This window comes from Schistocerca serialis, chromosome 11, assembly GCF_023864345.2.
Source record: "Schistocerca serialis cubense isolate TAMUIC-IGC-003099 chromosome 11, iqSchSeri2.2, whole genome shotgun sequence".
NCBI classification, from domain to species: Eukaryota; Metazoa; Arthropoda; class Insecta; order Orthoptera; family Acrididae; genus Schistocerca; species Schistocerca serialis.
Window position 1 is genome coordinate 96215810 of NC_064648.1, and position 72089 is coordinate 96287898.

A 72089-nucleotide genomic window follows, 5' to 3' on the forward strand; every position below is an offset into this window, starting at 1 on the left:
GATTTAGAAACAAAATAGATGAGAGCCACACACACATACAGAGAATCAACACAGTGTCAACACAAAAACAAAGAAACACCACGCTGTGGGAACACAAATGAATGTTGCTGGTGACACTGTTGGTGATGGTCGAACATAACACTGCACACAGCACTGCAGTAACACTGACACCACAACCAAAACGTTAAAAATCATGGTATTTAAGGGGACCTACCACTGGGTGAAGGGAGGATGGGGGAAGAAAAGGGAGGAGAGACGGTGGGGAGGTAGGAGGGGGCAGTGGAGGGGAGAAGGAAAGGAGCTGGAAGCCTGGGAGGTGAAAAGGAAAAAGAAGGTGTTTGGCTGGGGAAAAGGAGGATGAAGGGAAGGGGGAGAGGGAGGGAGAGAGAGAGCCCTGAGGAGGGGGAAGAAGGAGGGTTTAGACCTGGTAGGAGGGGTAGATGGAAGGCACAAGGACATCATTTGGGAGGGGGAGTTGGTGGAAGCTACCTTGGGCGAGGGTATGGAGCATGAGGAGATGGAGACCAGGCGGGACACTGTGGTACAGGTAGGGCAGTGGGCTAGGGTGGGAGAGGATGGGTGAAACCAAAGGATGGGGGGATCCAGTTTGCAGGAGACATACAGGATCTGTATTGTTCTAGGAACAGGAGGAGACGGGGGAAGGGAATCAGATCATAAAGTATCCACGTGGGAGCAGGAGACGGATGCAGTAAGGACTTGGAGGGATTTCTAGCAGATGTGGGGCAGAGATCCAAGTTGGGTGGACACAGCATAGGATGGGGCAGATGAGGGACTTATAGGTATATAGGATAGTGGAAGGGTCTAATCCGCATGTTCGACCAGAGAGGAGTTTGAGGAGGCAGAAAGTTACATACCTTGGCTTGGAATGTGAGATTGGGGGGGGGTCCAGGAAAAAGCAGCAGTCGAGGATGATTCCAAGGTACTTGAGGGTGGGAGTGAGGGCAATGGGGTGGAAATAGATGATGAGGCGGAAGGAGTGGGGGTATGGCCTATGATGATTGCCTTGGTCTTGGAGGGATTAATCTTAAGGAGCCATTGGTTGCACCAGGTGGTGAAAAGGTCAAGGTGTGACTGGAGGAGGCGCTGGGAATGTAGGAAGGAGGGGGCAAGAACAAGGAAGGTGGTGTCATTGGCATATTGCAGAGGATGGATGGGTGGTGGGGACTGCAGCATGTCTGCCACATATAAGAGGTAGAGGAGAGGGGAAAGGATGGAGCCTTGGGGCACACGTGCCAAGGGGTAGAAGGTATAAGAGGTGGAATTGTGGATGGTAACATAGGAGAGGCAGTGAGAGCGGAAGGAGGCTACATTCAAGGTCAAGGGATACAAAGATGGTGGAGCGACAGTAATTGAGGTCATTGGAGCGGAAGTGTGTCAGGTGGAGGAGGAGATCATCGGCAGAGAAGGAAGGTCAAAAGCCACATGGGGTCAATGGAAGGAGACAGTGCTGGTGGAGGGGTGGTGGATGCAGCAGGTAAGGATGGACTCCAGGACTTTGCTGAAGAATTATGTCAAACTGATAGAGTGGTAGGAGGTGGTGTTGGAAGGGGGTTTGTCAGGTTTGGGAAACATAAGGATCTGGGAAGTCTTCCACAGGTTGGGGTAGAAGCCAGTGGAGAGGATAACATTATGGATGGTGGCTAGTCCTGTAACGAAGGAGAGGGGACTTCTTTGAGGTGGTGGTATGTAATAGGATCATGACCGGGAGCTGTGTTGCATTTGGTGTGTATTGTGGTGACGATGTCTTTTGTGATGGTATTGGTATGAGGTCGGTTGGCGGTGTGGCCCCCTAGTACTGGAAGCATGGAGCAAGTGGGCGGAGAGAAGTGTCAGTGCAGTCCTGGATGTCAGGGAAGAGTGAATAATCAAATTATGGATCATCAGGGATTGAAAGGGCATCAGACAGGTGGGAGGCAAAATGATTGGCCTTACTGGTATTGTCCAGGAAAGGGTGGTCATCGTGTATGAGAGGATAGTGAGGAGAAGGTTTTGTGCCAGTAAGGTGGTTGACAGCTGACTAGTACTTCGAGGAGTTAATAAGCAGTGAAGCATTAAGACTGGTGCATGTCTGTCACGAGGCCTGGCGTTTTTTGGCTGTGAGCATGTTTCTAATATGGTGTTGGAGTTGTCAGAAGTGGAGGAGTGTGTCCCGGTTCTGGGTATGGAGGAAGGAGCGGTAAAAGCGATGGGATTCGTGGAGGAGTTGACCTGTGGTGGTAAGGTAGGACAGTGAGGGTAGATAGTTTTGGTGGGGATGTGCACTGCAACGGCCTCCGACAAAGTCCAGTGGATAAAGGAAGCGGCATGGGTGATGTCATCAGGGTGCTGGTAGGTGAGTGGGTGGCGTCCGACCTGGGTGTCTATGGTATCCTGGTAGGCATCCCTGTTGGCATGGGAGTAATCATGGACGAGTCTCGGGGGCGAGTCTGGGTCATGGGCTGAGTGAGGGCGAGGTCTGCCTGATAGGGTGAGCAGGATGGTAAGGTGATTGCTACCTATAGGGTCAAAGATGTCTGCAGTAATGCGCCCAAGGAGGTTTCGGGACTACGTTGGGAGTGGTATTGGATTCTGGGCAGGTATGTTGAAGGAGAGGGGGGAGGTCACCTTGGAGGGTGGCAATAAACCAATGCCACCGCCATAACTGTGTGGATGTGCGGCTGTGGATGCTGAGGTCGGAGGCAATCATGTAGGAGGAGAAGGTGCGGTCTATGTCAGCGAGGAAATCATATGGGATGAGGGTATTAGGGGAGATATAAATGGTGGCATAGGTGATGGTAAGGCCAGGGAAGAAGAGACTGAGGATCAGGTGTTCAGTAGGGTCATTGAAGAGAGGTTGAGGTCGAACAGGGAGATGGCAGAGGTGGCCAATGGCAACTCCACCACGCAGAACAGGAAGGGGATTGTTGGTGCAGTGAAAGGTATACGGAGAGATGTTAATTGAGTGAGTAGGCTGGAGAAAGATTTCATTGAGGATGAGGGCATCCACATGGTGGTGGGGGAGGGTGTGGAGTAGGAGATGTTTGTTGGTGGGGAGGGAGCAGATGCTGTTGAACAGAATATGGTGCTGCTGTTGCACCTTAGCAGGGACCTGGACCAGGTAGAACTAATTTTTTTTCTTTATTCTTATTTTCACACCTTACATATAAAGGTCGGCTGGCGGCGGCAATAGTACGCCACTCTTCGGCCACAGACAGTACAAATAGAATCAAGGAGGACATAGAAACACAAAACATAATGGTGCACAAAAACAGTAGACACAGGAGCAAAAAAACACAAAGCCGTTCACAGGTGTAGAAAATTTAAAGAAAATGTCAGAACTGTACACGAACACTGACGATTGAGATGACACACATGAATTGATGGAGCATGGGCGGTGAAAACACTGAAGCACTAACACGAAAACACACACAGAACCGATGGCGATGATCTCCAGTGCGCAAATGTTCACTTGATGTGGGCGAGTCCGGGGACCTGCCAAAAGGGGAAAAGTGGGGGAGCAGGGAGAGGGGAGAGTGTAGATACCAGGGGTAGAGGAGAAGGGGGGGAGAAAGAAGGTATAGGGGGTGTAGGTGAAGCCCAGGGCAGGAGGGGGGAGGAAGAGAGGAGGGAGAGAGGGTGCCCTAAGCAAAAAACCCAGGAAGTGGAAGAGGAGGATCAAAGTTCATAGGAATGAGGGCATCATCAGGGAGGGCGAGCTGGTGGAAGCCACCTTGGGAGAGGGTATGGAGAGTGCAGAGATGGAGAGCAGGTGGGATATGAGAATACAGGAATGGTAGTGGATGGGAGTGGGAGAGGATGGGAGAGCCAAGCGGGTGATGGGGATCAAGTTTCAGGGAGGTGTAGAGGATCTGTATCCGTTCGAGGAAAAGGAGGAGGTGTGGGAACGGAATAAGGTCATACAGGATCCACATGGGGGAGGGGAGTCGGATGCGATAGGTGAGGCCGAGAGCATGGTGTTCTTGTATTTGAAGGTATTTGCAAAAGGTAAGAGGGGCGGAGCTCCAGGCAGAGTGGGAGTAGCAGAGGATAGGCCGGATGAGGGATTTATAGGTATGGAGGTTGGTGGAGGGATCCAGACCTCATGTGCGGCCAGAAATGAGCTTGAGGATACGGAGTCAGGAGCGTGCCTTGGCTTGGAGTGTCCAGAGATGGGGGGTCCAGGAGAGGCAACAGTCAAGGGTGGGGGTGAGGACGATAGGACGGCCACAAATGGTGAGACAGAAATCAAGGAGATGGAAGGAAGGGGTGGTTTTGCCTACAATGATCACCTGGGTTTTAGAAGGATTGACCTTGAGCAACCACTGGTTACACCAAGTGATGAATCAGTCAAGATGGGATTGGAGAAGGTGTTGGGAGCGTTGCAGTGTGGGGGTGAGGGCGAGGAAGGCGGTGTCATCAGCGTACTGAAGAAGGTGGACAGGGGGTGTAGGCGGCGGCATGTCCGGCATGGACAGAATGTAGAGAAGAGGGGAGAGGATGGAACTTTGGGAAACACTGGCGGGGGGGTAGAATGTGTAGGAATCCGTGTTATGGATGGTGCAAAAGTATTTTTTTTTCTTAATTGTGATTTCATTCCCCTGCCCCGTATGGGCAAGCGAGGGCTGTAGCGGCACAATCAGTCACTCCTCAACCAAGTGACATGGCAACTAAAATAAGAATAAAATGTTACATACATAAGGCGATAAACAAAGGGGAACATAAAACAAGGGAGAAACTGGAGGTAAAAATAGACTGACATGGAGACGTTCATGGGGGATAGTTAAAAAAGTCACCAGAAAGTTTAAAAACACTGCTGGCGATTCTTAAAACACAGAGAAGACACTGAATGGACATGCACAAGTTAAAAGTTGGCCACAGTATTAAAAACACTCTAGAACAACACGCTTAAAACCCACTTGTAACTCACACAATGAAGAATAAAACTGCCAGGTGGGACCTGCCGAGGGAAAGGGCAGAGAGGATGGAAAAGGAGGGGAGGGCAAAGGGCAGCAGGGGACGCGGCGGGATGAAGAGAGTAGGGGCATCAGCGGGTACATGGAGAGGCAGGAGACACGTGGGTTGGAAGATGAAGAGGGAAGACAGGGCAGGAGGGAGTGCAGATACACTGAAAGGGGGCACAAGAGAGGGAGGGGGAGCAGGAGGGGGAAGCCACTCAGGAGGAGAGAGGGGGAGGAGTCCCTCGCCTTCACCCTGAGGAGGAGGCAGGAAGATGGGGTTAGAGTTGGTAAGAAGGGTAGATGTCAGGGCGAAGATCATCATCCGGGAGTGGTAGACGGTGGAAGTTGTGTTGGGAAAGGAGATAGAGGGTGTGGAGATGGAGAGAGGATGGGACACAACGGTAAAGGTGCGGAAACTGGTTGGGGGTGCAGAGGACCAGAGACACCAGGGGGTGAGGGGGATCAAGGCGACAGACAATATATAGTGTGGGGATGTGTTCAAGGAAAAGGAGAAGGTGGAGGAAGAGGATGAGGTTGTAGGGGATGCACATGGGGATGGAAGGCGGATGCGGAACGCGAGGCGGAGTGCATGGCGTTCGAGGATTTGGAGGGCTTTATAGAACTGGGGAGGGGCGGAAATCCAAGCTACGCTGGCATAACAGAGGATGGGGCGGATCAAGGATTTGTAGGTGTGGTGGAAGGATGCAGACCCCACGTCCGGCCGGACAAGAGTTTCAGGAGGCGGAGGTCGTTGTGATCTTTGTTTTGGATGGTAAGGAGATGGGAAGTCCAGGTGAGGTGGCGGTCGAGTGTGAGGCCAAAGTATTAGAGGGTAGGTGTGAGGTGGATAGGACGGCCATAAATTGTAAGGTAGAAATCATGGAGGCGGAAGGAGCGGGTGGTGCACCTGGGTCTTGGAGGGATTGATACGGAAGAACCACTGGTTGCACCAAGCAGTGAATTGGTCAAGGTTGGTTTGGAGGGTACGTTGAGACCGTTGTAGGGTAGGATAAAGGGCTAGGAACGCGGTGTCATCAACAAACTGGAGACGATGAACAGTTGGGGGAGATTTTGGCATATGAGCAGTGTACAGGAGATAGAGGAGAGGGGAAAGGACAGAACCTTGGTACACGACAGCAGAAGGATAGAAAGTACGGGAGTTGGAATCGTGGATATTCACATAGGAGGGACGATGGAAGAGGAAGGATGCAACGAGACGGACGAAGTTTATGGGGAGAGCATAGGTCTGAAGTTTGAAGACGAGCCCGGGATGCCAGTCATAGGCGTTCTAGAGATCAAGGGAAACAAAGATAGCGGAGCGATGGAAGTTAAGTTAGGCGGAGAGAAGATTGGTAAGGTTAAGGTGCTGGTCGTCGGCGGAGAAGGAAGGCCGGAATCCACATTGGGTAAGGGCTGGACAGGGAGCTGCCTGAGGTGATGTATAGCGATCGCACCTAAGGCTAAGGGAAGGGGATTGTCAGTGTGGTGAAGGAGATAGGGGGAGGTGCAGACAACATGGTGGGGTTGGAGGAAGGTTTCATTAAGTATGAAAGAGTCAATGTGGGAGAGGGTATGTATGAAGAGGTATTTGTTTGCAGGGAGGAGTGAATGTTGAGGTAGAGGAGTTGATACTGTTGACGCGCCAGGAGGTTGGAGGTGGGAAGGGTGCGGGAAGGGGAGAGAGGGGCTTAAACGAGGGTGTCAGGGTGGGTGAAGGTAAAGTGGGCCTGGTTGTGGGAGTAGGTGGCGTAGGTGTTTAAGTGGTAAACAGAGGGGGCAGCAAGGGAAATCTGCTGGAGTGTGTGGGGGCGCTGGAAGGGATGGATGTTCTGCAGGACGATGGTGAGGAACTGAATGATGTCTTCTGCTGTAGGGGGAAGGCAGAGGGAATTGTTAGGGTGGATGGGTGGGTCGATGGGGCGAACGGGGACACTGAGTTCAGGATTGGTGGGATGGTCTTGGCTTTGCATTTGGAGGAATAGGTGGGGTGAGGTTCATTACAAGTGTTGCAGGAAGGGGGGAGGCGATGTTGGGACACTGTTTAAGGAAGTGGGAGGTTTTACAATGGAGGCAGGTGGGTGGATTCTTGCAATTTTGTGTGAGGTGGTCTTTGTACAGAAGACAGTGCTGGCAGCGGTAGGATTGAGGAGAGGAATGGGACGGGTCAACAGGGTGGCGGCAGTTGAAAATCAGGAGGTGGTCGACAGAGGAGGCGGACTCTGTAAATATACGCATGCGGCAGGTGGTGACTCGGGCAGGAGAAGCAGAAGTAGTTGCAGGGGGGAGAGGGGAAAGTCGTCTTGGTGGACGACAGGAGCGGAAGGCGGGGTGGGAACAGGGGCAGGGGCAGGGGCAGGAGCAGCAGCAGGTGCAGGAGCAGGGGTAGGAACAAGAGTGACATACAGGTGGGGATACAATGATGAGGAGGAGATAGATGGGGAGGAGACTGTGTGTAGGGGAGGTGGATAAGGCGGGTTAATCCCAGAGGAAGCATTCCATGATGTTACAGTGGGGGCAGGTGAAGGGGAGGTGTAGATGATGGTGGTAGTTCATGATTGCAGGCAGTCCTCACGGTCGCCAGTAGACGCCGAAGTACAAAAGGAATTAAAACGGGGGGTGGCGACGAGCACTGGGCAGCGGTGAGTACAGGGAGGCGGCGGGGCGGCGGCGGCGGCGGCGGTGAGCATGAGGGACGGCGACCAGGCGGCGGCGGCAAGCACCAGGAGACGAGCACCGCCGGGCGGCGGCGGCGGCAGCCGGACGGCGGACAGCAGCGACTGCGTGCAGATGGGCAACAACACGACAGGCACGGTTGGGGCTCTTCCACGTCGAAGATACACCCTGAGAGTAGCGCAGGGAGTGCGAGTCCTCGATGATGAAGTGAGGGAATCCAACCCTCGAATCCACATTGGTCAATTTTTTTCTTTATTGTGATTTTAATACCCGTATCAAAACAGGTAGGCAGGCAGCAACACAATACGCCGCTCTTAAGCCAAAGATAGTACAATGATAAAACAGAGAAGACATATGAGTTGGAACAAAACGGCGGGAAAAAACAGTAGACACATGAACATAAAAATCATGAAGCCATTCACACTCGATGACAATCCACACTACAAACTGTTGACACGACGCACAAACACTGAAGATGTCGATGGTACTGGTGAACGATGGAGTGTGACGGTGAACACTGGACACTAAACACGACGACACACACGAGACACTAATGGCGATTATATCCGGCACTTCGAAAGTCCACGTAGCGTGTGCGAGTCCGGGACCTGCCAAGAGGGGAAGATGGGTGAGGGGGCCGAGAGGGGAGAAACAAAGACGCCAATGGCAGAGGAGATGGGAGGAGGAGTAGACAGATAGGGTAGGGGAAGCCTGGGGCAGGAGTGGGGAGAAATGGAGGAGGGAGGGAAGGGGGAGAGAAGGGAGGGAGGGTGCTCAAAGGAGCAAACACAGGAAGAGGGAGGCAGGATCAAAGTTGATAGGAGGGGTAGATGGAGGGGAGGAGGGCATCATCAGGGAGGGGGAGCTGGCGGAAGCCACGTTGGGAGAGGGTCAGGAGGGTGGAGAGATGGAGACCAGGTGGGACGTGGGAATACAGGCACGGCAGCGGGCAGGAGTGGGAGAGGATAGGTGAGACAGGCGGGTGAGGATGATCGAGTTTATGGGAGGTGTATAGGATCCATATCCTTTCAAGGAAAAGGAGGAGGTGGGGGAACGGAATGAGGTCGTACACCATCAACATGGAGGAGGGGAGACGGATGTAATAGGCGAGGTGGAGAGCATGGCGTTCAAGGATCTGAAAGGATTTATAATAGGTAAGGGGGCGGAGATCCAGGCCGGATGGGCGTAACAAAGGATAGGGCGGATGAGGGATTTATGTGGAGTATGGTGGAGGGGTCCAGACCCCACGTACGGCCAGAAAGGAGCTTGAGAAGATGGAGTCGGGAGCATGCCTTGGCTTGGATTGTCCAGACATGGGGGGGTCCAGGAGAGGCGACAGTTGAGGGTGACACCAAGGTACTTAAGGGTGGGGGTGAGGGCAATTGGACGGCCATAGACAGTTAGATAGAATTCGAGGAGGCAGAAGGAAGGGGTGGTTTTGCCTACAATGATGGCCTGGATGTTGGAGGGATTGACCTTGAGCAACCGCTGGTTGCACCAAGCGGTGAACCAGTCAAGATGGGATTGGAGAAGGTGCTGGGAGCGCTGCAGGGTGGGGGCAAGGGCAAGGAAGGCGGTGTCATTGGCAAACTGGAGAACGTGGATGGGGGGTGACGGCGGCGGCATGTCCGCCATATACAAAAGGTACAGAAGGGGGCACACCAGCAGAGGGAAAAAGGTGTAGGAATCTGTGTTATGGATGGTGACGTAGGAAGGACGGAGGGAGAGAAAGGAGCCGAGCAGACGGACGTAGTTAATGGGAAGGGCGAAGGTTCGTAGCTTGAAGAGGGGGACGGAATGCCATACACGGTCATAGGCAAATTCGAGGACCAGGGAGAGGAAGATCACGGAGCGATGGGGATTAAGCTGTTCGGAAAGGAGATGAGTGAGGTGAAGGAGGAGGTCATCGGAAGAGAAGGAAGGCCGAAAGCCACACTGGGTAACGGGAAGGAGGCGGTGCTGACGGACATGCTGGTGGATGCGCCGGGTGAGGATGGATTCCAGGACCTGAAGACTGAGGTAAGGCTGATGGGATGGTAGGAGGAGACGGCGGACGGTGGTTTACCAGGTTTAAGGAACATCAGGATATGGGAAGTTTTCCACAGGTCAGGGTAGAAGCCAGTGGACAGGACTACATTGTAGAGCCTGGCCAGGGTGGAGAGGAAAGAGACAGGACCTTCACGAAGGTGGCGGTAGGTGACACGATCATGACCAGGAGCGGTGTTGCGTTTTGTGCGGAGTGTGGCAATGAGGTCCTGTGTAGTGATAGGGGCATTGAGTTCTGTGTGTGCAATGTTGTCCAAGTACTGGAAACCAGGTGCGAGGGAAGGGACAGAGGTGTCTGTTCCATCGCGGACATCCGGGAAGAGGGAGTAATCAGACTGGGGATCATCGGGGATGGAAAAGATATCGGAGAGGTAGGAGGCAAAGTGATTGGCCTTACTAAGGGTGTCAGGGAAGGGGTGATCAGCATAGAGAAGAGGATAGTTGGGGGAGGGTTTAGTTCTGGTAAGGCGACGGAAGGCTGACCAGAACTTGGATGAGTTTATAGGTAGGGTAGCATTTAAATGGGTGCATGTCTGTCGACAGTCCCGGCGTTTCTTAGCCGTGAGCAAATTTCGGATGTGTCGCTGGAGTTGCCGGTGGCGTCATAGTGTGTCCGGGTCACGCGTGTGGAGGAAGGCATGGTAGAGATGGCGGGATTCATGGATGAGGAAGACGGCCTGTGGGGGTAAGGTAGGATGGTGGGGATGGATGGCGACAGTAGGGACATGGGCCTCCATGGCATCAGACAAGGTGTGCTGGAGAAAGGAGGCGTCATGGGTAACATCGTCAGGGTGGTGGTAGGTGAAGGAGTGGCTATCGACCTGGGTGGAGAGGGTATCCCGGTAGGCATTCCAGTTGGCACAGGAATAGTCATGGACGTACTTTGGGGGATGGTCAATATGAGGGTCGGGGCGGCGGCGACGACCGTCTGAAACAGTGAGGAGGACATGAAGATTGTCGCTACCAACAAGCTCCAGGACATCCACCGTTATGCAGCCAAGGAGGTTAGGGGAGGAAAGGATAACATCAGGAGTGGAGTTGGATTTGGGATGGGTGTGCTGGGGAATGGGGACGAGGTCGCCTTGAAGGGAGGAGAGGAACCGATGCCACTGCCGTAACTAGGCGGAGGAATGACTATGGATGTTAAGGTCAGTGGTGATCACGTAGGAGGAGAAGGTACGGTTAATGTGGGAGGGGAAGTCGAAGGGAATAGGGGCGTTAGGGCGGACGTAGATGGTGGTGCAGGTGACAGTAAGGCCGGGGAAGAAGAGACTAAGGATCAGGTGTTCGGTGGGGTCGGGAAGGAGAGGTTGGAGACTAACTGGGACCTGGCTGTGGTGACATATGGCAGGCGGGGGTCAGGCCTTACATTTCTGAGAGTAAGTAGGATGAGGGAGGTTACAGGTATTAACAGGAAGGGGGAGTGGAGATTGGGGCACTGCCGTAAGAAGTGGGCTTGCTTACAGTGCAGGCAGGTGGGGGCCTCGTGGCACTCAGATGTCGGGTGTGCATTATACCGCAAGCACCTCTGGCAGCAGAGGGATTGAGGAGGGGAACGGGAAGGGTCAACTTGGTAGCGTTGGTGAAAGAGAAGGGCACCCTCCTTCAGGAGACAGTCTATGGAAGGGGTGTGTTCAGTAAAGACCCGCATAAGGCAGGTGGGGCCAACGGAGTTGTGTATACAGCAAACTGCACGCACATCCAGATGGGGATGCGCCTTGAGCTCCGCCAACACCTCCTCCTCTGTCATCGTCGGACTAAGCCGAGTGATCACGGCGGTGAGGGTCGGTGGGCGACATGGGGGTTGGGGTTGGCGGGAGGGAGGCGGGGAAGGGGCAGGGGTGAGGGAGGCATTAGGGCCAAAGCAGGTGACAGGAATGCGGGAAAGGAGATCTGTGTGAAGGGTTGGGCTGGTGGAGGAGATGAGGACCGAATCACGGCGAGGAGGGAGGAGGGAGATGGGGGCACCGGGAAAATGCTGGAAAATGATGAGGGTGAGGTTCCCGGCCTCAAGAAGGGAGGGATCAGGAAGGGAGAGGAGGTAGTGGTAGAAGGAGGGGGAGGAGGAGGGGCAGGGACAGGTGGGGAGACATCCATGGCATCATCGGCTGGGGAAGGGGGACGAGGCGAAGCCTTTTTAGGAGTAGAGGAGGCAAGGGTGCCACTGGGGCGTTTGACGGCGGCGGAGGAGGTGTGGGGGATGGGAGCAACTGGAATGTGGCAGGGAGTGGCAGGTCCCGGTGCTGGAGTAGGCGCCGGAGATGGTGAGGGCAATGGCGAAGGCGATGGTGATGATGAAGGCCAAGGGGAGAGTTGAGCGTGGGCCGTGGATGAGGGAGGTTACAGGTATCAACAGGAGGGGGGATTGGAGATTGGGGCACTGCCGTAAGAAGTGGGCTTGCTTACAGTGCAGGCAGGTGGGGGCCTCGTGGCACTCAGATGTCGGGTGTGCATTATACCGCAAGCACCTCTGGCAGCAGAGGGATTGAGGAGGGGAACGGGAAGGGTCAACTTGGTAGCGTTGGTGAAAGAGAAGAGCACCCTCCTTCAGGAGACAGTCTATGGAAGGGGCGTGTTCAGTAAAGACCCGCATAAGGCAGGTGGGGCCAACGGAGTTGTGTATACAGCAAACTGCACGCACATCCAGATGGGGATGCGCCTTGAGCTCCGCCAACACCTCCTCCTCCATCATCGTCGGACTAAGCCGAGTGATCACGGCGGTGAGGGTCGGTGGGCGACATGGGGTTGGGGTTGGCGGGAGGGAGGCGGGGAAGGGGCAGGGGTGAGGGAGGCATTAGGGCCAAAGCGGGTGACAGGAATGCGGGAAAGGAGATCTGTGTGAAGGGTTGGGCTGGTGGAGGAGATGAGGACCGAATCACAGTGAGGAGGGAGGAGGGAGATGGGGGCACCGGGAAAATGCTGGAAAATGAAGAGGGTGAGGTTCCCGGCCTCAAGAAGGGAGGGATCAGGAAGGGAGAGGAGGTAGCGGTAGAAGGAGGGGGAGGAGGAGGGGCAGGGACGGTGGGGAGACATCCATGGCATCATCGGCTGGGGAAGGGGGACGAGGCGAAGCCTTTTTAGGAGTAGAGGAGGCAGGGGTGCCACTGGGGCGTTTGACGGCGGTGGAGGAGGTGTGGGGGATGGGAGCAACTGGAATGTGGCAGGGAGTGGCAGGTTCCGGTGCTGGAGTCAGCGCCGGAGGTGGTGAGGGCGATGGCGAAGGCGATGGTGATGATGAAGGCGAAGGGGAGAGTTGAGCGTGGGCCGTGGCCCACCGGGCAACCACCCTAGCCGGGGCCGTGGAAACAGAAGGAGCAGAGGGAGGGAGTGGAGGGAAGGGATCAGAGGATGCATAGGAGGGGGGACCCGGGGATGGGGCAACAAATAGTGAGGGAGATGGGAGAGTGAGGAGTGGGGGAATGGCCACATTGGTCTTTTTTTTCTTTATTGTAATTTTAAGCACCTCATACAAGGCGGGCTGGCAGCAGCATTATACGCTGCTCTTCAGCCTTAAGGGGTACAATAACACGATATATAGGTGACACAGACAAGACAAAAAATGGCGGGCAAAAAAAGTAGATACAAAAACAATAAACATGAAGCCGTTCAGGCTGGACGAAAAAAACACTAACACTTGTTGACACGGCGCACAGAAGATGGACGACGGCGACGGCACACGTGAACAGTTGAGGCGTGACGATGAAAGAACACTAAACGCAGATGAAGGCACACACACGAGACACTGATGTCGATGATCTCCGGCGCGCGAATGTTCACTGAGCATGTGCAAGTCCCGGGGACCTTCCAAGAGAAGAGGAGGAGGAAGGGGAGTGGGAGAGGGAGAGGGGAGAGCAGAGATGCCAGGGGCATGGGAGATAGGGGAGGGGGAAGGGGGAGGGGAAGCCCGGGGGAAGAGGGGTGGAGGGAGCAGACGGGTGAAAAGGAAAGAGAAGGGAGGGAGGGTGTCTAAAGGAAAGGACACCGGAAGTGGGGGGGCCGGGTCAAAGTTGATAGGAGGGGTAGATGGAGGGGAGGAGGACATCATCAGGGAGGGGGAGCTGGTGGAAGCCACCTCGGGAGAGGGTAAGGAGGGTGGAGAGATGGAGACTGGGTGGGACGTGGGAATACAGGTGCGGCAGCGGACGGGGGTGGGAGAGGATCGGGGAGACGAGCGGGTGAGGAGGATCGAGTTTACGTGAGGTGTACAGGATCCGTATCCTTTCAAGGAAAAGGAGGAGGTGGGGAAAGGAGATGAGACCGTACAGGATCCGCGTGGGGGAGGGGAGACGGATGCAATAGGCGAGGCAGAGAGCATGGCGTTCAAGGATTTGTAGGGATTTATGAAAGGTAGGGGGGGGCGAAGAACCAAGCCGGATGGGCATAAGAAAGGATAGGGCAGATGAGGGATTTATAGGTGTGGAGGATGGTGGAGGAGCCCAGACCCCACGTACGGCTGGAGAGGAGCTTGAGGAGACTGAGTCGGGATCGTGCCTTGGCTTGCATTGTCCGGAGGTGGGGAGTCCAGGAGAGGTGACGGTCGAGGGTGACGCCAAGGTACTTAAGGGTGGGAGTGAGGGCGATAGGACGGCCATAGATGGTGAGATACAAATCAAGGAGGCGTGAGGAAGGGGTGGTTTTACCTACAATGATCGCCTGGGTTTTCGAGGGATTGACCTTGAGCAACCACTGGTTGCACCAAGCGGTGAACCGGTCAAGATGGGATTGGAGAAGGTGTTGGGAGCGCTGCAGGGTGGGGGCAAGGGCAAGGAAGGCGGTGTCATCGGCAAACTGGAGAAGGTGGACGGGGGGTGACGGCGGCGGCATGTCCGCCGTGTACAAAAGGTACAGAAGGGGGGAGAGAACGGAGCCTTGGGGCACACCGGCGGAGGGGAAAAATGTGTAGGAATCTGTGTTATGGATGGTGACATAGGAACGACGGAGGGAGAGAAAGGAGCCGATCAGACGGACATAGTTAATGGGAAGGGCGAAGGTTTGGAGCTTGAAGAGGAGACCGGAATGCCATACGCGGTCATACGCTGTTCGGAAAGGAGATGAGTGAGGTGAAGGAGAAGGTCGTCGGAAGAGAAGGACGGCCGAAAGCCACACTGGGTAACGGGAAGGAGGCGGTGCTGGCGGAGATGCTGGTGGATGCGGCGGGTGAGGATAGATTCCAGGACCTTGCTGAAGACCGAGGTAAGGCTGATGGGGCGGTAGGAAGAGACGGCGGACGGCGGTTTGCCGGGTTTAAGGAACATGAGGATGCGGGAGGTTTTCCACAGGTCGGGGTAGTAACTGGTGGACAGGACTACATTGTAGAGTCTGGCCAGGGTGGAGAGGAAAGAGACAGGAGATTCACAAAGGTGACGGTAAGTGACACGATCGTGACCAGGAGCGGTGTTGCGTTTTGTGCGGAGGGTAGCAATGAGATCCTGTATAGTGATAGGGGCATTGAGTTCCGTGTGTGCAATGTTGTACAAGTACTGAAAACCAGGAGCGAGGGGAGGGACAGATGTGTCAGTTCGGTCGCGGATATCCGGGAAGAGGGAGTAATCGAACTGGGTATCATTGGGGTTGGAAAATACATCGGAGAGGTAGGAGGCAAAGTGATTGGCCTTACTAAGGGTGTCAGGGAAAGGGTGATCATCATGGAGAAGAGGATAGTTGGGGTAGGGTTTAGTTCCGGTAAGGCGACGGAGGGCTGACCAGAACTTGGACGAGTTGATAGGTAGGGTATCAGTTAAACGGGTGCATGTCTGTCGCCAGTCCCAGCGTTTCTTAGCCGCGAGCAAATTACGAATGTGTCGCTGGAGTTGCCGGTGGCGTCATAGTGTGTCCGGGTCACGCGTGCGGAGGAAGGCACGGTAGAGACAGCGGGATTCACGGAGGAGGAGGACGGCCTGTGGCGGTAAGGTAGGACGGTGGGGGTGGATGGCGACAGTAGGGACGTGGGCATCCACGGCCTCAGACAAGGTCTGCTGGAGAAAGGAGGCGGCATGGGTGACATCATCGGGGTTGTGGTAGGTGAAAGAGTGGCTATCGACCTAGGTAGAGAGGGTATCCCGGTAGGCATTCCAGTTGGCACGGGAATAGTCATGGACGTACTTAGGGGGAGGGTCATGATGAGGGTCGGGGCGGGGGCGACGACCATCGGAAACGGTGAGGAGGACAGGGAGATGGTCGCTACCAATAGGCTCCAGGGCATCCACCGTTATGCGGCCAAGGAGGTTGGGGGAGGAGAGGGTAACATCGGGAGTGGAGTTGGATTTGGGACGGGTGTGCTGGGGGATGGAAATGAGGTCACCTTGAAGGGAGGAGAGGAACCGATGCCACCGCCGTAACTGGGCAGCGGAACGACTATGGATGTTGAGGTCGGCGGCGATCACGTAGGAGCAGAAGGTACGGTCAATGCGGGAGAGGGAGTCGAAGGGAATAGGGGCGTTGGGGAGGACATAGATGGTGGCGCAGGTAACGGTAAGGCCGGGGAAGAAGAGACTAAGGATCAGGTGTTCGTTGGGGTCGGGAAGGAGAGGTTGGAGCCGAACGGGGATCTGGCGGTGGTGCCCAATGGCAACTCCGCCACGCGCAATCGGGAGGGGATTATCGGAGTGGTGGAGGAGGTAGGGCGAAGTGTGGACGGTGTGGTGGGGTTGGAGGAAGGTTTCATTAAGGAGGAAGGCATCCACGCAGTGGGTGGCAAGAGTATGCAGGAAGAGGTTCTTGTTGGCGGGAAGGGAGCGGATGTTGTTGAAAAGGATACGGTGCTGCCGCGCCATGACAGGGATTTAAACAAAGGTGTCAAGACGGGAGAAGGTGAAATGGGCCTCGTTGTTCGAGTAGGTGGCGTACATTTTGAGTTGGAAAACGTAACCGGCGGCGAGGGAGATCTGTTGGAGGGTGTGTGGGCTCTGAAAAGGATGAACATTCTGAAGGACAATGGTGAGGAATCTGAAGATGTCCTCAGCGGTAGGGGGTGGGCAAAGGGAGTTGCCGGGAGGGGTGGGGGCGTCCAGAGGGCGGACAGGAACGGTGAGTTAAGAAGTGTTAGGAGGGGGTCGGGCCTTACACTTCTGGGAGTAGGTGGGATGAGGGAGGTTACAGGTATTACAGGAGGGGGGGGGACTGGAGATTGGGGCACTGCTGTAAAAAGTGGGCTTGCCTTCAGTGCGATCAGGTGGGGGCCTCGCGGCGCTCAGATGTTGGGTGCGCATTATACCGCAAGCACCTTTGGCAGCGGAGGGATTGAGGAGGTGAACAGGAGGGGTCAACTTTATAACGCTGGTTAAAAAGGAGGGCACCCTCCTTCAGGAGACGGTCTATGGAGCGGGCGTTCTCAGAAAAAACTCGCATAAGGCGGGTGGAGCCGGCAGCATTGTGGATGCGGCGAACCGCACGCACCTCCAGATGGGGATGGGCCTGAAGCTCCGCCAACACCTCCTCCTCCGTGATCACTGGACTGAGCCGAATGATCACGGTGGTGAGGGTCGGCAGGCGACGCGGGGGTTTGTGGTTGGCGGGAGGGAGGTGGCAAAGGGGCAGTGGTGAGGGAGGCATGAGGGCCAAAGCGGGTGACAGGGATGCGGGAAAGAAGGTCTGTGTGGAGGGTAGGGCTGGGGGAGGAGATGAGTACCGAATCACGGCGAGGAGTGAGGAGGGAGATGGGGGCGCCAGGACAATTCTGGCGAAGGATGAGGGTGAGGTTCCGGTCTTCAAGGAGGGAGGGATCCGGACAGGAGAGGAGGTAGCGGTAGGAGGAGGGGGTAGAGGAGGAGGAGGAGGGGGCAGGGACGGGCGGGGAGACATCCATGGCATCAGGGGTGGGGGAAGGGGGACGAGGCGGAGCCTTTTTGGGAGCAGACGAGGCAGGGGTGCCACTGGGGCGCTTGACGGCGGTGGAGGAGGTGTGGGGGATCGGAACAACTGGAATGTGGCGGGGAGTGGCAGGTCCCGGGGCTGGAGTCGGCGCTGGAGACGGTGAGGGCGATGGCGAAGGCGATGGTGAAGCCGATGACGAAGACGATGAAGGTGAAGGGGAGAGTGGAGCGGGGGCAGTAGCCCACCGGGCGACCACCCTAGCGGGGGCCGCAGAAACGGAAGGAGCACAGGAAGGGAGTGGAGGGAAGGGATCATAGGAGGCGCGGGAGGGAGGAGCCGGGGACGGGGCGACAAATGGGGAGGGAGATGAGAGAGTGAGGAGTGGGGGGATGGACTGAGGGGGGAGTGAAGCGGCACACCACGTGATAGTGATCTCAGCAGCGGAGGGGTAGGTGTAGATAATGGCAGTGGTGGTGGCTGTAAAAGAGGTGGTGGGGGTTGACATGATGATAATGGGCAAAAAAACACAGTACTAGACAAAGGAGCAAACGAGAGACACAGAGGAGAGAGGGTCGGAGAATGACGAAGGAGACTGGGGCCTAAGCCCCACTCTGCTACCGCTGGGGGGGGGGGGGCGACCCAGCTGGCTGGCTGGCTGGTAGGGACGCCTCTCCTGCTGCTGCTGCCGCTGGCTGCGACTGCTGGTGGCGGGGACCGCTGCTGGCTGCTGGCTGGGGCCGGCGCAGGCGAGGACCGCTGCGTGCTGCTGACGGGGACGCTGCTGGCTGCTGGCGTGGACCACTGCTGGCTGCTGGCGGGGACTGCTGCTGGTGAGGACCGCCGCTGGCAGGGACCGCTGCTGGCTGCTGCACATCGACGGGCTGGCTGGCTCGCTGGCTGGAACCTGCAACACCTATCACTTCGATCGGTAGCAGAAGAGCACAAATCGAAGGACGGTATTCAACTGAATGACCGCCGTAGATGCCACATTGGTCAACCATTACTGATTGTATACAGCATTCGTCAGAGAATGCATCAACGAGTTTGATGTATTCTTGTCGCAAATCGCTCAAGCGCAAGATGATTCATAGGAATGTAATCAAATAATTAAAAATATATACCTATTGGCCTGAGCTTTAATTCAACTATTCTCCCTTGAAACGTTGAACTGCGGAAAAAACTCGACTGCCACAATAGGCTATTATCGAACGGCCACGGCACTTTTGCTTGGCGCCACCAACAGATGACAGCGCGGTAGCTGCTCTTGCAGTTACTGCAGTGTTTGTTCGTGGGAGTGAAATTTTTAACGTTAGTTTAAAAGGAAAAAAAAGCGAGCTGAATGTGTGAATTAGGGTCTTCAACGTGTCCGATAGGTAAAGATGACAGACTAGCGTCGTATGTACGAGGTGCATTCAAGTTCTAAGGCCTCCGATTTTTTTTCTAATTAACTACTCACCTGAAATCGATGAAACTGGCGTTACTTCTCGACGTAATCGCCCTGCAGACGTACACATTTTTCACAACGCTGACGCCATGATTCCATGGCAGCGGCGAAGGCTTCTTTAGGAGTCTGTTTTGACCACTGGAAAATCGCTGAGGCAATAGCAGCACTGCTGGTGAATGTGTGGCCACGGAGAGTGTCTTTCATTGTTGGAAAAAGCCAAAAGTCACTAGGAGCAAAGTCAGGTGAGCAGGGAGCATGAGGAATCACTTCAAAGTTGTTATCACGGAGAAACTGTTCCGTAACGTTAGCTCGATGTGCGGGTGAGTTGTCTTGGTGAAACAGCACACGCGCAGCCCTTCCCGGACGTTTTTGTTGCAGTGCAGGAAGGAATTTGTTCTTCAAAACATTTTCGTAGGATACACCTGTTACCGTAGTGCCCTTTGGAACGCAATGGATAAGGATTACGCCCTCGCTGTCCTATTTTCGAGGTACGATTTTAACCAGTTCCCTACAGGTCCTGTAATTCCATAATGACAGGCCTTCTTGAAGAGTATCTGGTGATCTATACAGTCGAACCCCTTTGATAGGTCGCATAAGACACCAATTGGCAGCCTCTTGCTGTTTATAGACTCTAGAACATCATTTGTGAATGAGAAAATTGCGTTATCTATTGAAACTCCCTTTTGAAAACCAAACTGCTGACTGTTAAATGTTGTGCCTATCTGCGACTCCGCATCTCCGCCATGTGGTGAGTAGCAACTTTCCTTCCATATTGTTGTACTGTAAATTTAATTTTATGCTACTGCTTTCACGAGTGGTTTCAAAATGAATTTATTACATTTTATGCCTAATTTTACTGTTATTTTGGACTATAGTTTGTTTTAGGCATTACGAGATCATGGGTGTTTGGAATGTCGGATCATGTCTAGGAAAAATGTGATATTGCTTTCAATATATCACTTAAAATAATGGGTGATTAAAATCATATGTCCCATTGGTTCCAAAGTGAAACCACCTGCTTAAAACAATTGACTGTTTACTTTTTACCCATTTCTTCTTATACTCATTGCTTACTATGATAATAGAGATTAATTATATGAAAAATGTTTAAAAATTATATTCCAAAGTCAAACCACCTCCTGAAAACAATTCATTGTTTGCATTTGCTGATTTCTTGTCATATTTGTTGCTCATGACAACGATAAAGGTTAATTTTGTGAAAAAAATTTGAAATAGTTTTTTCTTATTGTTGGAACTGATGAGAAAATAGTCCAAAATTGCTCATACAAATGTTCTGTAAGCCACTCCTTTCATGGATCAATCAAATATCCTTACTATTTTTTGATGAATTTCAGCCTGGCATCAGGCTTTCCTACATTTAATTTTATATGGTCAATCCAGTTTAGGTCATTGTGAATGTTTGGTCTGTGGTATGTCAAGCTTGTTGATTTATCTGGTGGTTTGTCAACAGTAGTGTAATTGGACAGTAGTGAATCTCTCTAGCTATTTACACACAGCATGTTGTTATTTGCATTCTGGGCCAACTGCAAGTCTGTACACCAATAACGGATTCATCGCAAGACTTCTTGCACTTTACTACAGCTTTCTGGCATTTCGACCTTCTTACAGAGAACAGTGTCATCTGAAAACAGTCTCACAGAGCAACTGGCATTGTACAGTAGATCTTGATTGTATACTGTAATTAGTAAACATCCTTGGAGTTTTAGTAGCTGCTTATGGCAGGTGCTCTGTCGCATATTGGTGTGGATCCAATTGAGTCTGTTAGCAGATGGGATTATACTAGGTACAGCATTCCCGTCAGATAAAAACTCAATGGTAAACTGGCTGGGCTAGTAGCAGGGGACTTAAAGGGGAGGGGCGTCACTCTCATGAGTGGCAAAACACCAGTGCTTACTGGTGTCACAGCAGCACATTTTTTTAGGACAGGAAAGTCAGAAAGAAATAGTTTTAAGAGAAGTTAGGATGGAAATAGACCTTCAGTTTAAGAAAGACACTGCATCAGCACAAACAGTTGTTGGTAAAAAAATTTCAGCAATCAGCAGAAATTTTATTTCCAACCACTTACAAAGGGCTGACAGATAAAAACTGAACGCCCACCACAATGGGACCACGCAATGGTTCCATTCAAAAGTAATCACCTCACAAATCAAGACATCTATATATGTACTCAGATGGTATCTGTTCTTTCAGACATGTCCGAAAGAACAGATACCATCGGTCACCATGCAGCTCGTTAGAATGAAATTGTAATGAAATGTACACCCTTAGCTGCTTACAGGCATTGACATACGTCAACGGGGACAGATAAAAATGTGTACCCCGATCGGGACTCGAACCCGGATCTCCTGCTTACATGGCAGACGCTCTATCCATCTGAGCCACTGAGGACACAGAGGATCGTGCGACTACAGGGATTTATCTCTGGCACACCTCCCGCGAAACCCACATTCTCAACGTATTGTCCCGCACTACATTTGTAGTGCCCCCACCCATTATACTCATTTCTTACGTTGCGTTGCCGATTCCCGTAAGAGTTCGGGCACTGTTTGTGCGTTTGCACAGAAGAAGAAGATGGTCAAGTGGCCGGTGAGCCTTAACTACTTCTGTGCGAATGCACAAACAGTGCCCGAACTCTTAGGGGAATTGGCAATGCGCCACGAGTAATGAGTATAATGGGTGGGGGCACTACGAATGTAGTGCGGGACAATATGTTGAGAATGTGGGTTTCGTGGGAGGCGTGCCAGATATAAATCCCTGTAGTCTACTATCCTCTGTGTCCTCGGTGGCTCAGTTGGATAGAGCGTCTGCCATGTAAGCAGGAGATCCCGGGTTCGAGTCCCGGTCGGGGCACAGATTTTTTATCTGTCCCCATTGACATATGTCAATGCCTGTAAGCAGCTAAGGGTGTTCATTTCATTGTAATTTCAAGACATCTATCACATTGGCAGAAAAGATCATCAATTCACGTTTCACAGAACACAGTCGGCTGCTGACATATCCACAACCTCACCCTCTTGCACTTCCTAGGCTGACTGAAACTGATGTCCACACGTATTTCTTCAGGTCATCAAAGATGTGAAAATCACAGAGTCAATTCAGAGAACCATAGCCTTCATCTGATTGGAGGTGTGGGGATGGGTGTTATCGTGCAATAGGACGATTCAATCAGACAGCATTCCTTGATATTTTGATGTTATAGCACGTCACAGTTTTGGCAGAGTGTCTTCCTGGCATTGCACATTGATTGTGGTTCCACACTTGAGGAACTCGACACGCAGAGCACTCAAGGAGTTGAAGGAGGAGGTTATCGTGACCTTACTGGAAATTGCGTGAACAGCTTTGGATTTCTTAGGCAGGGGAGACATGGGATTTTTCCACTGTCTGTTTCACAATTTGCTCTCTGGCTGGAATCAACCTGCTGCACAATAATGCCTGCCGCCACACCACCAATCGTACCAAAGCTGTGCCTCAACAATTTGGTTGGGAAATACTGCAACATCCTGAATACAGTCTGAATCTTTTGCAGTAAGATTTTTACATCTTTGGCAATGCCTTAACAAGTTTGGTGATTACTTAACCATTCCACGCGTTCAGTTTTCGGACCCCTTATATATTTAAGTCATCATATATTTGAGCACTAACAACTAAAATTAATGAACTACAGTACTTATCTGCTTTGGTGAATAACAGTCATCAAATCCATCTGACATAATTTATCTCTATGAACATTATGTGCCCACTGATATATAAGTGTTAAGTGCAACAGGATTTAGATTAGTCTCTTGCTTCTGTAGAGCAGAAATGGAAACAGAAGGAGCTGCTGCATTCATCAGGAATTGTCATCTGCCTAAAGCAGCTTGTGGAAGCATGCAGGACAGAACTAGAATTTCATAATAAATCATTTATGATGGTAAGGGTGTACTGAACGCTACTGGGTAATTTTAATCTGTTCATATATCACATTGATGTTCTATAGGCCTATGTAACAGCAATAAAAAAAGATAAACCGTGATTCTGATAACTTTAATGTAGATTCTCTTAAAGACTTGTCCAGTAAGGATTTATCAGTTAGTAACACTATCATTCACGTAATCCACACTGTCAACTTCCAAAATAGGGCAGCTAATTGCTCAAACACAGCTATTGATAACAATGCACTATTAATATTATCTGCTGGGTCATTTATATACAACAGGAACAGCAAGGTCCCAACACAATTTCCGCTCATCTGAAGATACTTCTACATCTGACAATAAAATTCTATGACTTCTCTACCAAAAAGTCCTCAATCCAGTCACAAATTTCACTCGACACCCCATAAGATCGTAGTTTTGATAATAAGCATAGGTGAGTTACTGAGTCAAATGCTTTTCAGAAATGAAGCAACACAGCATCTTCCTGACATCCTTGATCCAAAGCTTTCAGTAGGTCGTGGGAGTAAAGAGTGAGTTGGGTTTTACATGACTCATGTTTTTGGAATACATGGTGGTTGGCAGTGAGGAGATCATTCTGTTAAAGATGCCTCATTATGTTAGCGTTCAGACTATGTTCTAATATTCTAAAACAGATCAATGTGTGGGATATGGGACAGTAGTTTTGTGGTACACTTCCACTACCCTTCCCGTATACATGTGTGACCTGCGCTTTTTTTCCAAGAACTGAGCGAGGATTTTTGTTCGAGGAATCTGCGATATATGAAAGTTAGACGAGAGGCAAACTCGGATGCGAGTGCAGTCAGACCTGCAGCGAGGAGGAGAGGAGACGAGGATGAAGGGAGAGATGTCAGAGAGAGTAGCTCAGGGATAAAGTGCACTGCCAGCTTCAGTGCAGAAATGACACTGGCACAGTTAAAAGTAAAGATAGATTAGAAGGAAGAGGAATGAATAGTACAGTTAAGAACTATGACAGTGTAAGGGGTGGACAGAAAGAGGGCAGGTAGGTAAGAGAGTGAAGGTGGACAATAAAAGAAGAGAAAAGCTCAGTGAAAAAAATGAGGAGGAGGGATGTGTTATTGAAGATTAAGATCAGGATAGGATGGTGTCGAAATGTGAGGATGTCACAGATGGGCAGCTCCAAACTATGGAGTCCAGGAAAACAGTACCAGGTGGGGACTGGAGGGGGGAGAGGGGGGGAGGGAGATCCAAATGGCCTGTGTTGTGTAGCACCCTTGAATCATGTGGTGGAGTATATTGAGCAACCGGGTACTGGATGTCCCAAAGGCAGAAACTTCTTCCATGCAAATTTGTATGCTCCACCAGTTTAGTGATGGTCAGGTATGTATATAACACAGTGCAGTGGACACAAGTTAATTGATAAACAACATGCACGGTTTTGCATGTAGATCTGCCTTTGATATTGTAGGATTTACTAACGGTGGAACTGGAGTAGGTGGTGGTCGGTTGGTGCACGGAGAAGGATTTACACTATGACAATCACAATGGCAGGAACACTGGAGTGCAGGTAATGGTTTGGGAATGTCATATAGTCTGACTAGGATGGTACGGAGATTAGGAGGGCGTTAGAAGGTGACACTGGTTGGTGCGAGAAAGATATAAGGGAGAGAGGATACCATTTCAGGGCTCAACTTGAAAAAGTTGTAGCTGTGGCCTCATAAAGTAATACCCAATATTTGAGGCTGACTGCTGAGTGAATCCACTGCTCCCAAAGTACATTTTCCACAAGGTCCATGACGATAAGATGTGAGATATTAGGGCTTGTATTGACATTTTTAGGCAGTTGTTTTTTCCTCACTCTATTTGCGAGTGGATTAGTACAGGAAATTACTAGTATGATAAAAGCTACCCTCTTTCGTGCTCTGTGCAGTGATTTGAGCAGAGTGTATGTAGATGTAGCAAGTATAGAAGCATTTGAGGCCTGGGTGGTCCTGGGCACGAAGAGGGGTCCGTCGTCACTCTTTTGTAATTGAGAACTGCATTAACGAGAGGGAGAGAGTATGAAATTGCCCAGGAGATTTGTTTGTGAATAAAATCTGTGAGGTAGCTGTAGTTGAGGACAGTCTGTGAGAGACTGTCAGTGTCAGTGTATGTGTTGATGGATTTTGTTGTTGTTGTTGTGGTCTTCAGTCTTGAGACTGGTTTGATGCAGCTCTCCGTGCTACTCTATCCTGTGCAAGCTTCTTCATCTCCCAGTACCTACTGCAGCCTACATCCTTCTGAATCTGCTTAGTGTATTCATCTCTTGGTCTCCCTCTACGATTTTTACCCTCCACGCTGCCTTCCAATACTAAACTGGTGATGCCTCGATGTTTCAGAACATGTCCTACCAACCGATTCCATCTTCTAGTCAAGTTGTGCCACAAACTTCTCTTCTCCCCAATCCTATTCAATACCTCCTCATTAGTTATGTGATCTACCCATCTAATCTTCAGCATTCTTCTGTAGCACCACATTTAGAAACTTCTATTCTGTTCTTGTCTAAACTATTTATCGTCCACGTTTCACTTCCATACATGGCTACACTCCATACAAATACTTTAAGAAATGACTTCCTGACATTTATATCTATACTCGATGTTAACAAATTTTTCTTCTTCAGAATCGCTTTCCTTGCCATTACCAGTCTACATTTTATATCCTCTCTACTTCGACCATCATCAGTCATTTTGCTCCCCAAATAGCAAAACTCCTTTACTACTTTAAGTGTCTCATTTCCTAATCTAATTCCCTCAACAACACCCGACTTAATTCGACTACATTCCATTATCCTCATTTTCCTTTCGTTGGTGTTCATCTTATATCCTCCTTTAAAGACACTGCCCATTCCGTTCACCTGCTCTTCCAAGTCCCTTTCTGTCTCTGACAGAATTACAATGTCATCAGCGAACCTCGAAGTTTTTATTTCTTCTCCTTGGATTTTGATACCTACTCCAAACTTTTCTTTTGTTTCCTTTATTGCTTGCTCAATATACAGATTGAATAACATCAGGGATAGGCTACAACCCTGTCTCACTCCCTTCCCAACCACTGCTTCCCTTTCATACCCCTCGACTCTTATAACTGCCATCTGCTTTCTGTACAAATTGTAAATAGCCTTTTGCTCCCTGTATTTTACACCTGCCACCTTCAGAATTTGAAAGAAAATATTCCAATCAACATTGTAAAAAGTTTCTCTAAGTCTGCAAAAGCTAGAAATGTAGGTTTGCATTTCCTTAATCTTTCTTCTAAGATAAGTCGTAGGGTCAGTATTGCCTCACGTGTTCAAACATTTCTACAGAATCCAATTTTGTGGTGGAGCAGATATTTTTGCTGCAGGTGTGAGTGTTTATCAGAGATGAGAGTATTGTCACGAGTGCCCCAGGGAAGTGTAATCAGACTGCTGTTGTTTTCTATACACATAAATGATTTGGCGGACAGGAGGGGCATCAATCTGCTGTTGTCTGCTGATGATGCTGCAGTGTATAGTAAAGTGTAAAAGCTGAATGACTGCATGAAGATTCAAGATGACTTAGACGAAATTTCTATTTGGTGTGATGAATGACAGCTAGCTCTAAATGTGGAAAAATGTAAGTTAATGAGGATGAGTAGGAAGAACAAACCTGTAATGTTCAGATACAGTATTACTAGTGACCTGCTTGATACACTCCAGTCAATTAAATATCTGGTCATAATGTTGCAAAGCAATTTGAAATGGAATGTCATATAAGGTTTGTGGTAGGGAAGGCGAATGGTCAACTTCAGTTTATTGGGAAAATTTTAGGAAAGAGTGATTCACCTGTGAAGGAAATCACATACAGGATGCTGGTGTGACCTATTCTTGAGTACTATTCAAGTGTTTGGGACCTGTACCAGGTCAGATTGAAGGAAGACATTGAAGAAATTCAGAGATGGTCTTCTGGATATGCTACTGGTAGGTTGGAACAACATGTAAGTGCTACGGTGATGCTTTGGGAACTCAAATGGGAATCCCTGGAGGGAAAGCAGCATTCTTTTCGAGAAATACTATTGTGAAAATTTAGAGAACTTGCATTTGAGACTGAGTGCCGAATGGTTCTACTGCCAGCAACATACATTGCATGTAAGGACCAAAGAGATAAGATATGAGAAATTAGGGCTCATACAAAGGCGTACAGACAGTCGTTTTTCCTTGCTCTATTTGTGAGTGAAACAGGAAACAAAATGATTGGCAGTGGTACAGTGTACCCTCCACCACACACCATACGGTGGCTTGTGGAGTATCTCTCTAGATGTAGATGTAGATGCAGATGCCTGGGTTGTAGGGAAGGGAGCATTTGATGTAGACAGGGTGGCAGCTTTCATAAAGTGTAGGTATTGTTGGTTTTATATGGACTGAGGTTTGGATGTGAGCTTCAGTGAGGCAGAAGTCAGCATGAAAGGAATTTTCTTTGGGTTTGAAAAAAGACCAGGTGAATTTGATTTGGGAAAATTAGTTAAGTTTTTGCAGGAAGAGGAGGAGAAATTGTTCTTCACCACAAGTCCAGACCACAAAGATGTTGTCGGTGAATATGTGTCGAATCAGGGGGGGGGGGGGGGGGGGAGCTTATAGGTCTTGGGGAATGCCTCTTTCATGCACCCATGAAAAGGTTGTCATAGGAATGGGGTGCCCTGGTCCCCATGGCTTTGCCTCTGATTTGTTTGCAGGTCTGGTCCTCAGACGTGAAGTAGTTATGGGTAGGGCCGGAGCTGGCTTGTGTGACAATAAAGGAAGTTTTAGAAAGACTTTCAGGCAACTGTTGGAAGAGGCGGCATTCTAGGACAGAGAGACCATGTGTATGTGGGTATCAGTGTAAAGCAAAGTTGTGTTGATGGTACATAACAAGGATAGCACCCTGTGGGAGAGCATTGGAAATAAATTGGACACATTTCAGGTGGTGATTGGTGTAGGAGTTGGACACAACTATTGCAGTATTTGAGCAATTGGCTACACAGGTTCTTAAGATGGTGAGAGGTTTTGTTCAAGTTCATGGCTGGCTTCAAGGAGAACCACACTGAGTGTGTTAGCACATTAAGGGGCTGAGAGGTAGGATTTTCAAGAGAGAAAGCAGCTGTCGGGAATGGCAGTTTGGAATGTAGTTTATTTGTCAAGGGCAAGGTGGGTAAGGAGTACAGATTTATCAGTCTGGAATTTAAGGAGGGAATGGTAGAATAAAGTGTCACATCCAAAGATGGGTCTTGGCCTTTGGGAACAGAAACAAAGGTTAAGCATGTTGGGAATGAGCATCTCAGGGGGAGCATGCAAGGGATAAGTGCCTGCAGGTGCACTATTCTCTGTGCCCTCGGTGGCTCAGATGGATAGAGCATCTGCCGTATAAGCAGGAGATCCCGGGTTCGAGGTCCAGTTGGGGCACACATTTTCAACATGTCTCCAATGAAGTATATCAACGCCTGGTTACAGCTAGGGTGTCCACTTAATTATCATTTCATTCTATCAAAGCTGCATGGTCATCTACGGTAACTGTTTTTCCGGGAACAGATACTACCGTCATATATAGTTAAAAAATATGGCTTCCTGGCCATCAACCTTCTTGTGTGAACGCACACACTATGCCCGAACATGTACGGGACTTGGTAGATTAATCTGACATGAGTAATGAGAATGATGGACAAACATCTATTAGGCGCACTACGAATGTAGTGGTGTGGACATGTTGGGAATGTGCATCTCACGGGGAGCATGCAAGGGATAAGTGCCTGCAGGTGCACTATTCTCTGCGCTCTCGGTGGCTCAGATGGATAGAGCATCTGCCATGTAAGGAGGAGGTCCCAGGTTCGAGTCCCAGTCAAGGCACACATTTTCAACATGTCCCCAATGAAGTATATCAACGCCTGGTTGCAGCTAGGGTTTACATTTAATTATCACTTGATTGTGGAATTAATCAGGCCATAAAAAGGAGTAATTTTGCTGTAGTGTTTCTAGAACAGTTTTGACATCTTGTGCTGAATTTGAGAGCATTATCTTTATGAACAATCAGTAAATCACTCAGAGCATATTTCCTGACGGACGTAAATATGCTGTCACACCAATCTAGAAACTGGACAAACACAGAAAATCACTTTTAATTACAGAACTATATCACTCCTTCCAGGCTTTTCAAAAGTGATTGAGAAAGTGGCATGTGATAGAATACGGACTCAATTAACTGAAGAGAACTTGTTAACTGCCTCCCAGTTTGGTGTTTATAAAGGATTATCCACACACAAAGCAATACAAGGCCTCGGAAATAAAGTCTTAGCTAGCGGAGCTAAACAAGAAAAAAATCTTATTGTCATATTCTGTGATCCAACCAAACCCTTTGATTGTGTGGAACGCAAAGTTATACTTTTCAAAATAAAGCATTACAGCATTAATGGTGTCTCTCTTGCATGGATGGGACGTTACCTTCATGACAGGAACAGACTGTACCTCAGGCTTCAAAATAACTTCAGAATGGAGGAACATAACACATGGAGTGCCACAATGATTGGTACTAGGCCTGCTCTTGTTTCTAACCTACAAACACTGATCAGCCAGACCATTATGACCACCTGCCGAATGGCTGGTTGGTACCTCATCTGCACACACAAGTTACCTAATTCCTGTAAGGAAGGTGATGAGCTCTGATGCCAGTTTCAGTCACATCCCAGATGGGTTTGGTTGGGTTCACATCTCGAGAGTTGGGGGGCCAGCATATCAATTGGGACTCGCCACTGTATTCCCTGAAACACTGTGTCACATTTTTTTCATTGTGACATGGTGCATTATCTTGCTGAAAAATGCCACTGCCATCAGGAAACATGAACATCATGAACTATGTGGTCTGCAACGAGTGTACAATACTCCTTGGCCCTCATGGTGCCTTCCACAAGCTCCACTGGACCCATGGATGTTTACATGAAAGTTTCCCAGAGCACAATGTAGTTGCCACCAGCTTGTATCCATCCTGAAGTATGGGTGTCAAGGAGCTGTTCCCTGAAAGACTGGGATTCACCACACTGTGCAATGCTCTTCCACTACCCCAATGTCCAGTGCCGATGGCCACGAGTCCATTTCAGTCGTAGTTACCGACATTATAATGTTAACATTGGCACTTGCCAGGGTCGTCAGCTGCAGAGGCCCTTCGTTAGGAGCGTTCCGTCTTGTGTGTGTTCAGACACACTTGTACTCTTCTCAGATTAACGTCCAAGGGCACAGGTTGCTACCTGTCCCATTTTACGAGTCCACTCAGCCTACAATGTCCATCATTTGTAATGAGGGGTGGCCACCCAACCCTCTGACATCTGGACTTGGTTCCACCTCGGTTTCGCCACGTGTTGAAGACACTAATCACAGTACTCCTTGAACACGTGACAAGTTGTGCTGTTTCCGAAATGCTCGTGCCAAGCCTCCGGGCCGTTACACTCTGCCCTTGCCCAATCTCAGATAGATCATGTACCTTCCACATTGTACACACAGACAGCATGCTCACCAATACAACATATACCGTGCATGTGCTGGACTACGTTATACCTCAGCAGGTGACACTGCTGTCGCCAGGACGGATTTATATTTATAGTAGGTCGATAGTTTAGTTCCGTATAATTTTTTTATGGTACAATCTTCATCCCCCAAAATATTGTTCAACTTTTAGTAAGGACTCGAAGCTTTCTTAATAACCCAATAGTCCTAAATACTTTCATGCTATGCCTCCAACCCATGTTAACTAAGTGACAGACTTCTTTTAGTCAATAATTATTTACCGTTGTAACTTACATGAAAGTCACGGCTGGTATGCAAGGATTTATCTAACATGATTACGTCTTTTTTTTCCTTTATTGTTATTTTAATAACTGAACAATCAGGTAGGCTGACAGCGGCATGCTACATCGCTCTTCAGCCATAGTGTTGACAATAACAGTACAATAATGGAGTATTAAAATGAACATAGTGACGGGCAAAAAATAGTAGTCGCAGATACACCAAAAACATGGAGCTGTTCACACTCGACAATAACTACACTGAAAACACGTTGACACGGCTCACATAACACTGTTGAATCCGACGGCACAAGTGAACGTAGAAGCGTGACGGCGGACACTAAAAACACAAAACGACATCACTCACACGAGACACTGATGGAGATGATCTCCAGCGCGCGAAAGTCCACGTAGCGTGTGCGAGTCCGGGGATCTGCCAAGAGGGGAAGAAGGGTGAGGGGGGGTGGAGAGGGTGGAGAGAAAAAGATGCCAATGGCTGAGGAGATGGGAGGAGGAGTAGAGGTACAGGGTAGGGGAGGCCCAGGGGAGGAGTGGGGAGAAAGGGAGGAGGGACGGAGGTTGCCCAAGGAACAGACACAGGCACAGGGAGGGAGGATCAAAGTTGGTAGGAGGGGTAGATGGAGGGGAGGAGGACATCATCAGGGAGGGGGAGCTGGCGGAAGCCACCTTGTGAGAGGGTAAGTGGGTGGAGAGATGGAGTCCGGGTGGGACGTGGGAATACAGGTGCGGCAGCAGGCGAGGGTGGGAGAGGATGGGTGAGACAAGCGGATGAGGAGGATTGAGTTTGCGGGAGGTGTACAGGATCCGTATCCTTTCAAGGAAAAGGAGGAAGTGGGGGAAGGGGATGAGATCACACAGGAGCCACGTGGGGGAGGGGAGATGGATGCGATAGGCGAGGCGGAGAGCATGGCATTCAACGATTTGGAGGGATTTATAAAAGGTAGGGGGGGTGGAGATCCAGGCCAGATGGGCGTAACAAAGGATAGGGCGGATGAGGGATTTATAGGTGTAGAGGATGGTGGAGGGGTCCAGACCCCACGTACGGCCGGAAAGGAGCTTGAGGAGACGGAGTCAGGAGTGTGCCTTGGCTTGGATTGTCCGGAGATGGGGAGTCCAGAAGAGGCGACGGTCAAGGGTGACGCCAAGGTACTTAAGGGTGGGAGTGAGGGCGATAGGACGGCCATAGATGGTGAGATAGAAATCAAGGAGTCGGAAGCAAGGGGTGGTTTTGCCTACAATGATCGCCTGGGTTTTGGAGGGATTGACCTTGAGCAACCACTGGTTGCACCAAGCAGTGAACCGGTCAAGATGGGATTGGAGAAGGTGTTGGGAGCGCTGCAGGGTTGGGGCAAGGGCAAGGAAGGCGGTGTCATCGGCAAACTGGAGAAGGTGGATGGGGGTGACGGCGGCGGGATGTCCGCCGTGTACAAAAGGTACAGAAGGGGGGAGAGGACGGAGCCTTGGGGCACACCGGCGGAGGGGAAAAAAGTGTAGCAATCTGTGTTTTGGATGGTGATGTAGGAAGGACGGTGGGAGAGAAAGGAGACGATCAGACGGACGTAGTTAATGGGAAGGGCGAAGGTTTGGAGCTTGAAGAGGAGACCAGAATGTCATACGCGGTCATAAGCACGTTCGAGGTCCAGGGAGAGGAAGATCGCAGAGCAACGGGAATTAAGCTGGTCGGAAAGGAGATGAGTGAGGTGAAGGAGAAGGTCGTCAGAAGAGAAGGACGGCCGTAAGCCACACTGGGTAACGGGAAGGAGGTGGTGCTGGCGGAGATGCTGGTGGATGCATCGGGTGAGGATAGATTCCAGGACCTCGCTGAAGACTGAGGTAAGGCTGATGGGACGGTAGGAGGAGACAGCAGACAGCGGATTGCCAGGTTTAAGGAACATCAGGATACGGGAGGTTTTCCACAGGTCGGGGTAGTAACTGGTGGACAGGACTACGTTGTAGATCCTATCCAGAGTGGAGAGGAAAACGACAGGAGCTTCACGAAGGTGACGGTAGGTGACACGATCGTGACCAGGAGCGTTTTGTGCCGAGTGTAGTAATGAGATCCTATGTAGTGATAGGGGCAGAGTTCCGTGTGTGTAATGTTGTCCAAGTACTGGAAACCAGGTGCGAGGGGAGGGACAGAGTTGTCAGTTCGATCGCGGACATCCGGGAAGAGGGAGTAATCGAATGGGGGATCATCAGGGATGGAAAACACATCGGAGAGGTTAGAGGCAAAGTGATTGGCCTTACTAAGGGAGTCTTGGAAGGGGTGATCATCATGGAGAAGAGGATAGTAGAGGGAGGGTTAAGTTCCGGTAACGTAACGGAAGGCTGACCAGAACTTGGACGAGTTGATAGGGTAGCATTTAAACGGGTGCATGTCTGTCGCCAGTCCCGGCATTTCTTAGGCGCCAGCAAATTACGAATCTGTCGCTGGAGTTGCCGATGACGTCGTAGTGTGTCTGGGTCACGTGTGCAGAGGAAGGCATGGTAGAGACGGCGGGATTCACGGAGGAGGAAGGCCTGTGGGGGTAAGGTAGGACGGTGGGGGTGGATGGCGACAGTAGGGACGTGGGCCTCCACGGCCTCAGACAAGGTCTGCTGGAGAACGGAGGTGGCATGGGTTACATCGTCAGGGTGATGCTAGGTGAAGGGGTGGCTATCGGCCTGGGTGGAAAGGGTATCCTGGTAGGCATTCCAGTTGGCACGGGAATATTCATGGATGTACTCAGGGGGAGGGTCATTGCGAGGGTCTGGGCAGGGGCGACGACCGTCTGAAACAGTGAGGAGGACAGGGAGATGGTTGCTACCAATAGGCTCCAGGACATCCATCGTTATGTGACCAAGGAGGTTGGGGGAGGAGAGGATAACATCGGGAGTGGAGTTGGCTTCGGGACGGGTATGCTGGTGGATGGGGAAGAGGTCATCTTGAAGGGAGGAGAATAACTGATGCCACCGCCGTAACTAGGCGGCGGAACGACTATGGATGTTGAGGTCAGCGGCGATCACGTAGGAGGAGAAGGTACGGTCAATGTGGGAGAGGAAGTCGAAGGGAATAGGGGCGTTAGGGTGGACATAGATGGTGTTGCAGGTAACGGTAAGGCCATGGAAGAAGAGACTAAGGATCAGTTGTTCGGTGGGGTCGGGAAGGAGAGGTTGGAGCCGAACAGGGATCTGGCAGTAGTGACCAATGGCAACTCCGCCACGCGCAATCGTGAGCGGATTATCGGAGCGGTGGAGGAGGTAGGGTGAAGTGTGGATGGTGTGGTGGGATTGGAGAAAGGTTTCTTTGAGGAGGAAGGCATCCACACGGTGGGTGGCAAGGGTGTGCAGGAAGAGGTTCTTGTTGGCGGGAAGGGAGCGGATATTGTTGAAAAGGATACGGTGCTGTCGCACCATGTCAGGGATTTAGACAAGGGTGTCGAGACGGGAGAAGGTGAAATGGGCCTGATTGTTGGAGTAGGTGGCGTTCATTTTGTGTTGGAAAATGGAACGGGCAGCGAGGGATATCTGTTGGAGAGTGGGGGGGCGCTGAAAAGGATGAACATTCTGAAGGACGATGGTGAGGAATCTGATGATGTCCTCAGCGGTAAGGGGACAGGCGAAGGGTATTGCTGGGAGGGGTGGGGGCGCCCAGAGGACGGACAGGGACGGTGAGTTCAGGAGTGGTCGGAGGGGGTCAGGCTTTACACTTTTGGGAGTAGATGGGATGGGGGAGATTGCAGGTATTGCAGGAGGGAGGGGATTGAAGGTTAGGGCACTGCCGGAGGAAGTGCGCTTGCCTACAATGCGGGCAGGTGGGGGACTCGCGGCACTCGGCTGTTGGGTGTGTGTTATAGCGCAGACACCTCTGGCAGCGCAGGGATTGAGGAGGGGAATGGGAGGGGTCGACCTTGTAGCGCTGGTTGAAGAGGAGGGCACCCTCCATCACGAGATGGTCAATGGAGGGGGCGTCCTCGGAGAAAACCCGCATAAGGCGGGTGGGGCTGGCCGAGTTGAAAATGCAGCGGACGGCCCGCACCTCCATTGTGGGATGCGCCTTGAGCTCCACCAACACCTCCTCCTCCGTGATCGTCGGGCTAAGCCGAGTGATCACAGCGGTGAGGGTCGGCGGGCGACGTGGGGGTTGGGGTTGGTGGGTAGGAGACGGAGAAGGAGCAGGGGTGGTGGAGGCGTTGGGGCCAAAATGGGTGATGGGGAGGTGGGAGACGATGTCAGTATGGAGGGTTGGGCTGGGAGAGGAGATGAGAATGGAATCCCGTCTGGGAGTGAGGAGAGAGATGGGGGACCAGGGAAGTGTTGGCGGAGGAGGAGGGAGAGATTCTGGGTCTCGAGAAGAGAAGGATTGGGACGGGAGAGGAGGTATTTGTATAAAGAGGGGGGGAGGAGAAGGAGGAGGAGGAAGAGGAGGAGGAGGAGGAGGAGGGAACAGAGCCTGGTGGGGAGACATCAATGGCATCCTGGGGGGGGAAGGAAGATTGGTTCAAATGGTTCAAATGGCTCTGAGCACTATGGGACTTAACATCTATGGTCATCAGTCCCCTAGAACTTAGAACTACTTAAACCTAACTAACCCAAGGACATCACACACATCCATGACCGAGCGAAGGAAGATTGGGCGTGGCCTTTTTGAGAGCGGAGGAAGTGGTGGTGCCACTAGGGCATTTAACGGCGGCAGAAGGGTGGGTGGTGATATGAGGGACGGGAGCTATAGGGAGGTGACGGGAAGGGGCAGGTCCCGGTGATGACACAGCAGTCAGTGCTGGAGATGGTGACAGTGAAGGCAACGGCGACGGCGACGGTGGTGGCGGTGATGGCGAGGGCGATGGGGATAGTTGGGCATGGGCAGTGGCTCGACGGGCCACCACCTTAGCTGGAGCTGCAGTGACTGGCCGGGGGAGTGGGGGGAAAGGATCAGAGGGAGAGGAGCGGTAGGAAGAAGCTGGAAAGGGGGCGACAAAGAGCGAGGGCGAAGGGAGAGTGAGAAGAGGCGGGACGGAAAGAGGGGGGTGTGACTGGGCATACCATGTTATGGTGGTGGTGGTGGCGGAGGGGGAAGTATAAACTATGGCTGTGGTGGTAGTGGTGGTGGGGGCTGACATGATGACAGGGAGAAACAAAAACGCACAGGACGAAAAAGAAAGGACAAGAACTGGGGACAGATGAAGACGAAGACTGATGAAGATGAAGACGGAGGAAGATGAAGACAGAGGAAGACGGACGAAGACCAGAGTCCCTCGCTGCTGGCGCTGGCACTGACGGTGACGGTGACGGCGACGACGAGTGGCAGGAACGCCGCAGCTGCTGCTGCTGCTGCCACGGACGGGGCCGGAGCTGCTGCTGCTGCTGCTCCTGGGCTGGCTGGCTGGCTGGCTGGCTGGACCGCCACCGCCGCTGCTGCTGCTGCAGGAGGACTGACTGGCTGCTGCCGGCTGGTCCGCTGCTGCTGGCCGGGACCGTTGCTGCTGGCCGGGACCAGGACCGGGACCGGGACCGCTGCTGCTGCTGCTGCTGCTGCTGCTCGGCTGGCTGGTTGGCTGGCTGGCTGGCTGGCACCTGAAAAACCTAGCACTTCGATTAGTGCAGGAATGGCACAATCAAAGGGCGGTAACCTCGCGGAGTACTGCCGGAGATGGATTACGTCTTTTTTTTTTCTTTATTGTAATTTTAATCACCTATACAGGCGGGCTGTCAGCAGCATATTACACTGCTCTTCAGCCTTAAGTGGAACCATAACATGACATAGAGGTGATACAGACAATATAAAAAACGGCGGGCAAAAAATGGAGAATACAAAAAAACAATAAACATGAAGCCGTTCACGCTGGACGATAAAAACACTAACACTTGTTGACACGGAGCACAAAACATGGAGGACGGCGACGGCACATTTGACAGTGAAGTTATAACTGCGAAAGAACGCGAAACACAAAACGAAGCACACACACGAGACACTGATGGCGATGATCTCCGGCGCGCGAATGTTCACTATGCGTGTGCGAGTCCGGGGACCTGCCAAGAGAGGAGGAGGAGGAAGGGGAGTGGGAGAGCGAGAGAGGAGAGCAGAGATGCCACGGGCAGGTGAGATAGGGGGGAGGGAGGAAGGGGGAAGGGAAGCCCGGGGGAAGAGGGGTGGAGGGAGGGGACGTGAGAAAAGGAAAGAGAAGGGAAGGGAAGAGAAGGGAGAAGGGTGCCTAGACACCGGAAGTGGGGGGTGGGGCAGGGTCAAAGTTGATAGGAGGGGTAGATGGAGGGGAGGAGGACAACATCTGGGAGGGGGAGCTGGCGGAAGCCACCTTGGGAGAGGGTAAGGAGGGTGGAGAGATGGAGACCGGGTGGGACGAGGGAATACAGGCGCAGCAGCGGACGGGGGTGAGAGAGGATCGGGGAGATGAGCGGGTGAGGAGGATCGAGTTTACGGGAGGTGTACAGGATCCGTATCCTTTCAAGGAAAAGATGGAGGTGTTGCAAGGTGATGAGATCGTACAGGATTCGCATAGGGGAGGGGAGACGGATGCGATAGGCGAGGCGGAGAGCATGGCGTTCAAGGATTTGGAGGGGTTTATAAAAAGAAGGGGGGGCGGAGATCCAAGCCGGATGGGCATAACAAAGGACAGGGTGGATGAGGGATTTATAGGTGTGGAGGATGGTGGAGGGGTCCAGACCCCACGTACGGCCGGAGAGGAGCTTGAGGAGACTGAGTCGGGAGCGTGCCTTGGCTTGGATTGTCCGGAGGTGGGGAGTCCAGGAGAGGCGACGGTCGAGGGTGACGCCAAGGTACTTAAGGGTGGGATTGAGGGCGATAGGACGGCCATATATGGTGATGTAGAAATCGAGGAGGCGGAAGGAAGGGGTGGTTTTGCCTACAATGATCGCCTGGGTTTTGGAGGGATTGACCTTGAGCAACCACTGGTTGCACCAAGCGGTGAACTGGTCAAGATGGGATTGGAGAAGGTGTTGGGAGCGCTGCAGGGTGGGGGCAAGGGCAAGGAAGGCAGTGTCATCGGCAAACTGGAGAAGGTGGACGGGGGGTGACGGCGGCGGCATGTCCACCCTGTACAAAAGGTACAGAAGGGGGGAGAGGACGGAGCCTTGGGGCACACCGGCGGAGGGGAAAAAGGTGTAGGAGTCTCTGTTATGGATGGTGACATAGGAAGGACGGAGGGAGAGAAAGGAGCCGATCAGACGGACGTAGTTGATGGGAAGGGCGAAGGTTTGGAGCTTGAAAAGGAGACCGGAATGCCATATGTGGTCATAGGCCCGTTCAAGGTCCAGGGAGAGGAAGATTGCGGAGCGACGGGAATTAAGCTGGTCGGAAAGGAGATGAGTGAGGTGAAGGAGAAGGTCGTCGGAAGAGAAGGACGGCCGAAAGCCACACTGGGTAACAGGAAGGAGGCGGTGCTGGCGGAGATGCTGTTGGATGCGTCGGGTGAGGATAGATTCCAGGACCTTTCTGAAGACCGAGGTAAGGCTGATGGGACGGTAGGAGGAGACGGCGGACGGCGGTTTGCCGGGTTTAAGGAACATGAGAATGCGGGAGGTTTTCCACAGGTCAGGGTAGTAACCGGTGGACAGGACTACATTGTAGAACCTGGCCAGGGTGGAGAGGAAAGAGACAGGAGCTTCATGAAGGTGACGGTAGGTGACACGATCGTGACCAGGAGCGGTGTTGCGTTTTGTGCGGAGGGTAGCAATGAGATCCTGCGTAGTGATAGGGGCATTGAGTTCCGTGTGTGCAATGTTGGATTATGTCTTTCAAGTTCACCTATATTAGTTTTCTGTGCACTTCATTCATCTCGCTGTTCACTTTTTTCTATGAATTTATTTACGCATGACCGAGTGGACAGACAAACAGAAAAAGTGGATTGCTGGTGACACCGCGATCGACGCAACTTGAACTAAACATTTCGTCTTCTGAAAATGATGTTTCTACAGCAAGCAATTCTGCCACAGCAGAATTACTTTGACGCTCCTGATCAACAGGCGTCTAAAGGTAGCGAAATGAGGGATGCTCAACTACCGGACCTACCGATAGATGGCTCTACCAGCTGATTACTGTCGTCTGTATTGTCCGCCATATTCGAATTTGACAAGAAGTTTTTCTCGGTCTGTACGGTGTATAAGGAATATCAAAATGGTGATTTCTTGTTCCGATTTCAACTGTACAAAGCGATGGAATAAGGAAAGTGACTTACCATTTCACAGGTAATAGGACTACCGATACAATACGATAAAAAAACAGACTTAGTGCGTTTGCTAGTTCGATGTTTTTGAACAGGTTTCCTCTAAAGCACCCAGAGCTGCTAAAGAAGTGGATTACTTCCGTGAAGCGGAAAGGTTTTAATCCTACGTCTTGCAGTTTTCTTTGCAGAATCCATTTCCGACAAGATGATTATGTACTGAGCCCTGGAACGTGGAAGAAACGTCTCAAACCCGAAGCAGTACCATCAGTTTTTGACTTTCCGGCATATTTGATGCAACCAAATAAACAGCCACGACGACATGTTGTTAGGATTTTGGGTGACAACGATGCTTCTCCATTTGAGGTAGCTAATTAATTTCCTTGCTATGTGTCTGCTTTTTACTTTTGTGAATTTATTTCGTACGGACACAAATGGGCTACATAGGTCTAAGCAATGTTGTAATCCAGGTCCATATTTTTGTTTTTAGCGTTCTGTCATGGAATCCGTGCTCGATTTGCCCCCTGCAGGAGCTACTGATTTCGTGGAGAATGTTCTCAATGAGAATTCTTCCTTGGAAAGCATGTCCCATTTATCCAATGCAGAAGCTACGAATTGTGTCGAAAACGTTATTATGATGTTTTCACACCCCCAAAGCTTTCTTATATTATGTTTTCATCAAGCCTTGAGTTATTTCATTCATATATAACGAAATTATTTCTTTATTTCAGAGTGCAGTTGGTTCTTCAGTAATTGATTGTGGTATACAGTCGAAAGTAGAAATGGAAGACAAGGTGACCGAAACTTGCAATTTTTTCTCAGACATTGTGCACGAATTAAAACGTAAACTGAAGTGCGTCCGTGAAAAACTTCGAAGAAGAGAGAAGAAAGTGTTTTCCATGGATGACATCATAAGTTCATTGAAGGAGAAGGGCCATCATCCTGAGAAGTTACATAACTTCCTCCATCATCAGAAAGGAACACAAGTGGAATCAGTGTGCAATTTAGTGAACAATTCTCTCTCGTCAAAGGGTAATAGATACACAACTAACGTGAAAAATGTTTGCGATGGATGTGTACTTTTATTACCAGCAGCATATGAATACCTGCAAAAATTAATGCCTCTTCCCCATAAATCATTGATTTCCAAATGGGTGGCAAGTGTTTTTAAGTCCATTGATTTGAACCCAATTGTAAGGGACCAGTTCTGTGATTCATGTCTAATTGTAGACAGTATGGCAATTAGGAAGCAAGTAGTTTGGGACCAAGGAACTAAGCTATACACAGATTTTTTAGACTTTGGTGGGGAAGTGCCTCAGTCAAAAGAAGTAATAGAGGCATCTGAGGCTCTGGTTTTCATGCTTGTCTCTATTAATGGCAAATTTAAATGCCCGATTGCATATTTCTTTATCAATGGTGCACAGCAAATAATCAGGCCACACTGATAAAATCTGCTTTAGAGAGGCTGCATCGTTCTGGCATTAGTGTTTGGTGTTACATGTGATGGCTGCAAGGTAAATGTAAGCACTTTACATTCACATGGCTGTACTTTAAACTTTTACAACGGTGATTTTAAAAGCCGCATTCCTCATCCTGTGGAAAAATACAATGTTTATTGTATCTTGGACATGTCATATGATTAAGTTAGCCAGAAATGCTCTAGCAGAAGTATCTGCTATTGAGTCTCCAACTGCCATTATTAGATGGCATTTCATTGAGCAATTGAACAAGGTACAACAAGAAGGTATGACATTTGCCAACAAACTATCAGGACAACATGTAAGTTATGTAAATAGAAAAATGAATGTTTCATTAGCTGCACAGACTATGAGTTCTAGCGTGGCAGATAGTATAGAGTTTTTGAGGAGGGTTGGTGATCGAAATCTTAAAGGAAGTGAAGCAACAGTAGAATTTTTTTATTATATTGACAGGATTTTTGATATTCTGAACTCCAGAAATCCATTAGGTAAAGGGTATAAGAGTCCCCTGAGACTTGACAACAAATCTTATTGGTTTGGTATTTTCAGAGACACTGAAAATTATATCAAAAGCTTAAAAATCATTGGTGTTCCATTGCTGCTCCATGCAAGAAATACTTTTGCTTTTGGGATAATTTTCAATATGCAATCAGTCAGGCACATAGCTCTGGCAAGTATGCTTCGTGTTGAGTCTCCTCTGAAGTATTTGCTAACATATAAACTGTCACAAGACCACAAAGGGCTTTTTCTTCCTGCATTCTGTCCAGAGGTGATTGAAACAACAATCCAAATGCATACCAGTTCAAATGTGCCATGAGAAAGTTGGTCTTAGGTAACAGTGTCACTGCACTGAATGGGAATTGCTCAAATTTTAATGTGTGTTGTTTGCCACCTGTTTATGATTTTCATGCAAGAAAGCATGTAGTAGAAAGTGATGAAAGTGCTGCAGAAAATGAAGTAGAGAAGTGGTGTGCACTTCTTGATGATAACATTAAGTTCTCATTTTACAAGCAAAAAATATTCTATTATATTGCAGGGTATGTGTCATTGCACCTGTCAAGGCAGATCACATACAAAGACTGTCTTCACATACAGAAGCCACCAGTAGTTAAATCTGCCTTAGAATGTGATGCTCTCTATGCTTTTGCCAATATGGCCAATAAAAATGCATTTGTAGAATTTTGTTAACTGGGGAAAACTGGTTGAAACAAGTGACTGCGTGTACCCTGTTGTAGAATATTCAGAGAAACTGTTTCAGATGTTTGTGATTGCTGGGGATATGCGACAGAAGTATATTCAGGCCAAGATTTTGCATTGTGTTAAAAATAAAATTGTAGATTAGCTATCTGCTGCTCTTGGTCATGATTACCATTATAAAATTGGGATTGAGGATTACATCAGACTCAACTTGTTTGTAAGATTGCATCCCTGTACTCCAGCATATGCTTAAAAACATATGGAAAAAAATGTCTTGGTGAGAAAATTTTAAACAACAAATCAAGTATAAGGCAGAAGTTAAATAAACTCATATCGTTTAATCATGTATAGTGCTCAAATTGGAAAAGATTATGTAATGGGACATTCCATGCAGATGGGTGTGACATTTTTACAGATTTCTTAAAACTATGTTGTACATAGATTTGTGGTTGTGCAATGATGAACTTGAAAGGATGAATCACATTGAAGTAAAATTAACTCTTTACATCTTGTGTAGATATTGTAACAAAATTAGAATTGTTTATTATATAAGCTTATTTTAAGATGTTTGGTGTTACAAATTATGCACTTGCTTTAAAAACAGGTGATTTGTGTGAAATTAATGAAAAAATTATGTACTGGGACTTATTTGACAAATGGCTTTCAGTGTGAGAAAATATTTACCTCAATAACTACGTTAACTTGAATTTATCACTTTAAGAAAACAGTTTATTCATAGGATGGGTGTGATCTAATGGAGTATGCAGTGGTCCTATGTTTCAAAAAGTAATGTTTGTGGATACTCTGCAACATAAGAGCAATAAAATTGTTACTCTGTTAATTTTTGTTTTAATAGTTCCTAGAATGAACACAATGTTCCAATTGATCATAAGCATTCTTATTACTTTAGAACCATTCTATAATAAGGGGGCCTGAGTCAGGCAAAACCTAATATTGTGAATTTTGTCTTTATTTTGCTAGGAGGTCTTTCTGTTATATTTTCCTGTGTTGAGGGGGGGCGGGGAGAATGCAAATAATCACATGTAATTATCTTTCTAGCAGTACAAAGTACAGAATACAGTGATTACAGTTACACTTGGAAATCTAGGAAATTTCAGTATTCATGTTACATGCCTAATTTTCATGAACATTTACCTTAATTACACGGTTACACTTTTTGCTGATTTGAACTGTGTACTACATGTTAAAAAGATTTTGTTTGGTCATAGTAATAAAAGCATTTCATTTTGTTAGTTCATATGTCCCATACGGAACTGAAATTATCAAGTTATGATGCCAAAGGAAGGAATTAACAGTAAGCAATCTTACTTCACAGAAAATATGTAACAATGGTTACACTTTTTGCTAGTTAACTTTAACATAAACCATTTAGTTTGCCATTAAGAGTGAAAGCAGTTGCACAAGTCTTGTAAAGAACAAAGTTTCCCATAGGAAACTAAAGTATTTTACATTTGAGTTATTGTAGACCCAAAGTATTGTGCTCTTCATATTTCTATTTAAAAAAGTTTGTAACTCAAATTCACAGACAATTTGGAATCTGTACATACATGGGTGTAGTCAGTTACTTTTCATATGCCATGTGGAACCTTTAATTTTCTGGTTTAAATATAATTTATTTCATGAATTACCTTTAATACCAACAATGTCTGAATGCATTATTTACCATTTAGAAAAAGAAATATTAGTGTACAGAATAACAAACGTCATGAAAAATGCGAAAGATTGTTCTGTACAGAACTTGGAATGGCTCTTAATCAATAGCAGGTAAAAAGAAGGCTTCTATTAAATGTTCAAAGAAACCAGTCAGTACCTCTTAATTCACCATAGAGGTGACACACTAATATAACAATTTACTTTTTTTTCAGAACTTCTGCTAAGTATTAAAATTGTGAAGACCTATCCAATTAGTATTTTCTTTACCAATAACCTGTAGTACAAGCACACATATAAGCAGGTAATTATGGGAGTCAAGAATTATGTTAAAATTAAAGATACTGACTGGTATTACTTGCTCACAAAACATTGTAGTTGCTGTACAGTTTATGTGGTGTACCCAATGTGATTCCTGGAGGACATAATATTCTGTTATCCTATGGGAGTGCACTGGTACCACACCTATTGAAAGTAAGCTTTGCTGTGGAATAGTTGTATCAGACATCTGTACCAGAAAACAAATCTCCACTGTGTCACCCTCATGTTCTTGGTATGCTATTCGCTATTATTACAGGAATACTCTTCACAGGGAGAGAGAGAGAGAGAGAGAGAGAGAGAGAGAGAGAGAGAGAGAGAGAGAGAGAGAGAGAGGGGTGGGGGGGGGGGGGAGAAAAGCATGTTCTTAGCAAGCTTTACAGCAGCATATGCTGTAAAAAGCATAGTGAGATTTTCCTTTTCATCATTTCCAACATTGTACACATCTTTCTTGCACTTTTATGTTATCACATTTTTCCCTTGAGAATGGTGGAGAGAGGGGGGGGGGGGGGGGGGGGGAATTGCGAGCTTTCATAAGAACTGAAAACTCTACTTGCATTATTTGTTATTTTCAAAATGTTACTCTCTTTCCAAATACTGTTCTATTTCTTCAAACTAATTCTGAATTTCTCAGGTTATTACATATTATTTACTGTACATTGTCCAGCAATACTTCTATTGTTACAGGATAGTTTGTAATTCTTTATGCCACTGGTATTGGCTAGTGTACTTTGCAGATAACAAAATCGACTGGACTCGAATGTCCTGTCAGCATAGGGCAAATTCAGACAATATGGAACTTTTTACACAAAATTTGCAATATAATGTCACCCTTGTCTCACACAGATTGTAGCAGCCATTGGGGTGCCTGTCTGGCCAGCTTCTGTAGCTTCCGCTTTCAGGTTTGTTTTCTGCTTGGGCCCTATAATGACAACCAGTCATTCCAGTGATTGACACCATGTCAAAGACTGGAACCAAGATTCACAGCAATAAAATTCCATGGTTGTAATTCATAGTGTAATTAAATTTGGTTTTAAAATAAAACCATGGTACCAGTCATTGTTTGGGTGTCAGACTGGAAAATTACAGTTTTAAGACACCCCAACCTTAAAATTAACAACTGTGATTGGTGTTATTTTCAACACGTTCCTTCACTTCCTACATCATTATGGATCAGTCCAATATAATATTATTACCAGACTTAACTTCCAAATGATACGAGTCATGCATTTAAGAGGAGCCTTAACGTTGGCCTTTGTGTTTGTCTCATTTAAAAGTATTTCTTGTCTTCTATCAAATGCTGAAGCACTGTCGAAAACTGGTACTTCTACCTCATCACTCAGTTAAAATACACCATGCATTAATAAAATCATGGCATTTAAATTTTTGATCAAAGACAGAGCCAAGTGCATGTTGCAATTAAAGTGTCAGCATATATGCAGATCGGTAATGCATCACTACAAATAATGAAAATTAATCATTTTTGCCGTTTATACGTAAGTAATACTTTAATAGTTCAGTTGTAATTTCTGTTGTCAGTAATTATACCCGTAAGCAAACTATGTCAACATTTTTTTTTCAAGAGACGTCTTCACTGTTTTCCACACTTGATTTTCCGAATTATACCTGTAGTTAAAAGCTTTGGCAAGTAAGCTAATTTGTTGACCTCCATTGAATCTTAAATAGGGTTTTAAAACGGGCAAATAAGTAAAGCACTCATAAAAATAATAGTAAACGATTTATAGGTCAGCTTGTCAAACTTCCAAAACACGCTCGAATTTAGGAATTTCATAGCAGAACTGTCACTGTTTTTTCTCGCTAGATTAGAAACACTTCATTATTTTGATGTTTAGATATCTAGAACATCCAATATAAAAGACTCATGAGGGTGCAGAACGAAAACATTTTCATCCGTGTTTTGACACTTAGTTTTTTTGCCAAATTCAGATATGGCGGACACCAGTGGCGGACACTCAATGATATGATCTTTGGCCGGCACGCGCTAGAGCCATCTATCGGTAGGTCTGGTAGTTGAGCATCCCTCATTTCACTAAGGCCGGTATTACACTATCAAATTTCTTTGTCCAAAATCTTTGTCAAAGATATTTGATGGTGTAATAGGGACTTTGTCAAATGTCGTTCAATATTTGATCAAATCTAGGGCCTCGCTGTAGATTTGATCAAGGAAATCGCTTGTCTTCTGTTCGCTGCAATGTGACATGTTAGTTGTTACCACCACATGGAGCGCTAGCGTCGCCGCAGCGTTCTGTCGTCTGTAGTGTTTTTATAAACATTGCCGGTAAATACAATTGGTGTGTGCTGACAACTACAAAATTAATAGAGCTGTATGAAGCTGATGAGGCGCTTTACAACGTGAGGCACCCTGAATACAAAAATAGATTAAGAAGATTGGAGACGAGACCTGACCTAACCTAACCTAACATAACCCTCTCTTGTAGCAAGGAATCGGAGTGTTACAGTGAGCCTGTCTTCTGAAGATGTAGCAGTTCTTAAGTGAATATTGTGCTTTGTGATATGAGGATACGCTTCACTGAGCACATACAGAAATGTGTGCTCATCCATTCTTAAGTAATTGATGTACGACTTGACGTCTTCCACTGTAAGCTCACGTAACAAGTTTTGTTGAATGCTTTTATCGTGTCGTCGTAAAACCCACGACTTCACCCAGATTAGATTAGTTTTTCGTTCCAGATTCTAGCAGTGACTGATGCAGCAAATGGGCGATCGAAAGAATTTGAAAAAGCAGTCTGGATATAAAAAAAATTTCACTTCCATGTCAGTGAGAGTGATTTTCGATGAACTAAAATGAAGATACAACAGGTTCACGTAATTTAAACGCCTTTAGAAATAGAATTAATGTTTGAAACAATTAAAAAAAATTGTGATATTGAGGAGGGAGTAATGATACTTTCGCGATTTTGATCTGCTTGCAGCTGTTGGGTAAGCAATAATTTGGTTTTTGTCGCCAAAGCTACGTAGTACGTTGGTAGCTTTGGTCTCTGTTCATTTGTTTTACAGTTATTCCGTAATAATAAGTGGAGCGATATGTTTGTTTTTGGTTACAAACAAAAACAAAATAATAATAGTGTGGTAACGGGATTACTGTGCCCAGTCATTCACGATTTGAATTCAAAAAACGTTACCAAAGATCTGCAGTTTTTGTACATTTTAATATATGGCTGTAAGTGGATTTACATCACTAGTGTACCACTTTTGCTGTTAATCAAGGCCTGTGAACAAATAGTACAGTAACTTGAAGAATAAGCATGTAATGCGATGCAAGTATTTATCATCCTTGTTATTCGTTTATTTTTGAAACTATGTTAGGTACGTCACGTTACACTGAAAAATGCGTAAGCATTGGTAGACAGACAGATGCTTTCAGTTTTGCCGTAATTGAAGCTCATAATATACATTTGAACTTCATCTCACTCATACCACTATTCTAACGCTTCTTCCACTGCCTTAATTTTGTACCCAGCGTAATTTTGTACCTAGATCAGACAAATTTGATTAAGTTTTGGACCTTGATGTCTCAGTTGTGTCAGATTTTTTGAACATCTGACAATACCCAGGTAGTTAACAAACACCGCGAATTCCAACAGCGTTTCCCTATGCTAGACTTTTTTCTTTGAAATCGTTAGAAACTGCGTGATTTTGCAAACCATTTGGAAAATATTTCTGCATATAGCTCTATAACTATACTCTTGTCAATTGAAAGCACCTGAACTATGCGTTAATTACTGTGAGATTAAATTTTCCTGGCAAAAAGTGATGAAAAAATCTATTTGAAAATCTCAAAAACACACTTTTTATGTTTCTAAGAAAAATGTATTGCTGCCGTATTTCTGTTTGCCTTTGATAAAATTTGAAGGTGAGGAGAGGATGAGTAGAAAGGGGAATTGATTTTTAAATGTACAAGTCTACTGCACTACATTGATTTTTCTTAAGTTACAAGGGTTCATCAATAATGAGGAGTGGAAGTTTTGGTATAGCTTCTATTCTACTTTTAGATGATAGTTACGCTGTTATGTTATTGGAGAAATTTTTTGGAAATTTGTGTTAAGGTCTTATGAGACCAAACTGCTGAGGTCATGGGTCCCTAATGTTCTTAAGGGGCAATCAGTTTTCTTATGATACAAGATGACTCACAAGTTCTCATAACCTATAATTTTGCTGCAAATTACTCATTTGTGCTTTGATGTATGAAATTCAGTCTTACCGGTGGACTGTCAGCTAATCCACAATGCGTCCTTCGGTTGCATGCTGCAGTGAGGATAATACTGAACTCGGATACATGTATTACACATAGACATTTTAGAATGCGTAAAATGCAACACAGTGATATTTAATGTTTTCCATTCAACAGCCTATCTTAAAATGGCAGCATTCACAAGACTTCAACAATAATGAAGCAGAATTCACTGTCTTCTCATAACAAATCGTAAAAGTGCTTATAGCATATTTATGGGCCAGTGACAACAGACTTTCTGCTAATGCGATGTTGATTTGAAAATGAAATTATGACACACAAACAGCTGTGCAATAATAGCTCAAGAAACCATTGTCGGAATCTGTTTTGAACAAAGGAATACCGTCAGAACCCAGCGATTCAGAAATCATCCGAGGGACTTCCCTCTCTCATTCCAATGTGTGAATTTTAGGCTGCAATTAGGCCATATGCTGTGAATGATAAATCAGGTGCACAGACCATAGACCATTCCTAAACAGAAGACTTCTACAGAAAATGTGTCATTGAACCTCGATTGATTGCATCTGCTTGAACCAAGAGTAGCCTACCATTTTTCAAAGTTGATGGTATGTTGCTTGCCAACATTCAAAGAAATTAAAAGTTAGGGTTCTGTGCCCAAAAGGATCAACTGCTTCATTGCTTTTCCTTATCTATATCTTGAAGTATCTTACACATCTTAACTGGTTGTATTCTACGGTAAGCTGAGCCCAGTACGGCCACTGGGAGAGTCTGTACTTTGATTTTTGATAAAGTATCATAATAACCACTTTGTTTGTTCTTGTTTACAATTTGTTGTAAAATCCAAACAAAAGGCATCTTACAAATGATACTTCAGGTAACATAGCTCAAGTGACTGCTTTGTGTAATCTTATTTTATTCATTTTTTATTCGCTTGTGGGAGAAAAGGATTGCTTAAACCTTTCCAAACAAAATGCAAATGATGTTCTTTAAAGTCATTGTTAGCCTTTATTTCTACAGTGGGTTACTTTTATTACTTAAATACATCATATTCATACTATATACAGGATTGATAAACATGTAGTTCAGTTCTTAGTAAGACTAATACCATAGCTTTGCTTCTGGAGGAAAGTTGTTGGTTGGTCGATTTGGGACGGGGGACCAAACAGTGAGGTTATCAGGCCTGAAGAAAAGTCATCATTTCGCAGCTTGTTACTTAAACAACTTAAAATGTACATAATAGAATGGTCTTAACATTGTATCTTAAATACCCTTGCTTTCTTTATTTTGAAATTTTACCCATTGTATGTAAACAAAAGAACTGTTTTTGACACTTACCAAACTTTAAAAAAAATAAAAAATTGAGCATCACTTTAGATTTCTAATCAAAGCTCAAACCTAGACATTTACATTATTTATGTTGATGGTGATTGACAACTGTTTGAAATTAATTCGCTAAATAGGAATAACTTGGTGCCATTGTATTAGGTACAGATGTTGTACCTTCTGGTGTTATATGAAAATATGTGCCAGACTGGGACTCGAACCCGGATTTCCCGCTTATCACAAGGAGTCCTCTTACCATTAGGCTATCTGTTCACACCTCCTGGACCGATCCAAACACTGCGTTCCTATATTGTAGTCTTACTTTCATCACTGAATGCCTGCAGCTTAATTCTGTATGCCTGCATTAGTGGGAATAGGACTGTAGAGAATCGAGACCTATTCATTATAATCTAGGGCCTGCACCAATATGGAGTATTACATTAATAATGATTAACAGCCGCTTGAATTCAGATCAAAATAAATTAACTGAATGTGAATTACTTGGTGTCAGCTATTTAAGGTACTAATGTTTTACCTGTTGGTGACATTTGAAAATTTACACCAGACTGGGACTCGAACCCAGATACCTTGCTTATCGTGAGCGGTTGCCTTAGAATGAAGCTATCTGTGCACACCTCTTGGATCGACACAAACTTCTATACGTTACGTTGTCCTCATCCTGACACCGTAGGTGCTGGTCGGTCTGGGAGGCAAGTACAGACAGCCTAATCCTGAGGCGAGCACATGTGATAAGTGGGAAAACTGGGTTCGAGTCTCCGTGCGGCACAAATTATCACGTGACCATCTGGTAGGACATCTGTATTGTAACAATTGATGTCAAGTTACTTGGATTCGGTGAATTTATTTCGATCTAAGTCATTTATGTTAACATCAGTTTCAGATTTCTAGCAACAGTAGTTTTGAAGTTTCATGGCAATCTCAAAAAATGCTTCTCTTGTTATTTGAAAAACAAATAACCTGTGCTTCAACAGAATATTAAATTTATTAGGCCTACTTTTTGTTTACTCTGTGGATCTATACTTTAAATAAAAAATAATAAATACCTGACACTTTGATGTCAAAATCTTTTGGCGATTTGATATAAACTAGCCCACAGGTACCAGAAGCACAGATGATAATTTCCACATTATCCATATTGGTATCATATATCACGTTTAATAATGATTATGATAAGATATGTAATAATAGTCCTAAGCCTCGATAGTACTAAGAAGAGGAATTGACGTTTTGTATTAAATAGTCACAAGGGGACAAGATCACAATAAAGCAATGGACAGCACTAGATCTGCTGTTCCAAAAAGCTGACAAAACAGAATGGGGAAAAATAGCACTGTATTCCACCACATGATCAAATAGTGTTCACTCTGTGACAAACCCCATTGCAGTGTCCTTGCTAATCAGTGAAATTACATTTTCACCTGTCAGCCCCTAGCACACACACACACATTGATTATATTTTGTGTAATGTAGAATGGAGTATATGGGAAGCGGTCTGTTCTTTTCAGTAATCACAAAGTTTTTCCTGCTCAAATTGTAAACATTCTTAGTGTGGTATCCACATTTGTAGTGTCTCCCAACTTATCTTCAACCACGTTGTTGCCATTTGACCTGACTTATATCCCTAGCCGTATTGCTTAGCTATCTCCCACCGCAACCAAGATTTCAGGTGAGAAACAGTGCCTTAATGTTGGCAGTAATAACTCACATTTAGAAGGGTGCATAAACATTTTCAGGAAGCTGTTTCTAGGAGTTCTATGTGACACGGTGGGGGTGGGTGGGACTAGTGAATATAAAAGGGGCGGGGGGGACCCCAAAATCACTGGAATTTCTTTGTAGAAACCATTTACTTTATTGTTTTTCAAACACAACCTTGACCTCCTCCTAAGTACACTCCATTAGCATTAAAGCACTTGTCCAAATGTTCATTCCAGTGTTGGCAGTACCTTTTAAATTCGTCCTCTTTGTGAAGTGCTAATACCTTCGTGACACTGCGTCGTACGTCTTTGATATCGGCAGAAAACTTCCCTTTCAAGTCTCTTTTTATCCTCAGGAACAGGAAGAAGTCAGAGGGTGGTAAATCTGGCGAAGAAGGCACAGGGTCGAGGTAGTCATCTTTGCTGAGGACAAAAACTGATGAACACTGAGAGCTGTGTGTGTGTGTGTGTTAGTGTTGACAAGATGCAGGGACCAATTACTGGAATCCCACAAAGTTGGACGTTTTCACACCAAACTCCTGTGCAGACTTTTCGTAACTTCCATATAGAATTGGTGTTCACTGTATGGTCTTGAGGGACAAATTATGAGTGTGCAATCCGTTTGATGTAAAAAAAAAAAAAAAAATTTACAGTGTCTTCACATTCGATTTCACTTGCCGAGCTTTTTCTGGACAATGTGGGCCAGTTAACTTCCATAGAATTGACTATTGCGTTCTATCTGGATCATACCGATAGCACTGTTTCTCATCACCTGTGATGATTTTGTTGAAAAAGTTTAGATCGTCTTTGAATGTATCCTTCAGTTTGTGACAGGATCAAACGCGATGATCCTTTTGATCTGTGGTGATAATTTTCAGCACAAACTTTGCTGCCTCTTTACACCTCCCCAAATCAGCAGTCAAAACGCACTGAATTGAGCTCCAGGACAACCCTGGCATGTCCTCAAATTGGTCAGTTCCTGCATAGATCTTTGTTAATCAGATCACGCATTTTGCTGACATTGTCCTCGCTTTGAGCAGTCGAAGGGCGATTGGAATGAGGCTGATCTTCAGTGGCCATTTCTCTGATTTTGAACTGAGAAAATTGTTTGTACACTTGAGTTTTACTGAGAGCATGTTGTTTGTGCGTTGTTTTAATCATCACATCTGTTTCCGTTACTTGTCAAGAACATAGCGGAAACAGCTATGATGATGCAAAATATCTCACAAACAACATGCTCTCCGTAAGACTCAAGTGGTTATGTGAATTTTGAAAATAAAATGAAAATGATAGTAATGATGAGGAAAATAATAAGAAATGATAATAGCAAGCAAAAAATGCATATGTTTACCTTATGTATCAGGAATGTGTGCCTTTTAAAAAGCAGACATAATTAACATGAAAGTTTAAGTAAAAGGAATTGAAGAAAATATGTTTAAGGTCAGAAACTGATTATTTTCCTTGACTTCAGTAAGTGTGGTAAAACTGTAATAAGCCTGATCATAGACTATTTGTACTGACATTGTTTCACTACTACTGTGGACTACACTGCAAAGAGAGCCAATTAGCTGTTAGCATATCTTGCTTAATCATTAATCTTTTGGTTAAACCAGGTTAAGCAATTAATGTAAGTATGTGAAGTAAGTTAAATTAACCTCCCCTGAAAATCCATTACCAATTAATATTACTGCCACCGAGTATAAAACAGTATAAACCCGGTTTTGTCACGTAGCAGATGAAATATACAAAACCCATTTTAACTCATACAACATAAGAACTTCTTATGTAATTTGTTGTTGGAGAGACCTAATCATTTATTCACATAAAAACCTTAATCTACACTTGTTAAGGCACCAACATCAGTAACTAATAACTTACCTCTCATAGGAGACTTAGAGGATGTTCCTTTTCTTCAAGCATTTTGATTACTGTTAGCATTACCATTTCTGGAGGAATCTCCCTTCTGAGCAATTCCATCCAAAAACTAGCCAGTGCCTGCAGCAGGGGAAAAAGGAAAAGAATTGTGTCTCTGCAGAGAAAAAAGGGTTTAATTACTATTAGATACATGGGTAAATCAATTGTTATCCACAATTTATTTATATTTTTGTTTATTTTGGTAGTACTGTCATTTTACGTTGATGACGCATACTTTGTTCATTGGCTGCTCTGCTGTCTATTTGCACCAAAGAAGAGCAATGTTCAGTGATGCTTTTATAGTGGTCAGAAGGCGTATCGGGCCGAAATTCATTGAAGACTTTCAGTACAGTACGGGAATAGTGTTTTGCCACAACGGAGTGTCTAGGAATGGATTGAAAAAATTCTGAAATGGTCGCACAAGTGTTACACACGATGAAGGAGCCGAACAACCGTTTACCGCCACAAATGAAGAAACCACTGAGCATTCATGTGAAATGATTCTCTTAGATAGACGATTAACTATTGATGAAGTGGCACATCGTCTGCAAATCAGTCACAGTTCTGCCTATGTAATCATCCACAACAGACTTGCGTTTCATAAAGTTTGTGCAAGATGGGTCCCAAATTAACTCACACAGTTGCCTAAACGAATGCGGTTGGACACCTGCAAAAAATATTTGGATTGCTATGGTAATGAAGGGAACAACTTCTTAGACAAGATCATTATTGGTGACGAAACATGGATCCATCATTACAAGCTGGAAAGTAAACAGCAGAGTGTGGAATGGAAACAACCAAATTCGCCATGCAAGAAAAAGTTCAAGAGACAACCGTCTGCAGGAAAACTGATGCTTACTGTTTTTTTCGACGCACAAGGCCCAATACTGGAACATTATGGGGAAAGGGGCACAACAATAAACAGTGTACATTGTAGTGAGATGTTTACTGCCAGGCTAAAGCCTGCAGTTCGAAGCAAATGCCCAAATGCTGAGGATTGCTGTCAAAAGGTGTTGTGTTGTTGCACGACAAAACCCTTCTGAATACTGCTGCCCACACTGCTGAAACGCTCCAGAAACTCAAATTTGAAGTACTGGATCATCCTCCATATAATCCTGATCTTGCCCGTTCTGACTATCACTTGTTTGGTCCAATCTAACAGGCATTAAGGGGCTGTCGATTTGCCTCGGATGAAGCAGTGAAAGAAGCGGTTCATTCCCGGTTCACAGCTCAACTGAGAACCTTCTTTTATGAGGGAATCAGGAGGCTTATACAACGATGGACCAAGTGTGTTGAAACGCAAGGAGGCTATGTCGAAAAATGATGCTCTTGTTAAGTTTCCTGTTTGATTACAATAAAATTTTATAACTACTTTGTGTATAATAATTGACTTACCCTCATAGGTTCTTCCTTGTAGCAAGGGGAGAAAGATTTCGCACTACATTAATCTACACCATGTAGGTGCTCACCCCCTCCCTCTTTTTTTAATGAAAAGAAGGAAGAAGAAACATTACTTGACCTCAATACTAATTTTAACATTCATTATGAACTTTTACATCATTTGGTTCATCATAATAGACCCTAACAAATGGTACCTCCTAACCAGAGCACAAAGCCCTCAGGCCACCATCCAGTCACACTTATACAGGGTGTAAATGATAGAAGCTGCCATAATTATACAGCACGTACATGTCATTGTGCTTGACAAAAAAATCTATTGAGATATCACTGTATCACATTCTTTATTTTTGTACTGCTAAAAGGCAGATATTTGTGGGTGTGATAGTTGATGCACTTCTGTTTACATTGTCATCTGACGGCATACAGCGTTTCTTGTCTATTACAGACATTGACACAGTGGTCAGAGAAAGGTAATGGATAAACCAGAGCAATGTAAGCATTGGACGTGTACAAGAATGCTGCGTGGTGTCTAGGTATTAAAATACTACCGAAACAAGCAGTTTAAACAGTCACTGGGTGGTTGACAACATATAATCCATTTTACATAATCAATGAATTAAGTACAACCAGATGTTTTCTCTTTTACAACATTACTGTAAAGGAGGTCATGGTAGTAAAGAAAAACTACATAAAATAAAATGTGTTTCCCGTAGTACAAAATGAACCAATTATAATTTGTTGTGCATTAATTACAATCAACTGTATTCTCTTTTTACAATAAAATTGCAATGAAAATTAAATTCAGGTTGTTTCCCTTTGCTACAAAAGTACTGTAATGAAACCCACATTACATTGTTTAGTGTTACACCAGTGTTCAAAATGCGCGCCATTCATTTCAACATGTGCTTCATGATGGCGAACCCAGTCTTGTCACACTCATTCACACTTGTGCTCATTTGCCTTCACGGTATTGGCAGCATCGAATATCCTCTGTGTAAGTTCATCCACACTATTTACTTTCTGGACATAAGTAATTCCCTTCATAGGGCCCGAAAAGTAAAAAAATCCGGTGGATTTAAATCAGGACTGCATGCTGGCCATCAATGTGCACAAAAACATCCTATCCATTGTCCTAGAAATCGTCCATTCACAACCTCCATACTGTGTGACCAGTGTGGGGTGGAGCACCACCATGGAGGAACCATGTGTTGTGACATATGGCTAATGGAACATTTTCCAATGAAGTTGTTAGCAATGTCTCCTCTAGATAGTTTCGGTAATTGTTAGGAATCCATCACGCAGGTAAAACGTAAGGGCTAATAATTAAATCATCGATTATACCTGCCCGTACATTTACAGAAAAGTGGTACTGAAAATGTCTTGCTACTACTTGGCATGGATTGTGTTCATTCCTCGTGTGCACGTTATGAAAATTAGTTATTCTGTCGTGAGTCAAACGCGGTTCAATCTGTGATGAGTATTTTGTTTACCATGCGATCTGTTGTTGCCTGCCTGTTTCCGATTCACTCTCGCTATATCTTTATACGCAGGGGCAGTGGTGATCCTAGAAGTCGGTCAAGGGGGGTTTTGGGGGAATGGAATATCGCTTAACTAAACGAGAGTTGGGGTCCTCCACTGACAAATTGTTAAAATTTGGTGTTGCTTAAAGTTGTTTTTGGTAATAGTTTTTGGTAACATGTCTACAGAATGTGTGTGCTCGTGAAAATAACACGATTTGTCCCAGATGTCCGGCAATTTCGAAGTTTTTTGTCTGGGGTCAGCAGTTTGTGTTGGTAGGCATACCCAGCATAGGCCTATTTAGCTTCCTTGATTATTGTAAGTGGTATTCGTACATCAATAATCATCCAGTGTATATTAATAAATAATAAGATGCCCTTTTTAAGTTAAATGATATTTATTGGTGTAGATAGTAACCTATTTGCTACTCTTATTCTTTTGTTAAAATGTGTTTGAAATACATTGCAACCTATATTGCTACATAATCATAAAAATGGTTGAATCTGTTGAAGTTATGTATTTGCTGATTTCTGAAGTCATTTTATCTAGTGTAACATGATACTCCATTGGGGTGGTAGGGGGAGGGCTATAGCCCCATAGCTAACCCCTTGCCACCGCCCCTGCACAGTGGTAAATAATGTGAACCGATCGCTTACATAAGCGTACCTGTGTTGGAGGACGTGTGGGACAGGCTCCCTTAGTTTTTGATTCTCTTTAATGGATTCTTCCAGTCTACTATGCATAATGTTTCCACAAGTCACATCTAATCTGTGTGTGCTGTCCAGTGTCAACTTTTCCAAAAACATTGTCCCGAGTCGAACTCTTTTTTTTTTTTTTTTTTTTTCCTGGAACATTTGTAGGAAATGGACAAACATTTTATTAGAGGTTTTAAATCATTTGGTTGTGATTTACTAACATGATTTTTTTTTTTTTTTTTTTTTTTTTTTGGCAGCTTATACCAATTACATCTTGTATGTCGGTTCATATATGCCTAAAATACTTCTCCTTAACTTTCTACCAGTTACTCATCTTGTTCCCATTGTGATAATCTAACTACTTCTCATCTTGTAGCAGACTCTTACAGTTAATGAGACAAATGTATTGTCATCTATGAAACTTCCAAAATAAATATAATCTTAAATCATTGTAGTGCCAGATGTTTTATCTGCCAAATGCCTAAACCTAGTCTGAAGAGCCAGTAGTTTACTCAGATACCCTGAATTTTGAAACTACGTGTTGGTCAGTTGATAAGACTTTCAGGTTTTCCATGATAATAGCTTACCCTTGCTCTTTGTAGGAAGGTGCTCCCACAAACAGTGATGTTATTTTATTCCTTATTTGTCTTCTGCAAGTACACTACTGGCCATTAAAATTGCTACACCAAAAAGAAATGAAGATGATAAATGGGTACTCATTAAACAAATATATTATACTAGAACTGACGTTATTACATTTTCACGCAATTTGGGTGCATAGATCCTGAGAAATCAGTACCCAGAACAACCACCTCTGGCCGTAATAACGGCCTTGATACGCCTGGGCATTGAGTCAAACAGAGCTTGGATGGCTTGTACAGGTACAGCTGCCCATGCAGCTTCAACACGATACCACAATTCATTAAGAGAAGTGACTGGCGCATTGTGACGAGCCAGTTGCTCGGCCAACTTTGACCAGAAGTTTTCAGTTGGTGAGAGATCTGGAGAATGTGCTGGCCAGGGCGGCAGTCGAACATTTTCTGTATCCAGAAAGGCCCGTACAGGACCTGCAACATGCGGTCGTGCATTATCCTGCTGAAATGTAGGGTTTCGCAGGGATCGAATGAAGGGTAGAGCCACGGGTCATAACACATCTGAAATGTAACGTCCACTGTTCAAAATGCCGTCAGTGTGAACAAGACTTGTAACCAATGGCACCCTATACCATCATGCGGGGTGATACGCCAGTATGGCGATGACGAATACATGCTTCCAATGTGTGTTCACTGTGATGTCACCAAACACGGATGCGACCATCATGATGCTGTAAACAGAACCTGGATGCATCCGAAAAAATGACGTTTTCCCATTCGTGCACCCGGGTTCGTCATTGAGTACACCATCACAGGCGCTCCAGTCTGTGATGCAGCGTCAAGGGTAACCGGAGCCGTGGTCTCCGAGCTGATAGTCCATGCTGCTGCGTCGAACTGTTTGTGCAGATGATTGTTGTCTTGCAAACATCACCATCTGTTGACTTAGGGATCGAGACGTGGCTGTACGATCCGCTACAGCCATGCGGATAAGATGCCTGTCATGTCGACTGCTAGTGATACGAGGCTGTTGGGACCCAGCACGGCATTCCGTATTACCCTCCTGAACCCACCGATTCCATATTCTGCTAACAGTCATTGGATCTCGACCAATGCGAGCAGCAGTGTCGTGTTATGATAAACCACAATCGCGATAGGCTACAATCCGACCTTTATCAAAGTCGGAAACGTGATGCTACATAATTCTCCTCCTTACACGAGGCATCACAACAATGTTTTACCAGGCAACACCGGTCAACTGCTGTTTGTGTATGAGAAAGCGGTTGGCAACTTTCGTCGTGTCAGCACGTCGTAGGTGTCGCCACCATCGTCAACCTTGTGTGAATGCTCTGAATAGCTAATCATTTGCGTATCACAGCATCTTCTTCCGGCTGATTAAATTTTGCGCCTGTAGCACGTCATCTTCGTGATGTAGCAATTTTAATGGCCAGTGGTGTAATAAAATAATCTTCAGTCTTGATAAATTTGCTACATGATCAAAGTCCAAACAGAAAATGGTAATAAATTGCTGTAGTAATTTCTTGATGCAAATACTTAGCCGCCTCATGTATTATGAGTTTCAATACAGTCCAGATATCTAACTCCAAGGCATGTGATGACAAAAATATAGTAAATTTTGATTACAAATATGTGTAGCAAGTTGTTAGTAATAATTTTCTATTTCAACTGTCAAACCAAATTTCTTCCATTCCAGATTCATGTTACAATCCAGGACTGCCATGTGAGAGAGTCTGCTGTATGTAAAATCCATTAAAATTTTGTTACTCTTAAAGTATTTTCCTTTTCACTATATTCTTGACTATTATCTATCATTATTATTTACTCCTTCATACTGGGAAATAGTTATCAACAGAATTAGATAACAGAGTAGCTTGTTATATGCTACCTCTGTATATACATCAGAGCAACTTTTAGTACTCACTGTCAGCTTTTCTGTACAAGTTTTTACAGAAGCATTTTTGCTTGTAGCTTTCATTGACAGTGTCAGATATCTCTTACTCTGAGGCGCTCCTTAAGACATCCATGTAGAGTTGGTGTGACATAAAGGCAATTGCTGACAAATTTCTAATGCCACACACTGCCCAAGGAATACCTCAAATAAACAATAATACAACACAAACAAAATATGTGTACTAATATGTAACAATACATGCAAAATGTGGGCCTATGTGCCTTACATTATTAATAAACTGCACAATTCCTCATTTTTAGAGTTCCGTATCTCAGCTGATAAAAATGGAACCCATACAGGATCACTATGTTATCCATCCGTCTGTCTGCCTACCCGTGTGGCCATTTTTATTTTATTTATTTACGCGTCAAGTTCTGTAAAATCAAACTGAGGAGCAAATCTCCGAGGTCCTGGAATGTGTCAGTACATGACATTACAACATAAAAGTAGTAACAGATAAAAATAAAATGTGTATAAGCCTGAAAAACGTCAAGCCATAAGTTTCAGTAAACCCAGTGAGCAATATAACGTAAGAATCAGCTTAATTTTTAAGGAACTCCTCAACAGAATAGGAGGAGTGACCCATGAGGAAACTCTTCAGTTTAGATTTGAAAGCGCATGGATTACTGCTAGATTTTTGGATTCTAGTGGTAACTTCTTGAAAATGGTTGCAGCAGTATACTTCACACCTTTCTGCACAAGAGTTAAGGGAGTCCAATCCAAATGCGGGTTTGATTTCTGCCGAGTATTAACTGAGTGAAAGCTGCTTATTCTTGAAAATAAGCTAATATTGTTAACAAGAAATGACAGTAAGGAATATATATATTGAGAGGCTAATGTCAAAATACCCAGACCTGTGAACAGGGGTCTACAAGAGGTTAACTTACACGACTTGTTGCCCGAACCACCTGTTTCTGGGCCAAAACTATCCTTTTAGAATGGGAATAGTTACCCCAAAAACATAATACCATATGACATAAGTGAATAAAAATAAGCAGAGTAGACTAATTTTCATGTCGGGCGATCACTCAATTCAGATTGCATTTGAATCGTAAAAATGGCAGCATTAAGTCTTTGAACAAGATCCTGAGCGTGTGCTTTCCACGACAGTTTACTATCTATCTGAACACCTAGAAATCTGAACTGTTCAGTTTCACTAATCATATGCCCATTCTGTGAAACTAAAATGTCAGGTTTTGTGGAATTGTGTTAGAAACTGTTAAAACTGAGTCTTACTGTGATTTAGCGTTAGTTTATTTTCTACAGGCCACGAACTTATGTCGTGAACTGCACTATTGGAAACCTAGCCAATGTTGCGCGCAACATCCTTTACTACCAAGCTAATGTTATCAGGAACAGAAATATTTTAGAGTTACCCATAATTATTTATTTATTTACATAGTTTATGCCCACATTGGAGCACTAAAATCAAACATAATACAACAGAGTCTACGATGATTAAATTTAGATCTTAGCAGTCAGCAATTTCTTTGTTTTCCAAAACTTCTTCATTCGCAGTGATCTGGCTGCTCGTTCTTCTGCAGATATGACATATTTCTTCCATACTGATGGTTTGAATCTCAGCCGTGTGTATTTCTTCTCCAGAAGCAGTTTCTCTTCACTTTGTTGAATTTGGTGTGTGGTGATGTTCAGTTCATCCAGATCACTTTGTACTTCTTTAAACCAGATGTTTTTGGTTTTACTGTTCCAGAAGTAGTCTAAAAGTTGCTTCAGGATTCTAGTATTTGGAAGGTGAGATATGTGGCCGAAAAATGCAATCCTTATTTTCTGCATTTTATCAAAAATGGATTCACTTTCTTTGTACACTACTGAATTTGGCAAAAGTCTCCCCTGCCCATTAACTTGATGTTTCTTACTGATAATTGTTAGGAGTATTCTTATCTCAACTTTCTGCAATTTGTCAGTTGTTGCTTGAGTATTTAGTCAGAATAGTGTTTCACTTGCATATGTCGCTTCCAGTTTAACGACGGAGGAGTAATGTCGAAATTTAGCATTTATTGAGAGAGATTGTTTTTAGTAGGTTGGCCACATTGTTCTCTGCACTCACTGAAGTTCTAATGTTCTACTATCTACTGATGCTCTTTCATTAACATTCCAGGTAATAATCTCACCAAGTTATTAAACTTTATTTTAATTTTTTGATCAATATGGAGCATGATATGGGATGTGTCAACCGAGAAAGCTGGGCATCATTTCTGTTTTCTCAAACGAAATTTGCAATCCGATCTTTGCCGTTAGTCGTTCTATTTGTTCTGTCTGAACCTTTGCTTCATTAATATTGTTTGCTAATAGTGCCAAATCATATGCAAATGCAAGGCAGTTAAGTCGAATCTTTCATCCAGTCTTAACAGGTGGTGGGCGTATCTTGTTCCATTTACACATGATTTTCTCCAGCACCCAATAGAACAATAATGGAGACAATCCATTGCCTTGTCATAGGCCAGTATGGATCTCGAAAGGTTTAGAGAATTCATTTCTGAACCTTACTCTAGCTTTAGTATTTTGAAGGGTGACTGCAACGAGGTTGACACATTTCTGATGTAAACGAAATTCTTTAAGAATTGACAGTAGAGATTCACGATGGATACTATCATAGGCCTTTTTAAAATCGACAATGGTGATCACTAGTTTCTTGTCCCTGACCCTTTGATGTTTCATTATCCATATGAGAATAATAATTTGATCAGGACAGCTTCGTCCTGGACGAAAGCCTCCTTGATATTCGCCTAGTTCACCATCAAGCTATTCATGAATTCTGAAATACCGAACCTTGAAAGAAATTTTATAAGTAATATCCAGCCGGCATATACCCCTATAATTATTTGGATCCAATCTATTTCCTTTTTTGTGTAGTGGAAGGATTATCGCAACATTCCATTCCTCTGGTAAATTCTCAGTATTCCAAATGTCAGAAAGATGTTTGTGTAAGTTCAGAATAATTTGTTCATTTGCATATTTCCAAAGTTCTGCCACTAGTTGGTTCTCACCTGCTGCTTTATAATTCCGAAGTGAGTTAATCGCTGCTTGTACTTCATCTGGAAGTGGTGGTATAAGTCTTTCTAAATGTGTTTTGTTTCTTGGATAGGGGTCAGATTCAGAATGATGTTCAGGTTCCACACTATTTAGTAACTGTTTGAAATATTTAGCCAATATCATTGAAGTGTCATAATTGTTGTGTGCTACCTTTCCGTTTGTATCCTTCATCATAAGAGTAGGTGGAGTGTATTTCGACTGGTACTGTTTGAATGTCTGTTAGTAATGTCTGGTTTTGTTGTGATTGAAAGCATCCTCAATAGATTTTTAGCGATTTCTTGTGGAATTGCCTTTTGACCCAACTAATTTCTTTGGCGGTTGATCATCTAGCATTTATTAATTCCTCCTTGGAGCTTTCAGTTCTCTTTTGTTGGTAATTTAACCTGGTCTTATGTTTACATTGAATCACTACATCGCATTCCTCATTCCACCAAGCATGTTTCTTGCGTTTCCATACAGGAGCTACTTCTTCAGCTAAGGCTTTTAATCTGCCACTTAAAGGTATTCTTGATCTCTCGTAATATATTTGATTATTAATATTATAACTAGGATCATATGTTCTCATTGTATCTAACTTTTGAGGTTTGCTTTTTCTTTTAGGTGTCAGTTAGATTTTAATTTTAGAAATGTGGTGGTCTGAATAAACATAAACGCCACGCAGCACTTAAAATAGACTTCCTTATGGTATTTCTGATCCATCGCCACATCTATCTGGAACTCTACTAGCTTGACGTTAGGACATTTCCATGTCATTAACTTATGTGATCTTCTCTTAAACCTTGTCTTAAACACCAATCCATTTGTAGTATAAAATTCAATTAACCGTTCCCCATTCCTGTTCATAAGTTCATGAGCTGGCCATCGCCCCACCACACCTCGAAATTTCTTCTCTCGTCTTGTCTTCGCATTACAGTCTCCAAACAGAATTTTAATGTTAGTTTCTAGTATGGTCCTTATTAGTTGATCAAGTTCATCCCAGAATTTTTCTGTTCCATCCTTGTCAGTTATATTTTTAACATTAGTTGGAGCATGAATATTTATCAGTGTGTATCTTTTGTTTTTCACCTTAATTGTTAACAATGCCATTCTTGAGGAATTGGACGAAAGATCGTCAATGGAATCAAATATTCTATTGTGTACCAAGAAACCCACACCAAATTGGGGAAGATTTTCTATTGCCCTTTCTCCTGGTGGTCCTTTATAAATTCGATATCCCCCTGATTCGATAGTGTCCCGGTTAACTCTTGAAGGGCTGTGATAACTATGTTCTGTTGATCTAAGACATCTGTTAAATGTTTAAATTTACCAACTTTCCTTAAAGAATTAATTTTAGCATCTTCTTATGTGGAATATGTTGCTTGTTTGTTCATTCAGTGCATCGCTAGGTGCTCAGACTCGCCTTTGTACTCTACGTGACACCCCACCGTATCCGAATGGTGTCTTCGCCTGGATAATCTCTACGTGACTGTCCAAACCGGTGGATTCTTTTAATAGAAGACTCCTCATATTTGTTTGATTATCTGATCAATGATTAAGTGTCTGACCAAGGTCAGGGTTTACGATTCCAGTTACCCGTAATACTAGAGGGCATATCATTTATATAAATAAGGAACAGGAGTGGCCCCTACATTGATCCATCTGTTGAGACTCCTTTTTTCCAGGAATGGGTACAGGTATCAAGTGTACCAAGTTGAAATGTTTTGTCAGCTACTATGGTTCCTTGGCAGTGTAAAATATTTAAGCTTCTCAAAGTCCGTGCAGTATGGCCACTTATTTCACATATTTGACACCCACAAACCCACTCGCAAAATCCTAAATTGTGCTTTACATTGACTTACAATAAAAAAATTTGGCAAGAAGCATGGTTTCACAGTACAAGTAAAGGAATAAAATCCAGAAACTGTTGAGTTCTTACTGTGTCACATAAAACAATATTTTTTGCTATTTATTGGCCCCAGTCTGCTGTTCGCCTGCCTGTCAAGACACCTTTTCCTCAGGAGCAGGTATATTTATGACAATGAAAGTTATGTCAAGTACTAAGCTCTATGGTTCCTTGACTGTGTAAATAATTTAAGTTTCTAATTAATTGCAATCAAAAGATATCACCATATATGACACATATATATATTTGCTATCTGTAGGTGAACTATCCAAGTACATGTTGGGCCTGGTGGTTTAATGGTAAAGTGCATGCCTAAAAACCAAGAGGTGTGGTATCAAATCTCAGTTGAATAATGGCTTTTTCAGTCTTCATTTTAAAATAGCCTTCACCTCCCAACAATGTGAGAAGCCTCCAGAAAGCCCCATATCTAACTACAGTCGGGAATAAATCCGAGATTCAACAGTGGGACTGGATTGTGTACATAGCATACACTTATGACACCACCTCCAGCTGGTTCATACCAACTTGTGTCAAAATATACACAAAGACAAAAATGGTGAACAGTTTAGAGTCAGAAAGAAAAAAGTTGCACAAAAATACCACACTCAGTTTCCATGAAAACGGTTGGAATTTATGGATCTGCTATGTGATATAAGGCATGCGCATATGTAGTGTATGTGTGTTCGCAAAATGACTGGACAGAATTCACACCCACACTCAGAAACACACCTTCTATTGTTGTAGTCTTTCCAGGACTGGAAGGTAACTGTTGATGGTGACCACCTTGGAACACCAGCTCCATCCCAGAGAGCACTAGCCTCCTCCTCCAAACCCTACAAATGCTATCGGCCGACTCCTCGATTTCAAGAATTCCGAACAGCTTTCACCCGATCGATTTAAGCAACAGAATTCAGGCATTTCCATTGCCTTTTATTGACACCCATTAACAACACGTACTGCTCAGTAATTCGTGGGACATCTATCGAAGAGAAATTGACAAGAATATTTTTTCGATTGAGTTTTAATTAGTGATGGAGAAGTTGTCTGGTCCTGTATAAGGACAGTTTTAGAGTCATTCGAAGATAGTTTGACCACTGCACAGACCCTCATATGGAAGATACAATAACAGATACACTACTGCTAATTAATTTCAGTACACGCAATGAATGACATCTAGATTCTGTAGATAAGGTCTAATACCGTGGGTACGGTTCACGAAGCAAAGGAATAGTACAACAGTTGTACACATGTCATGATTTTTGTTTGTGGTCATAGAGATACAACAGTATCCAACAAACAATGTTGTATACATAAATATTATGTACCTATCTGATATGTTTGTTTACCTATTTGGCGACAGATGCCGCATTTAGTGGACCTGCATTTTCCCTGTAGTGATGTGATGTCCGCAACGAATGACAAGCGTTGCTAAGATACGTAACGTGTGGTTCCTGCATTTCAGTGCCTTAGTGACATTGAAGTGTGCACACTGCTAGTATGGCTTCACGAGTGGAGATGTCCGTAGAAAAACTGGCTGGTATTGTAGCACTTAGCCAAGCAGGTTTCTCTATTCGCCAAATTGTGAAACAGTGTAGTGTGTCTGTAGGGGGAGTGCAATACACCTTTCACTGCCAGGAGACAATAGGTAGCAATAAGGACATACCATGACCAGGACGACCTCGTAAAACAACCAAAAGTGAGATAAATATATCAGAATTACCAGTAAGAGAAACAGATTTAAAACAGCGCCCCAAATTCATGCAGAATTGGTAGAAGTGAACACGACAACAATATCTGTTGCAATAGTAAAAAGGAGACTGACTGAAATCGGGTTGAAAGGATATGTCATAGTAAGGAAACCCCTTCTAAGGCCCATAGATAAACAGAAGAGATTTGAATGGACTAGAAAACACCGTAGTTGGACACTGGAAGAGTGGCTGAAGGTGTTATTCACCGATGAATCAGAGTTAGAGATTTTTGAAACCAGAAGGATAATATTTGTTCGCCGATTTGTAGGGCAAACGGTAGCCCAGAAGTGTGTTCTACCTACAGTTAAACACGGTGGAGGTTCTATTATGGTTTTAGGATGTTTTGCTGGGGATAGGGTTGGTGACATAGTGAAAATAGAGGGGTGTATGGATCAGAAGCAGTACCACCGCATACTTCAGTATCGGGCAATATGAAGTGGATTGCACTTAACAGGGAAGGGGTTCACCTTAAAACAGGATAATGACCCAAAACATTGGTCAGCATACTGTAGAACTACATTGCACCAAAGGAAGATCAGAAAGTACTGAATGATATGGTATGGCTGTCTCAAAGCCCTGATTGTAATCCCATTGAAATAGTCTGGGATGAAGTGTACAGATATATCATGGAAGTTAATATATCCACCAAGGAATATCTCTGGAGTATTGTTAAGGATGTGTGGAATCATATAGATCCACAATACCTACAAAAACTGATTGACCGCATGCTTCGAATTTGTGAGACATTCATTAAATTCAAAGGAGGGTACTTTAATGAAAGTAAAATATAATGATTGCGATTGTATTATATATGTGGAAGTTAATATAATAATATTTTGTGAGAAATAATGTTCGATTTGTGTTGTAAATATGAAATAGCAGGGTGTATCGAAAATAATGAGCGGTAGTGTACCTCTGGCATAGAGAAACAAGGGAAACAGCTGAAAACAAGTGTCACCAGGTTAGTTTCAAAGAGTACTCTATGGCATTGGTCCTGTACTTAGCTTGCATTTATCGTGAATCTCCTGCCCAACTCAAAGTCCAAAATGAGTGGGAAAAAGCGTAAAGGGCTCCTGTATGTAAGAAAGGTTGAAGAACCGATCCACAAAATTACAGACTAATATCTTTAACATTGATTTGCTACAGAGTTCCTGAATGTATTTTCAATTCAAATGTAATAAATTTCCTGAATACTGAAATGCTTCTGTCCTTCAGTCAGCACAGTTTTAGAAAGCATCACTCATGTGTCATGTGAAACTTGGCTTTTCCTTTTCCCATATGATATCCTTTGAACTGTGGATGAAGGGCAGGATGTAGATTCCATATTCCTAGATTTCTAAAAAAACATTTGACACAGTACCTCACTACAGACTGTTAACGGAGATACGAGCATATGGAATAGGTTCTCAAATATACGAGTGGCTCGTAAGTAACAAAACACAGTATGTTGTTCTCGATGGTGAGCGTGTCATCAGGGAAGTGTAATAGGAGCTATGTTATTTTCTGTATACAAAAATGATCTGGCAGATAGGGTGAGCAGCAATCTGTGGCTGTTAGCAGATGATGCTGTAGTGTATGGGATAGTATCATCACTGAGTGACTGTAGGAGGGTACAGTATGACTTAGACTATATTTCTAGTTGGTGTGATGAAAGGCAGCTACCTCTAAAAGTAGAAATATATGAGTTAATGTAAATGAGCAAGAAAAACAAACCTGTAATCTTTGATTATAGCATTAGAAGTGCATTGCTTGACAGTCATGTTGTTTAAATATCGAGGTGCAACATTGCAAAGTGATCTGAAATAGAATGAGCATGTAAGGATTGTAGTAGGAAAGGCAAATGCTTGACTCGAGTTTATAGAGAGAATTTTGGGAAAGTGTGGTTCATCTGTAAAGGCGACAGCATATAGGACACTAGTGCGATCTGTTCTTGAGTAACCTATTCTAGAGTGCCAGGGATGTGCACCAGGGACAATTAAATGAATACATTGGAGCAATGCAGATTGGGCTGCTAGATTTGTTACTAGTAGGTTCGATCAGCCTGCAAGTATTATGGAGGTGTTTCGGGAACTCGAGCTCAAATGGGAATCCCTGGAGGGAAGGTGACACGCTTTTCGAGGAACACTGTTGAGAATATTTAGAGGACCGGCATCTGAAGCTGACTGCAGATTGATCCTACTGCCACAGATGTACATTTCATGTAAGGACCACAAAGATAAGAGAAATTAGGACCCTTAAGGGGGCATGTGGACAGTCATTTTTCCCTCGCTCTGCTTGTACATGTAGAAGGGTTATGGATATTTCAGCCCTCTCCCTGCGGAACCGTAGCCCCCGTCGCCAGAATACCAGAAACCTAGTGTAGCACCCACAATGGCAAACATGACAAGGACACGTATGTGGCCAGGAAATTATACGCAACGAGGCTTTTTGCTACTGTGCGTTTCTTAAATATGAAAAGGTTTTTGGAATACTGCTACCAGTCACAAAATTTCTTGACTACTGAAATTATTTAATTAGCAACATACTTCGAGGTTAGGCATCATCATTGAGCTGCAGTGTCAGTAGAAAAATATTTAGCGCAAGGGTGCGTAGATGTTAAAGTTTATGTGTGTAGTCTTGGCAGCAGCTGTGGGCATCCTGCAGAGAAACAGAAGGATAGCCTCTTTGTTTGTTGGTCTGCTGTTCACACGGAAAAATTTTAAATAACAAATCACTTTGTTCATCTGAAGTGGCTGTCTTCTTACGATGTGTTCAGCAACCTCTATTTCTATGAACATTTCTATGAATTTGTTAGCCATCGTTGGCAAATTCCTGAAGGTAACTCGAAACACGATATCGCAAAAGAACTTAACTGTGGAGCAAAGCAACATGGCAGTCAGAACAGACTGTGTTTTGATCTACCTATCAGTATGTCTACCCGGCTGTTGGCAGTCACTTGCGATGCATTCTACATATTATACTGTCACATCACAGATATTGCTCGACAACATATATTACAGAATGGGAGACTGTGACAATTTTATTTTAGAAATGACACTATAAAATTTTATTTTAAAGAATTTCAAAGATGTTGCTGGGGCCTAGGTTTGTATATGATCTTAATGTGTATATATGTGTTCTATTGAATTGAAGTTGGTCAAGAAATGTGGGTTATTAAACTCCACTGTTTCATTTACAATCTTGTTTTTCAACTTTTAACGTGGATGACTCATCCATTTCCTCTGAGATGACCATTTTCCAGCTCTTTTTGAAATTATGCTGTTGCAACACTGTGGCCTGTTTTGTCCATGTGTTTTGCTGTGGCTGACTTCTTAGGTTCATCAAGTCTCAAACGGTCAACAAGTTCTTTAAAATGGGTTTTAAAATTTCTGCCCATTTGGTCACTGTAGTATTACAGTAGTTGCAATGACTGCATATAGCTCTGTAAGTTTGTAATTTGCTCAGTTCTTCTGTTGATTGTGAGATGTCATGAACCAGTTAAGTTGTTGTTGGCAGAAGTGATCCTGATACCTCTGCTTTCGAACAGGTTGGCTGTTTTGTATAAAATGGCTCTGAATTGTGGTATAGTTATACAGTTGGGTTTTTGTATGTTGGCTGATGGCCCTGTCAGTTTGTTTTCTGGTATGTGTTGTGATAGCACACCTAGTTCATATTCATCATAGCCACTATTTGATTGTGTGTGTTTGTGGGTCATTGTCGCCAGCATGAAGTGGGAATTTCTGTATTCTGTTTAAGAAAGCAGTGAATGCAGATTGTTTTGCATGTGTGTGTGTGTGTGTGTGTGTGTGTGTGTGTGTGTGTGTGTGTGTTGTGTGGGTATGTGTGTGTGTGTGTGTGTGTGTGTGTGTGTGTGTGTGTGTGTGTGTGTGTGTGTGGTGGGGGGATTTGCAGTGACAGTGACTGTTTGTGTTGGTTTCTGTGCACATTGATGTTCAGTGTCTGCTTTGTATTTGTTATTGTCATGTGAAAGAAGTTTATATTGTTATCTTTCTGGTGTTCTCTCTGTGTGAAATGGCTGTTCTTATGAAAGCTGTTGAATCTACATAACAACATTTCTATTTGCTCTTCAATTTGATTATATGTTATGAATGTGCCATCTACATATCTGCTGATTTTGTTACTGTTAAGTCAGGTATATGTACAGTGCTTAAGTTGCAACATAAGCAGTAGCAGCATGCACTAATAAGTACCCCATGTGCATACCAAAGGAACCAACTTTACTTCCCCACCAAAGGGGTGACTGAACAACCTAATGAGTAGCAGACAGTTCATCTATTGCAGTTACGTCCTTAAGTGCACATTTTAATTTTAAACAAGTAGCCAATGAAATACAGTCAATGAATTTTTTAAAAATACATTGAGTGATATATTTAAACAACTGGAATCAGGGCATTTCTGATGAATGTAAACAAGACTTTTGAAACACTTGATTTATTCACAATATTTCAGATTTCGAGCTCTAACACCTCGACACAGGATTCGTTGACACCAGATATAAAATGAAAGATGAGATCTTATGATATCAAGATGCTGGAACTTGTTCAATATTATAACAAGAACAAATGAAATAGGCCAAATGACTTACAGTCTTTGGATAAACTATGTATGTGAATCTAAAAAAATAGTTAAGTCGTGCACAAAAGGATGCCATCTACTGATACCTCAGAACCACTGAACGAAACACTGATATGTTTCAGTTTAAACATTAAAACATTAACTTCCAAAATTCTTTACTCAACACTGATGCACGAGTAGCATTTTGCTGCCTAAACAACATTACCAGATTGGCGTCCACTGACAAAAGACCCCAAAACACCTCACATGCTCTCGGCTCAGCAAGTCACCTGAGCAAACTGCCCTAGTCAGAAGTCCACTGTGGTCAACCACATTTGGTTGCAAAAAGTAGTTTATGCTTCACATTTAAATTATAGACTATTGAAACTTATTAATTACAAATATTGAAACATCCTTTCATTTCATGCATAATTGTTATAAAACTCTCTTATTTTTTTATATCATTACATCACTGGAATACACACAGTAGACAAAACTTTTGCTTTAAAAATGAATTAAAAACAGTTTCGACTGCAATAAAACATTTGTTTACAATGTTTATCAGTTTCGGTTGCAATGTGACCATCTTCAAAAGATTTATACCACGATGCTAGGTAGTGGCAGTGAATGGAGCTGGTGTTATTACTCCATGAATGTCAAAAACTCACTTTGTGGAGTTATAACACCTGTCCCGTTCAGCACTGCGCCACCGCCTACCGTCATCAAATAAATGGTCTGAAGATGGTCACATTCTGACTGAAACCGGTAACACTTTTAAATAAATGTTTTATTGTGGTTGAGACAGGTTTTTATCCATTCTTGAAGTACTGTTAGCCAGTCTGATGTTTCTACATGAGAATTGTTCGCAAAAATTTTTAGAAGTCTTTACTAAGTTTACTCCTACCATTTCCAAACTGTGTTATTCAAATATTATCTTTATCTTTATCATACCAATTTCCAAATTTTTGTTCAATAAACATACAGTCAAATCTTGTCAGGATTAATGCAGAACCGTAACTGTTTCTTGGTGGATGACTTGTCTCGGCACTTAAATTTCGAAATCAGTTTCCTCTTCTCTTCTCGGAAAATTCTCAGTAAAATTCACACACATTACACAGGGTCAGTGGACAGCAGTGCCACAACTATGATAGCTTTGCTATTTTGTTACACTTACAGAGTCACTTTCTAAAAACAGCTATTGAATTAAATTAAAACTTAGTTTCTGTAGGGAGTAATTCATCTCTTAGAAAATGACTTTCCATGACTGCTACACGAATTACAGTTCTGTGGTACTGACAACGGGGAGATCGAGTCACTAATTAAATTGCCGAAGACTAAGGATTCCCGTGGATTATAATGGGATGTGTAGCAGAATATCTAAATGCTGTGGCACATACAGGGTGTTTCAAAAATGACCGGTATATTTGAAACGGCAATAAAAACTAAACGAGCAGCGATAGAAATACACCGTTTGTTGCAATATGCGTGGGCCAACAGTACATTCTCAGGCAGACAAACTTTCGAAATTACAGTAGTTACAATTGTCAACAACAGATGGCGTTGCGGTCTGGGAAACTCTATAGTACGATATTTTCCACATATCCACCATGCGTAGCAATAATATGGCGTAGTCTCTGAATGAAATTACCCGAAACCTTTGACAACGTGTCTGGCGGAATGGCTTCACATGCAGATGAGATGTACTGCTTTAGCTGTTCAATTGTTTCTGGATTCTGGCGGTACACCTGGTCTTTCAAGTGTCCCCACAGAAAGAAGTCACAGGGGTTCATGTCTGGCGAATAGGGAGGCCAATCCACGCCGCCTCCTGTATGTTTCGGATAGCCCAAAGCAATCACACGATCATCGAAATATTCATTCAGGAAATTAAAGACATCGGCCGTGCAATGTGGCTGGGCACCATCTTGCATAAACCATGAGGTGTTCGCAGTGTCGTCTAAGGCAGTTTGTACCGCCAAAAATTCA

At 45.2% G+C, this 72089-nt stretch overlaps 1 long non-coding RNA gene and 1 other non-coding gene across 3 annotated transcripts; both read left to right on the forward strand.

The window, feature by feature from the left end:
- Nucleotides 1-21730: 21730 nt before the first annotated feature.
- Trnat-ugu (transfer RNA threonine (anticodon UGU)) lies at nt 21731-21804 on the forward strand. The gene has a single exon. It is a non-coding gene; the product is annotated as a tRNA-Thr (tRNA).
- A 16927-nt stretch (nt 21805-38731) lies between these two features.
- Nucleotides 38732-42358, forward strand: LOC126427393 (uncharacterized). Of its 2 annotated transcripts, none has more exons than XR_007576661.1 (2): nt 38732-38867; nt 39022-42358. It is a non-coding gene; the product is annotated as an uncharacterized LOC126427393 (long non-coding RNA). The 2 variants fall into 2 exon arrangements; XR_007576662.1 differs by having other exon boundaries at nt 38738-38867; nt 38941-42358.
- Nucleotides 42359-72089: the final 29731 nt, after the last annotated feature.